We start from the raw sequence: 72,089 nt of genomic DNA, 5'->3' as shown, positions 1-72,089 counted from the left end.
CCCTATTCTGGGGACTGTTGTGACCTGGGAGACTGCCGGAGCAGGTATCCCCTGGGAGGGGAGTGAGGTAACGGACGGGGCTCGTCATCGGGCTGGGACCACAGGCTCTGTTACTCCACAGTGTGAACCCATGGAGTGATTATCCTAGAGGCCCCGGCACGATGTGACCCTAACCAATTCTGATACATCAGGACCACTCTCTACAGTGGATCTGATCAACCAGCTCACTTAAGTACGCAGTAGTTATAAAGATCTAGATAAACACATTATACTTAGATAATTGACAGTCCTAAGGACAGGTGAGTAATATTTATAGGAGCTTCTGGCCCTCCATGGGACACCACGTTTTATGACAACATGCAATTACTGTTACTACTGTTATATGTTTCCAATAGAAAATATTGAAACTGAGATGATAACGCAAAACATTATACTGATAGCACATATATGCGATTACTGAGTTACACATAGCTATATGCCAAGCATTAAATGTTAGATATTTGACCCTTACATGTTTGACACTCCAGTCAGGCTATGTTGCCCTGTAGGAGGAGAAATTATCTGTAGTGTTACTTTTATATCTGAACTGAAAATCTTAATAAAAATATTAAAACAGAAAAAAAAATGTTTGGCAATGTTACTGTAACTTGATAGGAGCACTGCAGTGCTGAACCAAGAGATACCAGTTTTTCAACTGTATAGTAAAAGGCTAAAACAATATTAACACCTATATTTGCTTTTTCACTGGGTAATAATGCTTTGCTAATTAGGTGTAAAAATCACATGGGAAAATTTGATGCATTAATAACGCATAAACATTCCAATCTATGCTGAATATTATATATGATAACAACACTTTATATGCCACTTTTCACCTCCAGAATGTGTTATCACAGCTTGATGAATTACTTTCATTATATCAGCCCATCCATCTTTAGGGTACATGATTCGTTCAGGCACTATTTGCAAATATAAGACCAGCATTTTTCAACCAGGGTTTATGTCCTTTATAAACTGTACTGTGCCCATTGGACACAGCAAATCACAAAAAGAAGATAAACAGCCAATGACTATGGCTCTGTACCACATGATCACTCTGACAGCATCACAACATGTGAACAATGGCTAAGGTCAGCACCAGTACAGTGTTATCAAATATCAGCATGTGACTGCTGTCAGCCAGTGCCAGTACCAATGTTATATAGTAGCAGTTGTGACAGCCCTAACCAATATAAGGGCTTATGGAGAGGACTAGGAGCAAGCCTCTTACCCACTGACTATGGCCCAGGGAGAGAGCAGATCATTCTCTAATGATGGACCACCACTTAATGGACAAGAGAACGTGGTGTGGATTACTTCAGATGGGGCAGTAATATTTATCCACAATATCTCCCAGGAAATATATAGATAGAGATAAGATATATATAAAGACTATTCCTGGTTTGTTTGATTCTGAACTATACATGTTAATTGAAATATGTTCTTCAATGTAGGAGCCGAACAGTCTGCTACTGAGGTCTGCTGCTATAGTCTGGTGCCTACTACGCTGAGGAGGGGTGAGATCACTGTTTGTATTGTTAATTGTGCTAATTGGAACACCTGTTGTCTCTCCTAGCAAACCTTTGTGGGATGTGTTTATACTGATAATGTGTCCTTTATATTCACTGTTGTGGGGCCTAATAGTCTAGTCATGCAGGTGGCCAATAAAGGTAATGTTTATAGTATGTCAGTTGTTGTAATTATGTTTCTGGTTCCAGTTTGTATTGTTAGGGAAATATGATCAGGAGGGGGGGATATCCTCCTGTGGTATATATTTGGTGTGAGTTTGTTCAAATAGAGATTCCATGTTCCAGTTTGTAACTGAGCTAGTCTTGTCTGGTTTTTGGTTACAACATGTGGCTGTAATATCTGGTATCTGAAGGTCCAGACTGGAGGAAGTAGTGTACTAAGGGAAGCACTCAAGCGGAGTGCGGGAAGTGGTTCCGTAACAGCATTGTCAGCCAAATCACTGTCAGCACCAGTACCAGTGAAACGTTGTAGCACACAAAAAACCATAAAAAATTATACCGCACTATTATAACACATAACCTAAACTAAAAGCAGCTACTAAAGTGGGATACACATACAAATACAATAGGAAAAATGTAGCAGCGCTAAAAAATCAAATCTAAGTAATAAATGAATCTGTAAAGTGATTTAAAAAAGGGATAAAAAATTAATCCAGGTATGAATGTCAATAATAAAGCAATCATAACATATGAGTATAGTGTATCAAAATTGGAACTTTTCTTCAATAGAAAGCTAATTGTGAACACAATCCATAAACCAAATGTGAAGAAATAATTGAATAGATAGACAGTCCTCCACCGCAACCAGTGTCCACACCACACCAAATGCGCGCTTACTGCAAGGCAAGCTGTATAAGCCTGCGGCCAATTACCCGACCAGGGCCTTTATCCGGGAAAACCAAGGGGTTTCTCCCGACTGCATCTCTGTATCTCAACCACAGTGATCTTTGGGTTCTTCTTTACCTCTCACCAAGGCTCTTCTCCCCTGATAGCTCAGTTTGGCCATACGGCCAGCTCTAGGAGGGGTTCTGGTCGTCCCAAACATCTTCCATGTAAGGATTATGGAGGCCACTGTGCTCTTAGGAACCTTAAGTGCAGCAGAAATGTTTTTTGTAACCTTGTCCAGATCTGTGCCTTGCCACAATTCTGTCTCTGAGCTCTTCAGGCAGTTCCTTTGACCTCATGATTCTCATTTGCTCTGACATGCACTGTGAGCTGTAAGGTCTTATATAGACAGGTGTGTGGCTTTCCTAATCAAGTCCAATCAGTATAACCAAACACAGCTGGACTCGAAGGTGTAGATCCATCTCAAGGATGATCAGAAGAAATGGACAGCACCTGAGTTAAATATATGAGTGTCACAGCAAGGGTCTGAATACTTAGGACCATGTGATATTTCAGTTTTTCTTTTTTAATAAATCTGCAAAAATGTCAACAATTCTGTGTTTTTCTGTCAATATGGTGGTGTGTGTACATTAATGAGGAAAAAAATGAACTTAAAATGAACTTAAATGATTTTAGCAAATGGCTGCAATATAACAAAGAGTGAAAAATTTAAGGGGGTCTGAATACTTCCCGTCTCCACTGTATGTTCTATGTACTTTGCTACAATGTAAAGTAGTGAGTGTACAGCTTGTAAAACAGTGTAAATTTGCTGTCCCTCAATAGCTCAACACACAGCCATTAATGTCTAAACTGCTGGCAACAAAAGTGAGTACAGTCCTAAGTAAAAAAGTTCAAATTGGGCCCATTTTCCCTCCCTGGTGTCATGTGACTTGTTAGTGTTACAAGGTCTCAGGTGCGAATGGTAAGCAGGTGTGTTAAATTTAGTGTTATCACTCTCACTCTCTCATACTGGTCACTGGAAGTTTAACATGGCGCCTCAAGAATCTGAAAAAAAGAATTGTTGCTCTACATAAAGATGGTCTAGGCTATAAGAAGATTGCCAAGACCCTGAAACTGAGCTGCAGCACATTGACCAAGACCATACAGCGGTTTAACAGGACTGGTTCCACTCAGAACAGGCCTCACCATGGTTGAACAAAGAAGTTGAGTGCACATGCTCAGCGTCATATCCAGAGGTTGTCTTTGGGAAATAGGCCTATGAGTGCTGCCAGCTTTGCTGCAGAGATTGAATGGGCGGGGGGTCAGCCTGTCAGTGCTCAAACCATATGCCGCACACTGCATCAAATTGGTCAGCATGGCTTTCATCCCAGAAGGAAGCCTCTTTTAAAGATGATGCACAAGAAAGCCCATAAACAGCTTACTGAAGACAAGCAGACTAAGGACATGGATTACTGAAACCATGTCCTGTGGTCTAATGAGACCAAGATAAACTTATTTGGTTCAGATGGTGTCAAGTGTGTGTGGTGGCAACCAGGTGAGGAATAAAGAGACAAGTGTGTCTTGCCTACAGTCAACCATGGTGGTGGGAGTGTCATGGTCTGGGGCTGTATGAGTGCTGCCGGCACTGGGGAGCTACAGTTCATTGAGGGAAACTGAATATCAACATGTACTGTGACATACTGAGGCAGAGCATGATCCCTTACTTCAGAGATTGGGCTGCAGGGCTGAATTCCAACATGATAACGACCCCAAACACACCTCCAAGATGACCACTGCCTTGCTAAAGAAGCTGAGGGTAAAGGAGATGGACTGGCCAAGCATGTTTCCAGACCTAAATCCTATTGAGCATCTGTGGGGCATCCTCAAATGGAAGGTGAAGGAGCGCAAGGTCTCTAACATCCACCAGCTCTGTGATGTCATCATGGAGGAGTGGAAGAGGACTCCAGTGGAAACCTGTGAAGCTCTGGTGAACTTCATGCCCAAGAGGGTTAAGGCAGTGCTGGAAAATAATGGTGGCCACACAAAATATTGATACTTTGGGCCCAATTTGGACATTTTCACTTAGGGGTGTACTCACTTTTGTTGCCAGAGGTTTAGACATTAATGGCTGTGTGTTGAGTTATTTTGAGGGGACAGCAAATTTACACTGTTATACAAGCTGTACACTCATTACTTTACATTGTAGCAAAGTGTAATTTCTTTAGTGTTGTCACATGAAAATATATAATAGACAATTCCCAAGATATCCCTCCTTTCTTTATTGGGTGACCCCACACTGACCTATCATACATAAAGATTTTGGGATAGTTGAGGTTGGAGGGGTTGCAAATCATGGTCAGGTAGGAGGCATGACCCCCCCCGTTTCAGCCTACTCCTCCCTTATCCCTGATTGTGCTCACATTCTTGCTATTCCCCATTTCCCACCCCTCTCTCCAATCCCTTCTCTTTCCTCTTCCTTCTTACCACCCCACTTGCCACACCTTATTATCACACCAATCTAACTAATGTACCTAACCATGGCTGCCAGCAGGTCTGCCAACCGTGGAAACCCCCTTAGACGTATGTAAATGCCACCTTATACAATTCACCACCCAGAAGACTACCCTCATCCACTACCATACAGAGATTTCCCTAACCAATTTCTCTTGTCTCAAGAAACCAGCTCAATCCACAACATGATCATCTCCAAAACGGACTTGACTTCTCTAAAAACAGGGCCCTTCCAGTCTCCGAGACACAACGTTCATACTCGCCATATAAACCTTGCTACTCACTTGCATTTCCTTTAGCACATTATAGTGTTGCTATATAACTTTTTGTCATTATACTTGCATTAAACAATAAACCACTTTTATGGTTATGGTATCCATGTATATCGTTAGGCTGTTGGGTCCATGTAACTTCTGGTTTTCTATGCTCTTCCCTCTCTGTATCCCTACTTCAAATATCCTTAATGAAATCTTATACAAACAAAAAGATATAATAAACTATTTACAAAAATGTGAGATGTGTACTTACTTTTGTGAGATACTGTATATACCATAGATTGTACACTCTATAACTTTCCCACAGACTAAATAATATATATATTTGGGGATTTTTATCAAAGAAATGTAGCAGAATACATTTTGGTTTAGACTTGTGAAGAAAGATTATTTACTTGCAACTTTACAACAGAGATTAAAAAAAAACATTTTTTCAGCCTTTTTTCCTTTATACAACGAAAATAAAAAAAACTCATTGGTGATTAAATATCACCAAAAGAAAGCTCTATCTGTCTCAAAAAAATTATATAAAATTCATTTGGGTAAAGTGTGGCATGACTGCGTAATTGTCATTCAAAGTGTTACAGTGCTAAAGTTTGAAAAATAGCCTAGACAGGGAGGGCATGAAACATTCCAGTCTTAAAGTGGTTAAAATGTTTTAAAAACTATAGCAATTAAAAAGTTTGAGAAAGGCTGTAGCTCTAGGTGTTAACTCCTATAACAACAGAAATATTTGTTATCACAAATAATCTCTGCAATTATTTAATGGCCATTCCTTTTTCCCTATATAAATGTAAAGTTCCATGATAAATTCAGCAACACCAAGAAAAAAAACTATAGAGGGACCAGACCTTTGGTACAGCAATTCATACCATTCAGGCATAACTTTTATTGGCCATTGTATTGAGTAAAAGATTTGCATGTGTGAGATTACACTAAATTGCAGAACAATTTTCTTCTTCTTTAGTATCCTAATAGGTTTAATGAAAATTAAACGCGCAGCAATTCCTTAGTTGTTCTCTATGTTATCAGTTAATATTGCTGTAGTTCATGGAAATAGAACTGCTGAAATTGTGTTGTTACTAATGAAGGACTCTTGTAATTTTACAAAGAACTTCCATTAATTCCTTGTTCCCTGTTTCGTTTATGTACAGATGCTGAGACAGGTAGTCACGATGCAAACAGACTGGCAATTAGACATACAGGATTTCTTCAAACATTTTGCCTTAGGCTCTCTACCTCAAGGAGATTTTAATTGTCTTTTAACTCCAGTCTAGCTCAACCATTATTTCATTTCACTTTACCTGTTCTACTCTTCTAAAAAACATCTAGAAACTTGAATTCTGGAAACATTTTTTTGTATTTATCAAGCAGTGGTATGGACGCTGATAAAGTACATAAAAATTATTAAAATTAAATAAAATTATGTATTTAATATTATACACTGTATAATATTAAATACAGTCTGTGCTAATGAAAAAAAAATATAGGGCAGCTAACAAGGAACCAGTATATGCCAATTCCAAACAAATCACAACATATTTTAAATAATAATTTATGTAATACATAAACTTAATATAAAAGTGCTTAGTAAAAAAATAAATAATGTGTAATAAATAAAGTATTATAAATAAATACAAAAACATCCAAAAACCAGTTCATTAAAGTGCAATGAATCATCCACCAATGTATAAAGAGTGATCCAAGTAAATTACATGAATGGGATTCCATCACAAAAAAGAGTATTTGGACATGTATGGGTTCACTAATTAAACTAAATAGCATCAGTCTGTTAATGCCCAAAATAAATTACAGTATGTAATACTAAATAAAATACTAAAAATAGTGCCAAGATTTTTCTGCTACAGAGCTAAAGATTTAAAGTTGAAATCCAGTCAGTTAAATGCACAGATTGTATACATGTAAGGAAGCTGTTTAGCCTTGCAAAAAAGTTTTCTTTCCTGCAGTTCACACTTACGGGTCTCCTCCTCATGCCTTTCATGGGACTAGATAGTGAAAGAAAAAGCAGCACACTGATGAGCGCATTTTTTTCCATTACTCTGCTCTCTCCTTCTATTAGTGTGCTCCTGAGCACTTACAACTCACCTGAATGGCTACTTGTGCTGCTACTCCTTCCTCCTCTCTTAACTCTGCTGTGAAGACTGTCTTGTGGAGTAAAAAAAAGTCTGCAACCAAGTTAATTTCAGAGACATACACTACTCGCATAGGAAAAAATATGCTTAATGATGTAATAATGATTACAGAACTGCATTCACTTGTGGATCTGCCTGGAGTTCACCAAATACACCAAAACAGATTTTCAGGGCTGATTATTTGTCACTGGAAAAGTAAACATTAAGGCTCCATTCACATTTGAGCAGCGACAGCTGCTGCAGCGCGTTTTTTTCTTTTGCTTTTTTTTTTTTTTAGTGGAGCGTTTTTGGAATGGTACCATTCATTTGAATGGGCCTTCCTCCGCTCCAAAAATGCTCTAAAGAAGCTTGTGTATCAAATCTCAGCACAGAGCCAGGAGCGTTTGCGGTTTTGCCCACCATCCAAATCACTCAGGTGTAAATGGAGCCTAAAAGTGATTTCTACCTTGCTTCAGCATGCATTACAACTTCCTCATATGTTATGAATTATCTTCAACCATATATACACAACAGGTAATGGATAAAAAGCCAATTATGTCTCCTTGTAGCCTTAACATCATAGAAGTGCAACTTTCAATACTGAAAAACAATTATCTTAACTGTCATCTATAAATAGACACCTGGAAAGTGTGAATACCCAAATATAAAAGTCAGTTAGGATCACCTAGACAACACAAAATCAAGGAACACTCATTGGTAACTATTCCCAACTGCTTGCAACAGACTGTATATGAGATTGTTTGTTAATCATGTGCATTGACTGAATTGTGAACAATTAAATCATGGTAGGAAAAATACAGAAGGTGTCTACATTACCTGTTTACAAGACATGTGCCATATGAATATTAAAAAGGCTCATTTAGATTATAGGGTCTGCAAGCTTTAATTGTATACTATAGCTTTGTCTGTAAATATTTTACTTAAAGGTATGTGCCCAGAATGGACAATATGTTAACATTTTCAAATGTATTGATTACAGTTGAGTGCCCCAGTTTGAGAGCCCACATTTCAGCCAGTGGATGTCAGTTGCAGGTTTCCACTTGATACTTAGGGTGGAAAACTCTGTGGTTACCATTTCTATGTTGCAAACCTGGGGTCTTTAGTTCAAATTCCAACCAGGATGCTATTTGCATACAACACAAAACAATACATTACATTCTTGTGGGAAGTTTTTGTAACTCTAGTAACCCATTTGATTTCGATATGAGACTTGCATACAAAAAAAAAAAAAAAAAAGAAGGATGATCATTCGTCTGATAGACTCATTGGGGATTATTTACGAAAGGCAAATCCACTTTGCACTACAAGTGCACTTTGAAGTTCGGTCGCTGTATATCTAAGGGGGACATGCAAGGAAAATAAACAACATTTTAGCTTGCACATGATTGAATGATAAAATCAGCAGAGCTTCCCATCATTTCAGATCTTCCCCTCAGATCTACAGTGACTGCACTTCCAAGTGCACTTTCAGTGCACTTGTAGTGCAAAGTGTATTTGCCTTTCGTAAATAACCCCCTTTGTGTGTACCGGGCCTAAATTGGCCCTAGTATGTGTGTACAAGGAAAATAAAGATTTTAGATTGTAAACTCCTTGGGGGCAGGAACCTTTTTGAATTTTAAGTGCTGAGCACTGTTGAAAAGTCTCTAATAGTATTTTATTTACATTTGTTTTCATTTTTTAATACATACCTACTGTGGTCTTTTTAAATACATACCTTACAGTCTTATAGGAGGTGGTATCATATCCATTCGGATTTTTCTTTTTGCTAGTAGAACAAGACTAGTAAAAAGTTTAATTTGGCAATGCAAATTATAGTAAGTCATACCATACTCATTTCAAATCCTCTGACATCTTCCAAATTGTTTCTCTTCTGGCAACGTGTTGTTATTTGCCTCACTCTCTTTTGTAATAAATCCATCATAGCGAAGATTGATATGACTGATATAAGATATCAGGCAAACACATTACATCAGTTAAGAAACAAGCAGAGTACAAGACTGTGTTGTGTTCTTAGAAGTATTATAAGCTCTTGGGTTTCAAAAGGCTGTTCTCTTATCCATCACTTCAAATGGAAGTCCCATTGTTCATCATATTTCATTTGTGTTCATTTTTTTCATCACTATTTATTTCAAACATTTACATTTTGTAAAACTGTCACACATGCACATAAACACACACAATATTTTGCAATTTGACTAAGTTTTACGTATGGATTTGCAACACATCTCTTTATTGAAACACTATAAAGTAACTTCCAAAGTTAGCTCAATCTACAGTACTTGTCATCAGCTGTTTACGGATCTCAGGTACTTTTGAAACCTCTAACCACCATTGGATTAGACTAAAGTGTTTTATAATTCTTTCTTGCTAAATCGATCTTTCATGCCGCACTATCAAATGGAATAGTGGCCTCTACTGGAAGAAATAACACAGCTACAGCTGTTGTAGAGAACCTAGGCATATATACCTGTATGTAGATCCCAAAAAATATATGTCATGCGATAAATATCTTATCTTCTTGGGCTTAACATTTACAAATAAATACATACATTTGTTTTTCTGTAGTACGTGATACTTTACAACTATTCACTATGTCTGTTTCTCTTCAGCTACAACTAGAAATTGATGATTTCGAGAACTGTTTTGAGCATGCATTTCTTCTTCTTACTGAAAGTATGACATCTCTTAATTAATATCAGCTTCAAAATGTTGAGCCTTCTAAGAGCAAGAGTTGTCATACTCTTCCCATTTATTCATTTCTTGAACCATTGATTTCAACATGTCTTCTTTAGCAGTCTTGTGCAAATAATCACTTTTTTGTAGTCATTTTTGGTCTGAACTTGTAAGTAAATGGCTCATTTTACTGTTTGCAAAATGCATTTCTTCAGCAGAACTATCTTGATGGAATTTTCTATTCCTTAGTGGAAGGTATTTACTGTTTAAAATAACTTTTTTTTTTTTTGCACGGTTAACCAAAGGACATCTTCTATGGTACCTTGATAACAATTTTTTTTCTATTCCACTTATGCAAGAGTAATTTAACTTAGTATTATATATTCGTAATTTATGTAAGTATTATATATGCATTTATTAAAATACTCTAACATGTCTTCTTTGGTGTCTTGCTAGAAGTATGTTTCATAGTTCACACCATTAAAGTATTGTAATGGTAAGGATTATTTTTCCAGCATCAGTGAGTTTTTCTCGAAAAGAATACATATTCTGCAATGACTTGACAGAAGTTATTGCCTTGTTAAGTGTAAAAGAAAACCTGAAACCAGGCACAGGGAAAAATTTCCTAGCAGATATGTAAAGGGTACAATACTGGCCACTGCTACCCCCATATCATGTAACCAATGAGAAAGATCTAAAAAGCATCCACAGGGGGCGCTGTTCCAGAAAAAGTGGTAAATTAGCACAATCACTTAGTTGTGTGAAAATTGGCAGTTTATTGAATAAAAATGTTCACAGATAAGACACACTCTACATGGTAATTCAAGATGACCAGGGTACACTAGCAGATAGACATGCAGTTTGAAAAATAAGCCAAACTCACATGGGTAGATGGAAGTGTGACACTTGGATGCACCCCAGGAACTCCTGCGAAGGTGAAAGGGAGGCCTGGAAGGAGGATGGAGCTGTAAATTGCCCGCTCGGGGCCTGGTCCATTTCTGGCCCGCAGGAGCAGCACATCTGGGTCCCCCACCCATTGTCGCTTCCTCCATCTTCCCGGTTGTCATCCAGGCCACCCATTCAGCTTCACAGGAGATCTTTGGGATTGAGCCATCCACCTGGCCCTGTGTCCAGGTGTCACACTTACTATCTACCCATGTGAGTTTGGCTTATTATTCCATCTGCATGTCCATCTTTTTGTGCAACCTGGCCATCTGGAATTACCTTGTACACTGTTTATTATTTGAGAATTTTTATTCAATAAACTGCCAATTTGTACACTACTTAGTGATTCTGCTTATTTACCACATGTTCTAGAACAGTGACCCCTGTGGATGTTTTTATTTACCTTGTGAAGTGTGCCTATCATCAAGGCAGCATGGACAGCCTTATGAATTGAATCAATAGTCTAAGAAAGCTGTTAATTTTGACTATTGCTTGTATCTAGATGACAAAAGAATGACCAACCTCCACTTTGCTGACAGCAGTCCAGCATTAGGTATTGCCTGTACTGTACATGAATGATGTTGTAGGAGCTTCTGACCTCAACAGTTGTAATGAGATAGTAAGTGTCCATGAACATATATACACAAGTATATGTGTGTGTGTAAGAACTTAACATCATGACTGTTAACAAATCCTCCATTTAAAATGCTTTTATTGCTTCACACTGTAATTAAAGTGAAGGAAACTAAGTACTACATTACTGAATACATCTAGTGAGCCTTAATTGCTTATGTATGTTTTAAGTGACAAAACAGAGGTTCTACTTTTGAATTTGTACAATTATACTTTAACCATAATATTCCACAAAATGTTTAATGAATGATATTCACTGCAGTGTCACATGTAAAAACAAAGCAATCCCTGCTCAATCACCAGAGGTCTACACCATGACAAGCAATTTTATAGCTAACCCCCCCACACAAAAATGTAATTTAAATATATTCCTCAATCCATAGTGGGCATGCATCTACTCTGTGTGCACCAGATGCCTTTGCGATCCCTGTGTTGCATATAGTCTGTGCAGAGCACACTACTACTACAGATTTCCAGCAAAAAAACTATGGAGGGGGGGTGGATACAAGATCAATCACACTGCACAAGATGAGGAAGCAGCAGTCTCTATTCTTTATTACAGCTGGATTCTGCAGAGAGGCAAAGTTTCATGCTGTATATAATAAAGCAAAGTGGGACTTTAATTGAAGCATAACTGCAAAGTAAATATGCAAGGACATGTCTGATAATTCTTGGTCTACATAGAAGATTGGGAGTAGAAAATGTAGCAATGTAAAAAATGATAACAATAGTAGTTAAATATCTTGTATTTCATATATATACACACAAATGTTACAACATAGTCCATGGGTAATGGATATATTGACATAAGGTACACAGTAACAGTAATGATTAAATAACTTGTATTTCATATATATACACACATTTACAACATAGTCTATGGATAATAGGCATATTAACATGAGGTACACATATTAAGAAAATACCATAGATCTTAAAATGATTAAAAAATAAAACGTTGTAGATAGGATACAAAATCCAGGGAGAATTCAGACATATGCTTGCAAATGGTAGCATGTAGATGCTCTACGCGTTTCGTGGAATTATATCCACTCATCAGGAGCAGTTCCAAAGTTAAAATATCTATAGGAGGACAAATGAAGACAGGGGGGTCAGCCAAAATAGCACAGAGGCAAGGAGGGGAAGAGGGAGAAACATAGCTTCCCCAAATATTCTTACCTACAACAGGACTGGTAGTGAAAGGTAAAATGTTGACAATTGAGGGCACCGTAGGAAATGAGTCTCCACCGGAGCTGAGGCAAAAGTATCCTTGACCACACACCGCCACAGTAGCTTGAGGGTAACACATCTATGGGACTGTAAACTCCAGGGTAACATGTATGGCATGTTCCAGAGGACAACTGTGTAAGAATATAATATGTATAATGTAAGTATGTAGACATGTCTGCACAAGGGCAGATAAATGATGTACAGCCTAGGAGTGTAAAGTAAAGGAAATGGATCAGTGAGTAGAGGAAGCCAGATGGCTAAGCTAAGTGAACGCAATCAGGACATGATAGTAAAAATAAGACCAGTGTGGGAAGTGAAAAAAGAAAAAGCAAATAAAACAACCTAAAATTACCTGAATGGAGGTGAGTGCATAGCAACCAAGGTGGATGTGAACTCAGAAGTGCAGGGAAAGAGCTAGACAAGGGTGTACTAATGTGGCAGTGGATGGCCACAGGGTACCGCCAACATCACGCTGCACAATCAGAGGGGAAGCGGCACCAACGTCCGAACCGCCAATGGCGCACGGCAGTTGGTGCTCAAACCTCCCTCGTGGTAAATGCAGATGGAAAAACAGCACGGCGCCACAAAGTGACGTCAAGCGCTCGGCGAGCATGGCCAGATTATGCACTTGTTCACATCTTCACCACCGCTGGTGTCAAAATACCACTGTTGAGAGAAATGTTTTCTGTAACTGCAGGTACAAGTATAAGTAAAATATATTGTTTAATACATTTAAGAGATTTCTTTGCCCTTTTTGGTGTTTGTTTATCAGATATAAAAAAAAAATAATGTTTTATATTTATATGTTTGGCAAATTGTTACTTATTTTGACTTATTTAAAATGGATATTTAAAATGGAGTCAAAAAGTAAAGATTTGCAACATTACAGGTGAAATGTAAACCGTTAAAGCCTAAGTTCAGTTAAAAAAAAATCAGCACAAGGGACATTACTAATCAGATGTGCCCTGTGTGTTGCTGGTTCATGCATTACTTTCTTCTTTGAAGCCTCCCTGCCCCCGATATCAAAATTTACTGGTGTGGTAGGGGTTAATGGAGCTAAGAGAACAGTGACAAGCCTTTATCAATAGTGCTCAACTATGTTCACCCTTTCTGCCCACCTTCTCCATTCATAGAAGCTCTATAACTTCTATAAATTAAACTCTATTTATGAATGGAGGTCTTGGACCTTTCAATATTCCACCCATCCTCCTGTGCCACAAGGGATTGTAAGACAACAGTGGGAAAAAATCAGCGGCAGGGAAACTACAGGCAGTACATGTAACTTGACTTTTTCCCTCTGCTTGCCTTTTTTTTGGGGCACAACGTTCACAATTGAGTTCCGCTTTAACCATTATTAATAATATATTCAGGACAAATGCCATATATTGCACAGTTAGGTGTGAATCCAAGCAAAGCCTGGAACAGGAAGCATGGAGAAAAGTTTTAAAGTTTAACAAATAAGGTTAAAAAAAGGTTTCCTGGAATTTGTTTTCCATTTCTGCATATAGCTTACACATAAAAAGAATAGATTGTACTGACCCAAAAGAACAAAGTACAGAGGACTAGGGATGAGCTGAACACCCCCCTGTTCGGTTCGCAGCAGAACATGCAAACAGGCAAAAAATTTGTTCGAACACACGAAAACCGTTAAAGTCTATGGGACCAGAACATGAATTATCAAAAGTTTTATTAAGCTTATATGCAAGTTATTGTCATAAAAAGTGTTTGGGGACCTGGGTCCTGCCCCAGGGGATATGTATCAGTGCAAAAAAAAGTTCAAAAATGGCCATTTTTTTCGGGAGCAGTGATTTTAATAATGCTTAAAGTGAAACAATAAAAGTGAAATATTCCTTTAAATTTCGTACTTGGGGGGTGTCTATAGTATGCCTGTAAAGTGACGCATTTTTCCAGTGTTTAGAACAGTTCCTGCACAAAATGGCATTTCTAAAGGAAAAAAAGTCATTTAAAAGTACTTGTGGCTATAATGAATTGTCAGTCCCGGCAATACAGATAAAAGACGTCATTGAAAAAAATGGCATGGGATCCCCCAGTCCATCACCAGGCCCTTTGGGTCTAATATGAATATTAAGGGGAACCCTGAACCAAAATTTAAAAAAAATTGCATGGGGGTCCCCCCAAATTCCATACCAGGCCCTTCAGGTCTGGTCTGGTATGGATTTTAAGGGGAGCTGGCAACCAAAATTTAAAAAATAAATGGCGTGGGGTTCCCCCCAAAAATCCATACCAGACCCTTATCTGAGCATGCAACCTGGCAGGCCGCAGGAAAATAGGGGGGGACGAGAGAGCGCCCCCCTTCTGAACCGTACCAGGCCACATGCCCTCAACATGGGAAGGGTGCTTTGGGGTAGCCCCCCAAAGCACCTTGTCCCCATGTTGATGGGGACAAGGGCCTCATTCCCACAACCCTTGCCCGGTGGTTGTGGGGGTCTGCGGGCGGGGGGCTTATCGGAATCTCGAAGCCCCATTTAACAAGGGGATCCCCAGATCCTGGCCTCCCCCCTGTGTGAAGAGACAGCTTGAGACAAGTCCTTTTTTAAAAAATAAAAAAATAAAAATGTCCCACAAAGTCCATTCATCTTCTTCTCTCGCTCCGCGGACCAAAAAGAAAAAAGCCGCGACCGACCCGCCTCCGTGGGTGGCCCTGCCCCCTCTAATGACCTGGGAAAGCCATAGGGAAGTCCCCATGCGTCAGGGGGGCGGGGTCACCGGGGAATGTCACCATGTGGCCCCGTCCTCAGTTATAAAAGAACTGTCACTTGCAAGGATGCGTCATGTGGCAGGTGCCTCCCATGAAGGTAGGTTGGTCACGGCTTTTTTTTTTTCGGTCCATCGGTGGAGCAAGAGAAGATGAATGGACTTTGTGGGACATATTTTTTTTTTTTTTTTAATGTCCCAAGCTGTGTCTTGTCATTTGTACCATTTTGACACTGTTTTTGTGAAATGGTAGGGGTACATTTGTACTCGGGGGGAGGTCGGGATCTGGGGGTCCCCTTGTTAAAGGGGGCTTCCAGATTCCGATAAGCCCCTGCCCGCAGACCCCCACAACCACTGGGCAAGGGTTGTGGGGATGAGGCCCTTTTTCCCATCACCATGGGGACAAGATGTTTTGGGGGGCTACCCCAAAGCACCCTCCCCATGTTGAGGGCATGTGGCCTGGTATGGTTCAGGAGGGGGGCGCTCTTTCGTCCCCCCTCTTTTCTTGCGGCCTGTCAAGTTGCGTGCTCGGATAAGGGTCTGGTATGGATTTTTGGGGGGAGCCCCCAGCCATTTTTTTATTGTGGCGTGGGGTTCCCCTTAAAATCTATACCAGACATGAAGGGTCTGGTATGGATTTTAAGGGAGACTCCCACGCCATTTTTTTTTTATTTTGGCATGGAGTTCCCCTTAATATCCATACCAGACCTGAAGGGCCTGGTATGGAATTTGGGGGGACCCCCACACAATTTTTTTAAAAATTTTGATTCAGGGTTCCCCTTAATATTCATATCAGACCCAAAGGGCCTGGTAATGAACTGGGGGATCCCATGCCGTTTTTTTCTTCTTTTATATGTATTGCCGGGACCATTATAGCCGCAAGTACTTTTGAATGACTTTTTTCCTTTAGAAATGTCATTTTGTGCAGGGACTATTCTAAACACGGGAAAAATGTGCCACTTTACAGGCATACTATAGACACCCCCAGGTATGAAATTTAAAGGAATATTTCACTTTTATTGTTTCACTTTAAGCATTATTAAAATCAATGCTCCCGAAAAAAACATCCATTTTTAAAACTTTTTTTTGCATTGATACATATCCCCTGGGGCAGGACCCAGGTCCCCAAACACTTTTTATGACAATAACTTGCATATAAGCCTTTAAGATGAGCACTTTTGATACACCTGCGCTCACACCCTCCTGATCTCTGGCAAGACCTAAACACCGAATCAGAGGCCCTTTGAAGCCTCCAAACTCTTCCCAATCTGCGAATTACAAACCCTGGAGAAAGCTGTGTAACCAACTTTCCCTGCTTAGCACAGACACTCTGGAGCCCCTCACTCTGCATTCATGAGACCCCTGTGTAATTGTTACCTCTTTTTACACAGTGGCAATGCCCAACATTGTCAAGTCTCTTAGTGAAGTCAGTAAAGTAAACATTAAGCTGGAGCTCCATATTGAGCTCAATACTATAAAGTCTTGTAGAACGTGATGCATTTTCTTTACTACACTGTGCTGGAATATGACAGAAAATTCTTTGTCTCTGGTGTTTAAACCCCTCGTCTGTAGATGCCAACATTTACATTTGTTACACGTATACTACTTCTAGATGCTGTACAAGCTGGTTCCAGTTCCTGTTCCTGCTATGATATGCTCAGAAGCTGGCACATGTATTATGGATGCTTAAACTTGTTTTAAATGTATTCTATAACTACTCTCCAAGACTACAGGAAACAATAAGATCTGCAGTGAAGACGTATTTTCTACAGTAGCTTTCCACACTCTGGTGAGCCTGCAATGCTTTTTCCTGCTAGAAGTTGTATATTTGAGAATTGCATACTTGCTGCTAATCAGGACTTACCTGCTGCAAGAAAGCATTATTTTCTAATTCATTGCCTAGGAGCAGAAGAACAGTGTATTTGCTATTCTCCACCAGCAGTAGATGAAACTTATGATACAGCTCTCATTGCATTAAAGAACTTCTTTGTGCCTAAAGTAAACATGGCTGCAGAATGATATAAATTCTGGTAACGTGGACAGAATAATGGCAAATCCACCGTACAATTTATAGCAGCTTTGAGAGAGTTGGTTTTTACTTGTGAGTTTGGCACTCTAATGATAAGAGACCAACTAGGAAAAAAAAGAGAAAGATTACTTTTGGAACATGATTTAACTCTAGCAAAGGCTATTACAATTTCAATCCAAAGTGAAGCTCCTGTGGCTGAGGCAAAAACCTTCAAGAGTCTACTATCACTGTGTAGACAGTGAATTTAAAATCTGCCTCAATTTTTTTATTACAGGCATTTATATTGCAACCACAATTTACACAGTTCTTTACATATATTGTACATTAACTGGTTCCCGACCGGCTCACGCAGATATACTGCGGCAGAATGGCTCCCCTGGGTGAAATCCCATATATATATATATATATATATATATATATATATACGGCTTTGCCCAGGAGAGCCGCCAGAGGCATGCGCATATGCTCGCTGCACAGCGGGGGACCCGATAGGCATGGCGCGATCGCCGCCAGCCACGCGCAATCATGTACACAAGCACCAGCACAGGGATTTGTGTGTGTAAGCACACAAATCCCTGTGCTGTCAGAGGATCATGAGTTCTTACAAAGTAGGAACAACAATCTGTCATCTCTCTAAGTTAGTCCCATCCCCACACAGTTAGAACACAGTGAGGGAACACACAGTTAACCCCTTGATCTCCCCCAAGTGTTAACCCCTTTCCTGCCAGTGACATTTATACAGTAATCAGTGCATATTTATAGCACTGAGCGCTCTATAGATGTCAATGGTTCCAAAAATGTGTCAAAAGTGTAGATGTAGATGCTATAACTTTTGCACACACCAATCAGTATATGCTTATTGAGATTTTTTTACCAAAAATATGTAGAAGAATACATATTGGCCTAAACTGTTGAAGAAATTTGTTTGTTTTTTTTTTAATTTGGGGGATATTTATTATAGCAAAAAGTAAAAATTATTGTTTTTTTTTCAAAATTGTTGCCCTTTTTTCATTTATAGCACAACAAATGAAAACCGCAAAGGTGATCAAATACCACCAAAAGAAAGCTCTATTTGTGGGAAAAAAAGGATGCAAATTTCCTTTGGGTACAACATTGCATGACCACTCAATTGTCAGTTAAAATGATGCAGTGCCAAATTGTAAAAACTGCTCTGGTCAGGGAGGGGGTAAAATCTTCCGGGGCTGAAGTTAACATCTGTCCCGTATGGAGCTTAAAATATAGGGTCCCTAAAACACATGCATACTGTACATACACATACTAGGACCAGTTTGGGCAGGAGCCCAGTAGCCTACCAGCATGCTTTTGGAAAGTGGGAGCAAACCCACAAAGCCACTAGAAGAACATACAAAGTAGTACCATAGCTCGGATTTAAACTATGACTGTAGGCGGGAGTGTGGAACACTAAGCCAGTGTGCTGCCCATAAGGCATTTATTGAGGTCCAAATACAAATGTACAACAAATGATTTATCTAAATTAACAAATTACAGCACATACGCAAGTACTGCTTTAGGTGTAGTTCAATACAGAACATTACGCTGTATGCCCTGCAAAAGATGCATGGTGTTGAAATGCAAGAAAATACTACATTTCAAAAAAATCTGCCTTAATTATATTGCTTAAAAGGTTTATGAAGTTACTTTTGTCTTAACCTCTTCATACCTCCGCACTTGTCTGGTATGTCCAACCTCTGAGGAGTTGAACCACTAGCTGACCAGCTCATGCAGATATACTGCGGCAGGTTGGCTCTCCTACGCGAATCGCTGTACCTGTACGGCAGCTCGTGCAGGCGGACGTGCACCTTTGGCCGCGCACTCTTGTTCCCGCTGCACACTGTGGGAGCGGGACCACGGGTCGGGTGGTCTCAATGTCCTCCGGTGACCTGCGATCACCTAATACAGAGGGAGGACGTGGATCTGCCTTTGTAAACAAGGCGAAGCCCTGTTCTGACAGTGGACATGTTAGAGATCTACTGTTCCCAGTGATCAGGAACAGTGATTTCTGTCATGTCCCAGTGAGTCCATCCCCCCTACAGTTAAAACACACCTAGGGAACACATTTAATCCCTTGATCGCCCCCTAGTGTTAACCCCTTCCCTGCCAGTGTCATTTTCACATTGATCAGTGCATTTTTATAGCACTGAGCAATGTAATAATGTCACTGGTCCCAAAAAAGTGTAATTTGGGGTAAGATTAGTCTCCCACAATGTCACAGTCCCGCTAAAAATTGCATTACACGTAAAAACAATAAAAATAAATAAAAGTCCCTAAATCTATCCCATAGTCACACCTATTGCGTTTTTTGTTACCAAAAATATGTAGAAGAATATATATCGGCCTAAACTGATGAATAAATGTGTTTTTTTTATAATTTTTTGGATATGTATTATAGCAAAAAGTAAAGTTTTTTTTAAATTGTCATTCTTTGTTTATAGCACAAAAAAATAAAAAATGCAGAGGTGCTCAAATACCACCAAAAGAGAGCTCTATTTGTGGAAAAAAAAGATTTCAATTTTGTTTGTGTACAGTGTTGTGCGACCACGCACAGTTAAAGCAACGCAGTGCGTATTGCAAAAGAATGGCCTGGTCATGAAGGGGGCAAATTCTTTTGAGGCTGAAGTGGTTAAACAGCTCTAAACAACCAACAGCTTAAATTAAACAAACAATAACAGCCAAGAGCTTGTTACTTTTTTACAATCCAGCTTCTGGATTTACTGTAAAAAGGATATAGGTAGCTATACAGTTGCCCGATTAATTTTAGATGGGTGGGTGTCATTGTTTGCCCTTGCCAGTTTCCAGGCTCTTCTGCTCCTCCCAGGACCACAACAATGGCAATATGATGGTGAGTGGGAGTAACTCTGGGAACATCCATTGCCTGATATTCTCATTTGACTGTGAACCTGGAAATACTCAGCTCTGAGCACCTCCAATTCACAGCTGTCAAAATCCAGGCTAAAGAGCTGGGTAAAAAGCTGATCAAGCACAGTTCTGTGATTGATTGATTGGTTGGTTGGAATAGAAAACAGGGGATACATTAGAATACTAATAGCCCCCTAATTTCTCCATGAAGGGCACCTGTTATCTTATCTGATGCTATCACATAATATAATAAAGTTTGCAACTGACTCTAATGCTGCGTACACATGATCGGATTTTCCAACAACAAATGTTGGATGTGAGCTTGTTGGCGGAAAGTCCGACCGTGTGTATGCTCCATCGAACATTTGTTGTCAGACTTTCCGCCAACAAATGTTGGCTAGCAGGTTCTCAAATTTTCTGCCAACAAATTTTTGTTAAACAAAAAAAGGGGGGGTGAATATGTGGGGGCAGTTGCCAAGGCTGGCCAATACACATAAAACACCCGGAGGGATTGAATGGACTTTCTCGGTACTGGTACAATAACAAGATTAATCTGGTAAAATACAAAAAAAATTTTTTTTAATTCTATAACAAAATACAAAAAATATTTTAAAATAGATATGTGACAATATATACACCACACATAAGTAACTGACAACAGGTATCCCCGTGGAGTTTCTGTTAGGGTGGGGTATAGATAATTCCTCAAAAATTCCTCTACCGGTTTCGCGGTGTAAACCGCTTCTTCAGGAGGATAGGAGGTCTAAAAGGAAACCATATATTAAAAACATACATACAGAAAAATTATACAATAATTGCAAGGCATAATAAGTGTTACAATCAATGTTCATAAAAAGAAGTCTGCTCACCCGGATGGATTGGGAAACAGCTAGCAACAGGATCCCAAAATATCCCCCAACGGTGGACAGGGGGGATTGTAGATGACCATCTCTAATAGGGGTAATAATGATCAAAAATCAAGATTGATCCTGAGTCTATGAATGTTAGAGATAATAGAGTCCAGTGGTGAAAGAACCAAAGTGGTATACCCAGTGTGTAGGGAAGGGCAGGAGTGGATGAGGGAGGGAAAGGAGGGGGAAGGGGTGAAAAAGGGGGGGGGGATAAAAGGGGGGAAAAGAAAAGAGAAGAGAGAAAAGAAAGAAAAAAGAACAAGAGAAAGAGGGGGGAGAAGAAGGAAGGGGAGAGGAATGTGGAGGGAGAAAGAAAGGAAGGGGGGAGAGATGGTGGAGAATGAAACAGGGGCACAGTACAGGGGAGGGATAGTGGGGGGGAGAGAAAGAGCCAGGGAACAATAGAAGTGGAAGACAGATCAGGAGGCAGTGATGTGGCAGGGTGGGGGAGAGGAGGGGGTTGTGGTTGGGAGGGAAGGGAAAAAGGGGGGGGAGAAGAAGGGGAAGGGAAAGATGGGAGGAGCAGAGGTGAAAGGGGGAAGGGAAAGGGAGAACCAAGGAGGAAAACCAAATAAGTAGAAACATTGCACCACACCAAGTGATTTATATTCAATAAACAGCTTACCATACTAAGGATACACTGATGTAAGGGACTTGAATTAGTAAGATACATATGCCGTTATGGGTGGCTTGCCAAGTTGCAGAAGTGTTGTGGATACAGATGGCTGATCAGGGTATATGTCCCATAAGGAAAGAACTTAACTGAAGGGAGAAACAACAGGTGTGACACGGGTGTCAGGACGGTTCAATGATGGATGGGGGAGGGGAGGCAAAGGGGGGAGGGGAAGGGGATAAGACATGGAAGGGGGACCGAGGGACACAGGGGGGAAGAGCTGGTAACCGCCCCCAACCGTTCACACAAATGTGAAGCTTACCTTCAAGATTTTACGTCCGTGTAGCAGCCCCACATGGACAGTCACTGCTGCTCATTATAGCGGTCCATGGACTGCTATTTGAGCTCCCCAACTCTGCAGTTGCCCCCCCCTTTTTGTTTATATTAATCTGGATGATGGTACTCTTATACATATATACTAAAGTATAATATGTGAGGCTATACTCAACACAAATTTTTGTTGTCGGACTTTCCGATCGTGTGTACACATGTCTGTCACACAAAAGTCCACGTATGCTCGGAATCAAGTACGAGCCGGAAACGCTTGGCCTTGTAAAACTAGCGTTCGTAATAGAGTTATCACATCACATTCGAGACACGGCAAATTATGAAATCTCTCAATGCAGTGCATTCTCTTCTTCTTTATAAATGGTATAATATTGAAGTTGCTTTGCTGCGGATATTCACAGAGTTCAGAGTTCTGACAAACATATTTTTTGTTATTTCTAGTGATCTCCAGAATATTTTTTTTGTTGGTTTTTTTCTCATGATCTACATAATAATCTTTTTTTTTTCCTTTTTTTTCTAGTGATCTCCATATTTTTTTTTTCTCATACTCTCCAGAATAATCTTTTTTTTTTGTTATTTTTTTCTCTTAATCTCCAGAATAATCCTTTTTTTTCTAGTGATCTCCATAATAATTTGTATTTTCGTTTTGTGTGTCAAGTTACCACAACATCATTATTATCTTGTATTTTTAACCTCAAGGATACAACTATGTTGGTGTCCCTTGTTAATTTGACATTGTATTTTTGAAATGTACCTACCTACTCACAAACAAACTGTCCTTTTTGAAGGAAAACAGCCAGGTATTTGTCAAAACAAATTTTTTTAATTTAATAGGGAGAACAAGGTCATAACAAAATAAAGAGGTAGGCAATGCTGGAGAAACAGTTGGAAATGGTGAAGCCTTTGTACCCCAAGGCAGACATCAATTATTTTACTGTCAAAATTGGTAACCTGATGAGTCCATTTAATAGGGAGTACAATACAGTCCAGGACTCTGAGAGATTGGGAGCAGCAGCAGATGACATATATGTTCTGAGGCTGTGGTCTTACAACAGCCTGTGTTTTTTGCCAGACCACACCAAACCCAGGCTATCACACTCAACACTTCCTTCCATGCTTGCTTCCTTGCTGCTGTGGTGGGTGGGGTGGCTGTGATGTTGGTGGAGGTGGTGGAGGAGCATGGTCCAACTCACAGAGGTGTTTGAGGTGTGAGTTTGCCCTTGTGCACGTGTTTGCAGATAGTGTGTTGGGCCTCCTCCATGTGTTTTAATTTACTGGCAGTGACACATCCAAATGCCTCGTGGACACCAGGGGTCATGGTAATTGCTGCAGTAGCCTGTTTTAGGAAAGCAGCTGCAGACTCCTCCAGGTTCCTTGCCTTCCTAGTCCTTTTGGTTGGAGGGCGGGGGGGGGGGGACCTGGGATTCAGCCAGGCTGCTAGCCCTGGCCTACTCCTGGCTGAGACTTTCCTGTGTATGAAAATGGTACATAGTTTTAGGTTTTTGGTCATCAATCACACACAATTTTGAGCTCCTGACTGTTGCAAATTGAATAAGACTATCATTCTGAACCCAGCATTTTTCATTCTTGTCCCAATTATTTTTGGCTACTACTGTCTATTGATAGGTAAACCACTTTGTTAAATCAGAAATTTGTGATCAATAACATCTAGTTAACATCATTCAATTTTTGACAAGAAATATGTTCAACAATGCTGTACTTGGGTCAAGCTGAGCTCCTCCACATCTTCCTGGGTAGAAGGCACAGGTTGGACCTCAGGAGCCTTAGCTGATGTGGAAGGAAGTGTTGATAGCGATGGCCTGGGTTCCGTTTGGTTGGAAAAAAAATGCAGTCTGTGGTAGTACCACAGCCTGGGGACATATACATCATCTGCTGCTGCTCCGGATCTCAGGGAATCCTGGACTTTCTTGCGCTCCCTATTTTATGTGCACCTCAGGCTACCAATTTTGGCCTTCAAATAGGTGATGTCTGCCGTGGGATACACAGGCTTCACCAATTACAGCAGTTTATCCAGTGCTGCCTTCCTCTTTTGCTTGTTCAAAAAATCCCTGCATTGGACTTGCCAGACACATGGCAGCTTCCTGTATTTGTCTATAGAGTTGGGCAGGAAATCAGGGGCTGTGAATTTGTCAACCATTTTATCTGCAAGACACAACACAAGACAAACCCTAATGTCAGGCAAAACTCTCCTAATCTTGTCCCAATATAAGCCACAATCTATAAGCAGTATAGGCCACTAACCACCGATGCCCCAAGTTACAATTGTACCTTTGTTTGAACTATCGGCGCTAACGATCCTCCATCCTCCACTCACAGATCGTACATACGTCACCCGCGTGTTATGCTTTATATACACTGTGCATGTGTGAAACTGCACCCCTGTCCATCTTTCTAGTGTATTCCCCGCCTCTTCTCTTTTGGGGCAGTGGGAGAGCACATGGCGGAGACACAGCAGGTCTTTGCTGTTATCAGCAATGACAACGAAAGCCTGGAACAAGGCAGTTCCAGATCCAGGAGGAGATATAAGGCCTCAAATATGTCCTTTGAAGAGATGGTGGACAGACTATGATGGGAAGCATGGACCATACAGACACCCTAATGCGAGAAAGGCCAAGATTACGGCTAAAGTTGTCAGAAGTCTGCACAGGACTTTTGGGGTACGACAATCCAAGGAGCAATTGAGGAAATGCTGGTCAGACCTGAAATTGAGGGAGCAAGATCAGTATAGAAAGGTCAGGAAAGTGCTGCAAAAAAGTATTTGTCGTGTGTTCCTATTATTATCATTACTTTTGTGCTGGTCCATGTGCTTTTCTTTACTGTTGCACAGTTTAAAATGCCAAGTTTGAGGTTTGTGGGAATCGTTCGTATTAAACATCGTTCATTCAAACACTAATATATCGCTTTTGGGAGATGCAGGTTAACTACATTTGTTCATGCCTATTTTGGTTAAAATACATTTATTACATTGTTGTCTAGATGTGTTTGAAACTATAATGAAATGACAATTTCATTCAATGTAAGGAGAGTACACTCAGCAGCTGATTACACATCTGGATGCAGGAGCACTAGTGTGGGACAGCATAACAACCTTGTTATGCTGTCCCACACACGTGCTCCAGTGGATACTAGGGGTCTCTCCATGTGTGAAACTTGCACAAAACAGGTAAGTATTCCAGCTTTTGAAAGTTATTTATGTCTTCAGCTTGCAACTCTGCCAAAACAGACAATTGGATGATACTTCCAAGCAATGTTTCATAATACTATATTACTATTTCTAGCCTAAAATATCTGTCTGCTAAGTATACCTTTTTGTATTCACATAGGGGAGAAAAGAATCGGGACATCTGAGGACACCAGTAACCCCACACCTAATGAACAAAGGGAACTCACCACACAATATGAGGATGTGGATGCAGAGGTTCTGGAAGTGCTGGGTGAAGTGGTAAAAATGGTGTAGACAACAGGTCTGTGTCTGAGACCACAGCGTCAGGTAATAGATGGATGCCTGCATTTTTTATTATATTTTGTTTATTTTTTTACTTTTAGGTGATGTGGCTGTTGTGGAAGAAGAAAATCACTTCAGCAGTGCAAGTGCACAAGTAATCAGTGAGATCATGGTGTGCAATCGTGATTTGGAAAGGATGAAGAAAACTATCCATGATGTTCAAAAAAAACTGAGCAACATCATTGATCTTTTAGGCAAAATCTAAACCCAAAACATTTTTTAAGTTGTCGTTTTTGTTGTACGTGTTTTTACAGTTTTAACTGAATTGCAAAGTCAAATTTTGAAGATGCACACAGTGTGTCAACATGTGCTATCTGCCATCATGGGATATCAATGTACGTGTTTTGTGGGTGCAACCCCTTCCTCCAAACTAAAGTAGGTGAGAGGAAGGGGTTGCACCCCCGAAACATGTCCATTGATCCCCAAGATGGGTTCTAGCACATGTTGACACACTGTAGCTTATTTAAAAAAAGCAAAACCACTTTGCACTACAAGTACAATGCAAGTGCACTTGAAAGTGCACTTGTAGGGCAAAGTGGATTGTCCTTTCTGAAATAAGGCCCAGAGTGTCAACAGGTGCTAGCTCCCATCATGGGGGATCAATGGATGTATTTTGGGGGTGCAACCCCTTCCTCTCACCTACTTTAGTTTGGAGGAAGGGGTTGCACCCACAAAAAGCGTACATTGATACCCCATGATGGCAGATAGCACATGTTGACACACTGTGCGTTTTGTAGCTATATTAAATTAGATGTAAGAAAAATATGCACATTTTAGGCAAGGGATCATAAGGGAAATCCCAATTTTGAGTCTCAATTGTGTGCATCTTCAAAATTTGGCTTTTACAGGGGTAAATTCACCCCATCTGATGAATGCAAAATAAACACAGTTTTGACATTCTAATGTCTCATATGACCTTCACTTTAGCAAAGTTGAACTTTGTAAGTTCCTGAATTGGGGATGTGTATGTTATGTTTTTAAAAATGCCTGTTTATCCCCAAAAAAGGCAAATTTATGTCAAACATACATGTTATACACAAAGATGTTGGTTTGTTCCAAAACGCGAATGTGAATGTGCTTGGAGTAAAACGTTTTATACTCAATATTGTGTTCCTTCTTCTTTCAATGCTCAATACCAGTTTATTTTTTTAAGTTGGTGTAGTTACAGTGACAATGGGGGTTATTTACTAAAGGCAAATCCACTTTGCACTACAAGTGCACTTTCAAGTGCACTTGCAGTGCACTTGTAGTGCAAAGTGGATTTGCCTTTAGTAAGTAACCCCCACTGTGCTGTAAACCTGTCCAAAATCAGGGCATTTTAGAGACTCCAAGCAATTAAGTCATGGATTTGAAAATTATGATTATTTTTATCATTAATGCATTACATACATTAACAACAATAACATTGTGTGTGTGTAGCAGACCCACAGCAAAACATAATAGTTAGCTGAAGAAGAGATTGTCACCTCATGTATCAAATAAGTTACGTTTGCACTATTGAAGAAAATGGACAAAAATAAAGGGCCATTTGAGAACCTAGGAGACAGATAAGAAACACAAACAGTAATTCAAATGAAATATGAGTTTAGTTTTTCAAAAAAATTTTATTACACAGCCTCCAGATTTTCTGGTAAATCAATTGCCCCCCTACCCACGAAGTACTCAACATAGTTTTGCCGTACTTTGCGGGCGCTTTGGGGGGGCAAGCCCCATCATTGTTTGTTGAGGTGAAAATTCGGCCTCAGTCGCAACTGAGGCCAGATAGTTGCCTGCATTCTTCTGAAGGTAATTGTGAAGAATGCAGTAACTCAAGACAATGTGATCGAGTTTGTATTCGGCCATGTTGAAAGCCGTAAGGAAAAGCCGGAAACCGGCTGGCCATTATGCCAAAGGCATTCTCCACCACTCTTCAAAAGCCTCTGCTCTGGAGTCAGGGTCCTCATGGGGAATGGCCTCATCAGATATTCCCCCAGCGCAAAGGCCTCATCCGCCACAAAAATGAACTTGAGGCCCGCAACGTTATCCTCTGGAGGGGTGGCAACCCAAGGTGCCATTTTGGAGATGCCAGTAAAATTCCATCTGGGCGATAACTTCTCCATCAGACATACGGCCATTCTTCCCTATGTCCAGGTATAGGAATTCATAATTCGCCATCACCACCGCCAACATCACGATACTACTGAACCCCTTATAGTTGAAGTAGTATGACCCTGAGTTGGGTGATCTGGACATGCTTCCCATTGATCGCACCACCGCAATTGGGAAAGTCCCACTGGAGGTGGAATTGGGAGGCCACAGTCTGCTATTCCTGTGGGTTGGAAGGAAACTAAAAAATGAGTACTTTTGCACATAACATTGCAAGCAGATTAGACACAAACATTCTTGGCCAACATAAGTAGAACATTTATTAAAATGAGTATTTAAAGACAAAAGTAGAAGGTCCACTTATCAGATTCCTCACCCCTCTGATGGCCCATTGTAAAAATGGTGGGGGGAGATGTTTTGGACAGGTAACCCTCTCCACTTCATTGAGAGCTGAATGCATAAATAATGTGTGTTACTTTGGCCAGCCCCTCCTTACTTATACTTTTGGAAGCCCACTGGACAGGTAAGAAGTGTCATAATCCAAAAATATGAATACACACTGTCCAAATTAAAGCACATTTTTACATTCTGCAATTACCTATCAAGATAATAGGAGAACAAAACTTTAAACAGTACCATTTTAAATTATTCAGACAGGCACTTGCACTACATGCTTTGGTGAATCCATCCATAAATATGAACACAAAAGAGGTAGGTATAGTGTGTATGGGTTTGGCAAAGTCAGCAGATAAATTATTGGTATCAATTGACTTAACGGTTGGGGGGAGGGAGGGTTCCAAACATTTTAGGGGGTGTTTAGGGTAAGCACTACAATGGAGCTGACAAAATACATTTTTAAGTGACTAGGCAAGGTGTGTATGGGCCCAGGATAGCATGCTGGAGAGGTTAGTGAAGGCAAATATGCATGAAGGACAAAAAGCAGCATTAAAAGCTTACAGCATGTATGAGAACATTCACAGCATATTACAATCATGGTAATTATGGAATGATGAAATAAAAACAATACATTAGCAAACATTAAATACATACAATATATTGTTAAACGATACAACTTGCCTTAATGTAGTCCTTCTGCAGGACCTGAATGATGGCAGAACTGGTCTCTAGAATAATGATTCCTAGAGCCTGGGGGGAGAACCCAGTCGTGAACTTCAGGTCCTGGAGACTTCTCCCCGTCGCCAAGCACCGCAAGGTGGTGACGAGCCTTTGCTCGGGAGAGATGGCTTGCCACATGCAGGTGTCCTGCTTCGTAATATAAGGGGTCAGCAAAGCCAAGAGACGGTGAAAGACGGGGTCCGTCATCCGGAGATAATCCCTGAAATCATCAGGATTATTCTCCTGGAGCTCCCACAACAAAGGCATATGACAGAATTGGTCACGATTAAACAACCAATTCTTGGTCCAAGAACTCCTCCTCCCCCTGTTAATGGACTGGACTTGGGTCAAAGCAATAACTCCAACACCAAGCCCCACAACAGCACAAACTCTACGACGAGTACATAACTGCAACATGGCTGAAAATCAGACGCGAACTATAAATAGAATGCACTGAAGGACAGAAATGAACTGACAAGCATGCACTGAAGAACAGATACAAACCATTAAGCACAACTCAAAAAGCAGAAACGAACTGAAAAGCACGAGGCTGAAAAGTGCGAATCGTCTCTCACTAAACTTCTACTAACACGAGATAAACACAAGATTAGCAGAAGGAGCCTAAAGGGTGATGCACTGGCTATTGAACTTCCTTTTTATCAGCCATGGTACGTCTTGTACGTCACTACGTTTGTAATCGTTGGCCAACATTTGTGTGACCGTGTGTATGCAAGACAAGTTTGAGCCAACACCCTTTGAACAAAAATCCACGGTTTTGTTGTCGGAAAGTCCGATCGTGCATAACTCTAAAGGTATTTAAAGAAGTAATTTAAAGGGTTGCATATGGATAAGTTTGGAAAGAATTATTGTTTTCTTTTGAGTTTTAAAGCTTGACACATTTGGTATTTATCTACCTAACACAACCTCATATTTTATTTGTTATGAATAATTGGGGATTATATTATGTTGTGTGCACTAAAACGATATTTGTATATTTTTGGATCCTCCAATAGACAGTGCTATGTGTCAATTATACCTTTAAAGCGTAACTACACTTTTGTTCTCCATGTGTGTTTGTCTGTGCCTCTGTAATGAGTGGGTCTCATGGGAGTGGTTTCATAATTAACTGTCAGGTGTGCAGCTTCAGGGCACTAAAGAGGAAATCTGCTGGGCCTTCATCCCTTTAGATGTGCTCCTATTGAAAGTATCTCTCCAAAAATGACATTTTTGTTGCAGGGGATGCCTGGAATCTGACTTGTATCTTAGGCAGACTTCTGGGAAAATTGGTGAGCCAATTACACAAGCAGGAAATTATGTTTCTTGGGAATGGTCAGTACACATTTTGTCTACAGATCAACTCCAGGTAGTCATATTGCAATGCATTCTCAGAAAATTACAGAAAAGGAAAGGTCATTTTTAATAATATTTCCTTGTCAAAAGAAGTTTATTGAGTATACAATGTTATAAAGATACATAAAGTAAGTTTACAAGGATCTATAAAGTAAGCTCATTGTTTTACAGTAGGGTTTATATAGGTAAATATCATGAAATTTCAAATATTAAACATTGGGTTCACGTAAACCTAAATTAAAGATATATATAATTTCCTTAGTTACTTTTGTAGGTATTTAAATGATTTATACCTACTATACATATTGTTTACAAGTAGAGTGTATATAGGTCAAATAAATTCTGATAATGAGCTTTAATCGTAAGGTGGAGAAAAGGAAAGAGAAAGAAGAAAAAGGGTTGAAAGGTAGAGGTATGGTCCACAAGGTTGTCCCGCTCGTCAGTTTATTATTCTTTTTAGTTCTCTTTGAAGCCTTAGAATGGGTGTCTCTGTAAGTCATTTAATCTGTTACCATGGCAACAGGACAGAGTCATTGAAGTTTGACAGGAACTGTTGTTTTATCCAAGGATGCCAAAGTTTTTCAAATTTTGGAATTTGATTTTGATCGATGGCTACCATCTTAGCATGGGACATTGTATTATTCATTCTGTGAATTGTTTCTGCTAGTACCAATGTAGGAGATTTCCATGCCTTGGCCACTGTTTGTTTTGCAGCCGTTATTAGTTGGATCATTAGTTTGAATTGAGAGAGTGTTAACCATTCCGGTTTTAGATTAAGTAAAGTTAAATATGGATCTGGTTGTATTATTTTTTTAAATATTTTAGATGCAATCACGAAGACTTCCTTCCAGAAGGTTTGGATTACTGGGCACGTCCACCATATGTGTAAATATGTGCCTATTTCTGGGCATCCTCGAAAACAAAGAGCTGAGGTATTAGGTGAATATTTTGCCACTCTAGCGGGTACAAGGTACCAGCGAGTTAGGACTTTATAATTTGTCTCCAGTGCTAAGATGTTGGGTGAAGATGACTTAGATGTGAGCCATATGTTAGACCAGTCCGTGTCTTCTAAAGTTCGTCCCAGGTCCTCCCCCCACCTCTGAACGTAAGAGGGTCTATTAAGATTTGCTACTCCATATAATTGATTATAAAGTGATGAAATTGTACCTTTAGCAAATGGATCTTTTGTACAGATTGATTCAAAAATGGATAATTAGGATAATGGTGTATCCCCCTTTAGGAATGGTGTATAGAAATTTTTGATTTGGAGATATCTAAATATCTCAGAGTTTGGTAGATCATATTTTTCTCTAAGCGATGGGAATGAAAGGAATGATTTAGATGCTATGAAGTCATTTAGTGTCTGAATGCCTGATGTTGTCCAAGCTTTAAAAGAATTTGGGTAGATCCATGCCGGATAAAAGGCCGGATTTCCGATAAAAGAAAGGAGAGGATTGTGTGGAGATTGTAACTGATATTTGGTTTTTAGTTTATCCCAGAGAGATAAGAAGTGTTTAGTTATGGGATTATGAATTTTAAAGCGGTCTTTAGGATCAAGCCATAATAAATTTGATATTAATAGAGGGTCATTTTCTGAAGCCTCTATAAATACCCATAATGGGATTTCCTGTTTTGCATGGTATTTGGACAGACTGGCCAAATGTGCTGCTCTGTAGTAGTTAGTAAAATTAGGGTATCCCAGGCCTCCTTTATTTTTGGGAAGATGTAGTGTGTGTATAGGTATACGTGGTTTAGAAGAGCCCCATATAAACGAAGTTGCTCTTTTTTGTACTATTCTCAAAAAATAGGAAGGAATTGGAATAGGGAGGACTCTGAATAGATAAAGCAATTTGGGTAGAATAGTCATTTTGATTGCATTAATCTTCCCCATCCAGGATAAAGGAAGTTGTGACCATTGTTTTATTAGATTTGTGATCTGTCTTAATACAGGAGGATAATTGGTTGAGAATAAGTCAGAATGAGAAGCTGTTAAATGAATTCCAAGATATGGGATTGATTTTTCTGCCCATGTGAATGGGAGTGCAGCCCTAGCCGGGATCAATTCCATGTTTGTGAGTGAAATATTAAGCACTAGGCATTTCTTAGGATTAATCATAAGGCCGGATAGGGCTGCAAATCCATCAAGAGCTGGTATTAAGTTAGGACCAGAGACCTGTGGTGATGATAGAAAAAGTAATATATCGTCTGCAAATATACATAATTTGTGTGTAATACCTCCTACTTCAATGCCAGTTATAGTTTGGTTTGTTCTGATGTATTGGGCCATGGGTTCGAGTATAAGGGCAAATAATAAGGGAGATAATGGGCAACCCTGTCGGGTACCTCTTTCGATATTAAAGGTTTCAGATTTGTATCCAGCATATTTTATATAGGCTTTGGGTTTATTATATAATGCTTTGATCCATGTTAAAAAGTGGGGTCCAAAACCCCATTTTTGTAATGAATATTGCATATATTGCCAGGATACTGTGTCAAATGCCCTCTTAATATCGAGAGATAGAAAACATAAAGGGATTTTCCGTTTTTTAGCAATATGTGCCAATAACACTGCCCTGCGTATATTATCGCCTGCCTGTCTATTTGGCATGAAGCCTACTTGATCTCTATGTATTAATTTTCCTATAATGCTATTGAGGCGTTTTGCTATTATTTTTGCTAATAATTTAATATTGAGGTTTAACAGAGAGATAGGCCGATAATTCACACAGGAAGTATCATCAGAAAGGGGTTTTGGGATCATACAAACAATTGCCATTAGTGTTTCTTGCCGAAAAGAATGTCCATCTAGAAGTTTGTTAAAAGTTTCAGTGAGAATGGGAGAGAGTATTTCTGAGAATGTTTTATAGTATAAAGCCGAGTAGCCATCTGGGCCTGGTCTTTTGTTAAGTTTTAGGTCTTTTATGGCGTTAGCAACTTCATCTATAGTTATAGGCTCATCCAAACTGCTTTTTTGATTCTGAGATAACTCAGGTAAGGTTATTTTTGAGAAGAAGGATTCAGCCTCTGTAGGATTAAATTCATTGTTTGTCTTGTATAAAGTTGCGAGACGTGAGTGAAATTTATGGACTATTTTAACTGGATTACAAGTGTAAACATTTTTTGATAATTTCAAACGTATTGGTTTGAAAGATTTGTTAGTTGAATTTAATGCCCGAGCCAAATATGTACCTGGTTTGTTTGTATTCATGTAGAAATTGTGTTTGGAGCGTTTGAGGGATTTATCAACTGACTCAGTGAGAAATAGATCGTATTCCAATCTAGATTTTTCCAGATGAGATTTTGTACTCTGAGATGGATTATCTTGAAATGATATGTAGGCTGCATTAAAATTGAGTTCTAGTTTTTTTGCTAGATTTTTGCGTTCCCGTTTAAATAGTGCCATTTGTCTTTGTATTGTACCACGCAAGACAGGCTTATGAGCTTCCCACAGTGTTATTGGGGAGATGTCTGTTGTATTATTAATTGATATGTATTCCTTTAAAGCTTGTTCAATGGCCATCTGATGTAGTGGGTGTTTGAGCATTATGTCCGGTAAGTACCACGTTGGGTCATGCGCTTTTGGTATGGCTGAGGCTATAGTAGTGTATACTGCATTATGGTCAGACCACGGAATCGGAATTATATCTGATGCAATAATTTCTGGTATCATTCCTATTGTTAGAAAAATATGATCTATTCTGGTGAAGGTTTGATGAGGGTGTGAGAAATAAGTGAATTTCTTTTTCATTGGGTTACTTTCTCTCCATGAGTCTACCAGATTGTATTTGGAGAGAAGTTGAGAAAAAGGTAATCTAGAGGTTATTTTGGATGGTGTAAAAGGTGATTTATCTAGAAATGGGAGGAGGACCTGGTTCGAATCCCCACACATTATCACTGTTCCTATTTTGTGTGTATTAATCACTTGTAATATATGTGAGAGGAATGGTGTAGGTTGTTTGTTAGGAGCGTAGTAGAAAATCACAGTGATTGCTGTATCCATTATATAACCCATGAGTATCAGGTATCTACCTTCTGGGTCTTTAATTTCTGATGATAAGGTGAATGGTGTGGATCGGTGAAATGCAATTAGAGTTCCCCTCTGCTTGGTACAGGCAGAAGCCGTGTAAATTTGTTGATAAAAAGGAGAAATATATTTTGGAGTAGAATCTTTGGTGAAGTGTGTTTCTTGGAGGCATACTATGTGAGCCTTCTTGTTATGGAAAGTACGGAAGGCTTTGGTCCTTTTTTGAGGGACATTTATTCCCTGAACATTCAGGGAAAGTATATTCAGTGGTGCCATGGCAATAGATCAAATAGTTTTGACTTACTTTTTGTTATGCAGAGCTGACTGCGCAGATCAACCTGTGTGGACTGAAGAGATGAATAGATAGAAAAGAAACCAGTGAATTCTGGAGTAAAGAGTAAACAAAAAACATATGAGATTAGATGATACATTGTATAAATTATTTTTTGCAAGTAATCACAATTTACCCGTGAAAGAGAATAAATATCTCTCTCAGGGGAATAAGTGCCTTCGTCACACTCCCACATAATATGGTTGGGAGAATGAGGAGGGCTAATGGGGGTACACGGATCTTCCGCTTACAGGAGAGAAGTGCTATGTCAAAAGACATCAAAATGATGTTTCATTAATTGGAGTGCAGAATATAGTTTTTGTTGAAATTATTTATTCCAGGGTGGTTATATATGGTTAGTCTTGCCCTAGGCTAAATAATTCAGTTAGAAAGGTACTGTTAATAACTTTGGTATTGATGAAGATAGTTTGAATTATTTTGGGATTTTAACCCTTTTAGAGTAAACAATTACATATTTTATTCATATGTAACTGTTTAGATATGTTAACTCATAAAATTGAGGTTGTATTGCTTCAGATTAGAATAAACAAAAACATAATTCTAGGAACTAGTTAGGTAATAATATATTTGTTTTAAGAAAAGAAAGAAAAAGCTTCCATTACTTCTGGATTATTGAACATATTTGTCCTAAAAAGTAATAAATCTATTGTTATTACCTGATAATATATAACTGAACAAGAATTTCCTTATTTCACTTATATATTCTAAGGCTATATGAATCAGAAGTAATAAGAAATATAACTGGAATGTAACATGATCCCACACAGTGTGTGACTATCAGAATGCAGTTACATTCAGTTATAAATACAGGTTTTTTATAGAGAACCATCTCTTAGTATAATAAATGAAGAGATATCAGGAATTAGGATGTCAGTCCATTGAATCTTCTTGGTCCATGGATGATGTGGCATAACGGCCTCTTTTGTGAGAATGATGATTCCCATTTTGTTCTGAAATTTTCTGGGTGCTGCCTGAAGGTGAAGATGATGCCATTCTTCTGCGTGTGGGAGTGTTGCTGTTTGTGGGTTCTGTCAGATTTAATTTTAAAAGGGTTTGTTGTAGTTCATCTGCTGATCTGCTTCTGTAAATTGTACCTTGGTAGTTAAATCTGACTGAAAAGGGGAAGCCCCATTGATACATAATGTTGTGGCATTGCAGTTCCATTAGTTGGGGTTTCATTGATCGTCTTTTAGTAATAGTAAGTTGGGATAGGTCAGCAAAAATTTGATAATTGTGTCCTTGAAAATTAAGTTCCTTTTTTTCTCTTGCAGCGATTAGTATTTGTTCTTTCGTTCTGTAATAATGAAATTTTGTGATTATATCACGTGGGGGTCCATCTTTCTTTTTGGCTGTGAGGGCTCTGTGTACTCTGTCCAGTTCTAAACGTTCAATAGGGATATCTGGCTTTAGTTCTTGTAATAGAGCAGTAATAGTAGATTGCAGGTCTGTCACAGTTTCAGGTATTCCCCTTATGCGCAAGTTTGAACGTCTGGCTCTATTTTCGTAATCTTCGAGCTTAGTTTGAAGTATTAAATTCTCTTTTTTTAATTGTTCCAATTCTGTTATATTTTCTTGGGTTGTAATTTCAATTTCTTCCATTTTTATTTCTAAGGCTGCGGTGCGGTTTCCCAGCTCTCTTATTTCTTTGGTTAGGCTTTTTGTTATTTGGTCTGAGGTTTGTTTTAAAGCCTTATGAAGCATCTTTTCAAATTGTAATAATATTACTGGGGATACTGAGGAGGCTTGTGGAGAAGTTTGTGAGAGGATTTGTTCTGTATCTGACTCAAATGGAGAGTCTTGCTGTGACATTTTCTGTCTGTGAGAGCGCCCTGATGCTGTATCTTGTGAGGTGACTGGAGCTGCTTCAGCTGCAGTGAGTGCCTGTGAGCTCTTTGTGAGGTGATTTTTATTTCTGCCACGGTTTCCTCCCAGTACCATATTTCCTGCCCAAACTTTCACAGTTTGTTCCTAGGGGCAAAAAGGTTCAAATGGATACCTTTTGAGTCTGCAGGCTCCGCTTTGTCCTTCTCTTCTCTCCTCAGCGGTGTGGAGCTCTAACAATGCATGTCTGCTCCGCTAGGCTCCGCCTCCTGCCCCCCATTTTTAATAATATTTAATCACAATATGATTAGTGTCGCAATTATATGTGCTATATTATTTTTTCTTTATTTGCTTTTTTTTTTCTTCGTGGAGAAACCCTTCATTACCCTTTAACCACTTGCATGCTAAGTGACATACTGACATGTCGCTAAGCGCATGTGCACTGGCACACACTCTGGGGTGTGCAGTGGCACAACCCTGTGAATGCTGTGTTTGGTAAATACAGCTGATCATGGTGATCAGTACCCAGCCGCTGTGAGCGACCAGGGTATCATGCGATTGCTATAACCAATCATAGTGATCACATGATTACATGTAGGCAAATTGGTTTCCATTGATGACAACTTGCTTACTATTGTCATGTTTTCATTGGCCCACAGCTATCTCATGGTACCTGTCACCCTGTACCATATGATTAGCTGTAGCCAATCACAGCATCACAATAGTAAGTAGGCTGTCATGAATGTCTTCCTTTAATGACAGTTAAAACTATTGCTTATAACAGTGACCATCACTGTTCTAAGCATTAACAGTGTAAAAAAAATCCCTGATCCCCCTTCCAGAGTAGCACAGGGTCACAGTGACTGAACCACTTTGTTGAGATGTCCCAAGTACTTGCAGCCAATGTGCTAGCAGTAGACTACCATCTGATTTTAGCATGCAAATTTCCCTACCCCAGTTGCTGAACCGTAAATATAAATTTGGTCCCAGCCATCCACATGCTCAGCATCTAAATGCTAGCTTGACCAAATTGATAGCACTGCAACTGCTGCCTTTTCATCTGGTAGACTCTGCCCCCTTTGGTGAATTTGTGGAATGTGCTGTACCTCAGTGGCAGGTTCCAAATTGCCATTTCTTTTCACGGAATGCCATTCCGAGTCTCTACCGACATGTAGAAGGCAATGTTTTGGCCTCGTTGGACAGGGCAGTCAGCAGTAAGGTTTATATTACCGCTGACTCATGGTCCAGCAGGCATGAGCAGGGACGTTACCTTTCCTTCAAGGTGCACTAGGTAACTCTGCTGGCAGCTGGTAAGGATGCAGGACAGGGTTCAGTGTTGTTGGAGCTTGTTGAGCCACCACGTATACAAAATGCTAGTGATGATTCTGACACAGCTCTCTCCTCCACCCCCTCCTCTTCTTCTTCCTCTATGGCTTCTTCTGCAGATTTGTCCTCTGAAGCAACGGTGTTCCATAAGCGTTCAAGGGGCTACGCAAGCAGTCAGGCTAAAAGGTGCCATGTGATGCTTGAGTTGGTCTGCCTAGGGGACAGGAACCACACTGGGGCAGAGATTCTGTCAGCTCTGCAAGGGCAGGCTCAGAGGTGGTTGACGCCATGCCAGTTTCAGCCAGGAATGGTTGTATGCGACAATGGCACCAACCTTCTCTCCGCCCTCCGACAGGGACACTTGACCCATGTTCCATGTTTGGCACACATCCTGAATTTGGTGGTGCAGCGGTTCTTGAGCAGGTACCCAGGCTTACAGGATCTCCTGAGGCAGGCCAGAAAAGTCTGTAGTCATTTCCACTGGTCATACAATGCCAGTGCTTGGCTGGCTGACATTCAAAGGGAATGCAACCTGCCCACCAACCGCCTCATTTATGACATGCCCATCAGATGGAACTCAACATTGGCAATGCTGTAGCGGCTGCACACACAGCAGAGGGCCATCAATGAGTACCTGTGCAAGTATGGCACCAGGACAGGGTCAGGGGAGCTTAACTTCTTTTCACCACACCAATGGCTACTGATCAAGAATGCATGCACTGTCCTGTCACCATATGAGGAGGCCAGAAGGATGGTGACCAGTGACAATGCATGCAACAGTGACACTGTTCCGCTAGTCTTCCTGTTGGAGCACACACTTTGTGGAATCATAGACAGGGCACTTGAAGCAGAACAGCGGGAGAAAGAGGAGGACTTCCTTACCTCTCAAGGCCCCTTTATCCAGATAGCATTCTTATGGGCCCAATAAACACACAGGAAGAAGATGAGGAAGAGGAGGAGGATTGTGTCAGCATGGATGAAGAGGATAACACTCAGCAGCAGTCTTCAAGGCATGGTTTTCAGTCCACAGAAACCCAAAGAGTACGTGGCTGGGAGGAGGTAGTTACGGATCATGTGATCCTTAGTGACCCAGATGACTCAGAATAGAATGCCTCTGCAAACTTACGCTGCATGGCCTCCCTGATTCTGCAAAGCCTGTGAAAGGACCCTAGGATTCGTGGTATCAAGGAGAGGGTTCATTACTGGCTGGCAACCCTTCTTGAGCAACGTTACAAGGGTAAGGTTGTAGAACTCATCCTGCCTTCGCAGAGGGAGCAGAGGATGAAACATCTTCAGGAGGCCTTAAAGAAAGGTTTGTGCAACGCATTTCCAGACCCTGGGAAGTTACAATTTCCTGGTGCTGGACAATGTGTTGCTAAGGCTTCGTTCAGTCAGAGGGAGAGGGTTGGAGAAGGTGGCCGGCTGACCGATTTCTTTAAACTATTTTTCAGTCCCCATCGCTAGCGTCTACATTACATGGTGCAGGAATATCTAGGGGCAAGAGCAGACTTGGAGACCTTTCCAACAGAGCTTCCACTGGACTACTGGGTCTTGAGGATGGACCAATGGGCAGAAGTTGCTCAATATGCAATTGAGCTACTGGCCTGTCCTGCATCCAGCGTGCTTTCTGAATGCACATTCAGTGCTGCTGGAGGGTTTGTAACGGATCAAAGAATGCGCCTTGGATCAGACGCTATCAAGCACCTGATGCTGATGTAACTGATTGAATTTGCTATGGATGTGGGATCCTTTTAAGACTGCCTATGCTGTTTATCCTATTCCTCCTCAATATTGATGATGCTAGCTTCCAACAATATTTTGGGTTTAGGGCACCACCACCCAAGGACCAATTTTTCTGCCCCTGTTTAAGAGGGGCATGTAATTACAATTTTTGATCTAATATTTCACAGCAGGGCCCATTCCTGCGCCCAACAAGAGTATCTGTAAGGGCTTACAGTGTTGTGGCACCACCACCACCCAAGGCCCAATTTTTCTGTCCCTGTTTAACAGGGGAATGTAATTACAATTTTTGATATAATATTTCACAGCAGAGCCCATTCCTGCGCCCAACAAAAGTACCTGTGAGGACTTACAGTGTTGTGGCACCACAACCACCACCACCAAAGGCTAAATTCTTCTGCCCCTGTTTTAACAGGAGCATGTAATTACAATTTTTGATATAATATTTCACAGCAGGGCCCTTTCCTGCACCCAATAAGAGTATCTGTGAGTGCTTACAGTGTTGTGGCACCACCACCGCCCAAGGCCCAATTTTTCTGCCACTCTTTAACAGGGGCATGTAATTATAATTCTTGATATAATATTTCACAGCAGGGCCCTGAAGGGCCTGGTATGGATTTTGGGGGTGACATATACGCCTTTTTTATGGGTATTTTTATCTATATTGTCAGGATCCGACAATACATTACAGCCGCGAGCAGTTTTTAATGACATTTTTTTCCTTTAGAAATGTCATTTTAATGTGGCACTGTTATAAACATAGGAAATATGTGCTATTTTACTGGCATACTAGGGACACCCCCCAGGCACACTATATATAAAGGAATATTTCATTTTTATTGTTTCATTTTAAGCATTATTAAAATCACTGCTCCCCAAAAAACGGCAGTTTTTGAAACTTTGTTTGCATTGATACATGTCCCCTGGGTCAGGACCCGGGTCCCCAAACACTTTTTATGACAATAACTTGCATACAAGCCTTTAAAATGAGCACTTTTGATTTTTTTCACGTTCAAGTCCCATATACTTTAACGGTGTTCACGTGTTCAAACAATTTTTTTGCCTGTTCGCATATTCTGCTACGAATCGAACGGGGGAATGGTGTTTGGCTCATCCCTATATATTATCACGAAAAGAATACTTGAAAACTTACAGCACTGTTGAACCTTGCTGCAGAATATCAATACAATAGAAATAGAAAAAAAACCCCAAAAAATCCCCACGGTATCATAGAAAACCCCCCAAAGAAGCAGCAGTTTAACTGTGGAGAGAACACAACAAACAGAAAAAATAAAGTGCGATAACGTCTAGGGAGGTTGACACTCTGACGTCATCGCACTCAAATCTGAACGGGCGCTAGCTTGCCGGCTGGCGAATGCTCCTTTTAAAACTACTATTTTGTAAGTGTTTTAACCTATTTTAAATAAACTACCTTATCGGATTCACGCTATGGCTGCCTTTCTTCTACCCTTATGTGGTTAATTCGGGTTGTTGTATGGTTGGAGCCACGCTGCACGGAGGGACATCGTATATAGGTTATCGGGACCCATTTTACACGCTTATCATCTATAGCGGTATCTGGAAGAGTGGTGTACTGCTTTACAGCCCGACCTGGATATAGTCCTGAGACGTGCCTTATTGTGCTTTCCATCTGGTAAGCACATATGTTTGGTGGTAGAGGATCACTGTGCAGGGTGTGTTTGGTTTCCACTTTCTCACCTGATTTCCACAGAGAATTACCAGGGGATTCCTCTTACCTCCTTTATATCTATGGACTTTACTGTTATCATCTGTCACATTTATGATTTGATGTCATTGGATGCATATATGTGGGTTTAATGCTTATATTGATTTTATTGCACATGTTGATTCTTTGCATTTTCAATTTATAATACAATAGAAATGACAATCTTGAATATTTTGGCAACTGTAAAAATAGAAAACAAAGCATAATAATCTATATGTACATCGCACAGGTTCTGAGGGGGAGGAGAGAAAGTCTATCAACTTTTCAACTCCTTCTGGGCTAGTCTCTTGGCAGCAGTCTCGGGCAAAGCGTGGCTCTTGTCTCTCTCTCTCTCTCTCTCTCTCTCTCTCTCAGATGCTGGTAGACAGTGTGGCTCTCTCTCTCTTAGGTGGAGTTCCACCACACAGTCTTGTCACCACACCACTCCTGTTCTTTGTCCCCTCTCTGTCCCCTCTCCTCACGGTAACTCTCCCCAGTATTCTCAAGAGAAGCTTGGCTTTCTCTCCCTCTGTTGGGTCACACAGTCCCTGGTGTCACCATGTGTCTCTCCACTCACTCAGATGCTGGTACCTCAGACAGTTCTCACTCCCCTGGGTCTCCTCAGATCTCTCTCCCAAGCTTTCTCTATCCCTCCTCCTCACTCCTGAGCATGCTGAGAGCTGTCGTTTAGCCTAACAGGGATCCCTTGCTGCTGCCTGTGTTTGTGACTTCACTTCCCATGATCCTCCTCTGGCCTCTCTGTGATTGGTTCCCCTCCTCCAGCCAATAGAAGATTTAGAGGTGGGACAGCAAAATCATGATCTACATCTCATCCAATTAGAGAGTGCTTTGCACTGATTAAGAAAATGCTAAGTGTTCTCTGCATGGCGCCCCTCCTGTGCTCATTAAGCATCAGGTAACAATCACTGTAGTAGTGATACCTACTACAGTGATTTCCAGCTTCTATAGGGATCCCACAGGTATGGCAAATACATACTTCGGGGTGTGGGGAACGAGCACCAAGATGGACCCATAAGCTGAGAGCTCCACTTGGCCGCCGGAGAGAATCACCATCTATCGGCGCCTCCCTGCCTCATCCACTGCCATCCACCCCCGTATAGCAGCCACAATCATTGGAGATGCAGAGGAACCAAAAAAAACCCACAGCAGCCCTGCAAACTGTCAGGTTTCTTTACCTCAGCATCGCGCGGCGGTGCCCGAGATCCACAGCTGAACAACAAATTTGCGGCCTCATCCAAAGGCTGTCTGAAATCACCCCTGCAGACCACCATACAGAGCAGATCCTCCAGAGCAGTATCAACTCCATCTATTAGGAGCTGGGTGAAGCAAAAGCCACACATGGATTCCCCAGTACAGCTGCGGCAAGAGTCAGACATGGAGGTAAGTGGGCCCAGCACCAACAATCATGCTGCCCCTCTCCTTACAAACGACCCCATGGCCAACTTCAGATCAGCCAATATCTGACACTATGCCTAAAGGCATGCTGTTATCCCTAAGGGCATCCCTTCAATCTGACATTCTAACAGGGCTCAACCAATGCCAAGCAAAAGTGCAAGCCAAAGACAACAGAGTCGATCATGTCGAACAAAAAATGGGAGAATACACCTCCTCGTTTAATACCATGGTAGACGCACATACCACTCAGAATGAGGAAACAGTCTGCCTAAAAGATAAAGTTGAAAACTTAGAGAGGACAGATCAAAAAGGAATAACATTAAAATCTGTGGTGTTCCGGAATCTGTCCTAGCCACACAACTGCAACAATATGCCCATGCTTTCTTCTCTATATTGGTGCCATCCCTATCAGCCCAAGATCTCCTAATAGGATCCACAGGGTGCCAAAACCCTTGTTCCTTCCTGCAGAGACACCCAGGGATACACTGCTGAGGGTATACTTTTACCATATCAAAGAATACATTTTACATACCATCCCCGTATGCAACCCTACAGCTACTCATAGATTTATCCAAGCACACTCTGCAATAAGGCCGTAACCTGGCGACCATCACAAAGGCCCTGAGGAACCACAAAGTTCCACATAAATGGAAATACCCGGTGAAGTTGTTTATCACTCAAAAAGGGGCCATTACCTCCATCACCATACTAGAGGAAGACATAACAGCTCTGCACTAGGGATGAGCTTCGTGTTCGAGTTGAACCCATGTTCGACTCGAACATCGTCTGTTCGTCCGTTCGCCGAATTGCGAATGATATGGGCCGTTCCCACTAAATTTGAGTGGCACGTCATGGCCCATAATTCACTGCGGCATCGCAGTGCATTGCTGGCTGATGCTTGGCCAATCACAGCACCGTCTGTACAGAGAGCTGTAATTGGCCAAAGCCACGGTGGCTTTGGCCAATTATGGCTCAATGGGGTTTAGTACACACCCCACACTATATAAGGCCGCCTGCACGTCGGCCCTGTGTAGTGTGTTCCGGCGTTGAGAGACAGAGACAGAGAGACAGTGTAATTTGATTTAAGTTAGATAGATTAAGCAGTACAGTCAGTCAGCTGCACTTACAGTGTATTGTGTGTATATATATATATATATATATATATATATATATATATATATATATACACATATATATATATATATATATATATATATGCATCCCAGGTGTTGTATATATACTGTGGGGACAGAAAGTATTCAGACCCCTTAAATTTTTCACTCTTTGTTATATTGCAGCCATTTGCTAGAATCATTTAAGTTCATTTTTTTCCCTCATTAATGTACACACAGCACCCCATATTGACAGAAAAACACAGAATTGTTGACATTTTTGCAGATTTATTAAAAAAGAAAAACTGAAATATCACATGGTCCTAAGTATTCAAACCCTTTGCTCAGTATTTAGTAGAAGCACCCTTTTGATCTAATACAGCCATGAGTCTTTTTGGGAAAGATGCAACAAGTTTTTCACACCTGGATTTGGGGATCCTCTGCCATTCCTGCTTGCAGATCCTCTCCAGTTCTGTCAGGTTGGATGGTAAACGTTGGTGGACAGCCATTTTTAGGTCTCCCCAGAGATGCTCAATTGGGTTTAAGTCAGGGCTCTGGCTGGGCCATTCAAGAACAGTCACGGAGTTGTTGTGAAGCCACTCCTTCGTTATTTTAGCTGTGTGCTTAGGGTCATTGTCTTGTTGGAAGGTAAACCTTCGGCCCAGTCTGGGGTCCTGAGCACTCTGGAGAAGGTTTTCTTCCAGGATATCCCTGTACTTGGCCGCATTCATCTTTCCCTCGATTGCAACCAGTCGTCCAGTCCCTGCAGCTGAAAAACACCCCCACAGCATGATGCTGCCACCACTATGCTTCACTGCTGGGACAGTATTGGACAGGTGATGAACAGTGCCTGGTTTTCTCCACACGTACCGCTTAGAATTAAGGCCAAAATGTTCTATCTTGGTCTCATCAGACCAAAGAATCTTATTTCTCACCATCTTGGAGTCCTTCAGGTGATTTTTTAGCAAACTCCATGCAGGCTTTCATGTGTCTTGCACTGAGGAGAGGCTTCCATCGGGCCACTCTGCCAAAAAGTGCCGATTGGTGAAGGGCTGCAGTGATGGTTGACTTTCTACAACTTTCTCCCATCTCCCGACTGCATCTCTGGAGCTCAGCCACAGTGATCTTTGGGTTCTTCTTTACCTCTCTCACCAAGGCTCTTCTCCCCTGATAGCTCAGTTTGGCCGGACGGCCAGCTCTAGGAAGGGTTCTGGTCATCCCAAACGTCTTCCATTTAAGGATTATTGAGGGCACTGTGCTCTTAGGAACCTTAAATGCAGCAGAATTTTTTGTAACCTTGGCCAGATCTGTGCCTTGCCACAATTCTGTCTCTGAGCTCTTCCGGCAGTTCCTTTGACCTCATGATTCTCATTTGCTCTGACATGCACTGTGAGCTGTAAGGTCTTATATAGACAGGTGTGTAGCTTTCCTAATCAAGTCCAATTAGTATAATCAAACACAGCTGGACTCAAATGAAGGTGTAGAACCATCTTAAGGATGATCAGAAGAAATGGACAGCACCTGAGTTAAATATATGCGTGTCACAGCAAAGGGTCTGAAAACTTAGGACCATGTGATATTTCAGTTTTTCTTTTTTAATAAATCTGCAAAGATGTCAACAATTCTGTGTTTTTCTGTCAATATGGGGTGCTGTGTATACATTAATGAGGAAAAAATGAAAAAAATGAAAAATAATTTTAGCAAATGGCTGCAATATAACAAAGAGTGAAAAATGTAAGGGGGTCTGAATACTTTCCGTCCCCACTGTATATATACACTGTATTCAGTTTAGCTAGATCCGTTCCTGTTATTATCTTCCTACTGACAGGCAGGCAGGTGTTGTCACAGTATTTGAAGAAAATTGCTGGTGTTCTTCTGATCCTATTAATCCTATTAGCTACAGTATTTACAGTTAGTGTAGTGCGACCTCTGCACAGTGTTCAGCTAAAGCTACCTGTAGAAGATTGGTGGTGTTTTTCTGATCCTATCACTATTGCAGGCAGCTACAATATTTTTTAGTGTAGTGCGACCTCTGCACAGTGTTCAGCTAAAGCTACAAGTTAGTGTAGTGAGACCTCTGCACAGTGTTCAGCTAAAGCTACAAGTTAGTGTAGTGCAACTTCTGCATAGTGTTCAGCTAAAGCTACAAGTTGGTGTAGTCGACCTCTGCACAGTGTTCAGCTAAAGCTACAAGTTAGTGTAGTACGACCTCTGCACAGTGTTCAGCTAAAGCTACAAGTTAGTGTAGTGCGACCTCTGCACAGTGTTCAGCTAAAGCTACAAGTTAGTGTAGTGCGACTTTTGCATAGTGTTCAGCTAAAGCTACAAGTTAGTGTAGTGCGACCTCTGCACAGTGTTCAGCTAAAGCTACTAGTTAGTGTAGTGCGATCTCTGCACAGTGTTCAGCTAAAGCTTCAAGTTAGTGTAGTGCGATCTCTGCACAGTGTTCAGAAAAAGCTACAAGTTAGTGTAGTGCGACCTCTGCACAGTGTTCAGCTAAAGCTACAAGTTAGTGTAGTGTGACCTCTGCACAGTGTTCAGCTAAAGCTACAAGTTAGTGTAGTGCGCCCTCTGCACAGTGTTCAGCTAAAGCTACAAGTTAGTGTAGTGCAATCTCTGCACAGTGTTCAGCTAAAGCTACAAGTTAGTGTAGTGCGACCTCTGCAGTGTTCAGCAAAAGCTACCTGTAGAAGGTTGGTGTTGTTTTCCTGATCCTATCACTACCGCAGGCAGCTACATTATTTACACGTTAGTGTAGTGCAACCTCTGCACAGGATCCTCGTATTCGTGGTATCAAGGAGAAGGAACAATACTGGCTGGCAACCCTCCTTGATCCACATTAAAAGGGTAAGGTTGCGGACCTTATCTTGCCATTGCAGAGGGAGCAGAGGATGAAACATCTTCGGGAGGCCTTGAAGAAAGGTCTGTGCAACGCGTTCCCAGAGACTAGGAGGTTATAAACTCCTGTTTCTGAACAACGTGTTGCTGAGGCTTAGGTCAGTCAAAGAAGGAGCGGTGGAGAAGGTGGCCGTCTGACCAATGCGTTCAGACAATTTTTTAGTCCGCAGCCCCAAGGCATGATCGGTTCCAGCAACGATCACCGGCGTCTGTTTTACATGGTGCAGGAATACCTAGGGGCAAGATCTGACTTGGACACCTTTCTCACCAAAAATCCTCTGGGTTACTGGGTCTTAAGGATGGATCACTGGCCAGAGCTTGCACAGTATGCAATTGAGCTACTGGCCTGTCCTGCATCCAGAGTTCTTTCGGAACGCACATTCAGTGCTGCTGGAGGCTTTATAACCGATCACCGGGTGCGTCTGTCCACCGACTCGGTCGATTGACTAACCTTCATAAAAATGAATCAGTCTTGGATAACCACCAGCTAAGCACCTGATGCTGATGTAACCGAATATTTTTTTTTGAAATGTCAGATCCCTTCAAAGACTGCCTATGCTGATGCTGAGTGATTATCCTGAGTAATTATCCTCTTCCTCCTCAATGATCACGCTGATAACTTGTAAGAACATTTTTGGTTCTGGGCGCCGCCACCAGTGCCTAAGGCCCAATTTTTCAGCCCCTGTTTGACAGGGGCATGTAATTACAATTTTTGATGCAATTCTTTGCAGCAGGGCTAGTTCCTGCACTCCAACTAGAGTATCTGTGAGGGGTTGCAGTGTTGTGGCACCAGCACCAATGCCTAAGGCCCAGCTTTTCAGCCTCTGTTCAACAGGGACATGTCATTAGAATTCTTGATCTAACATTTCACAGCAGGGCCCATTTCTGTGCCCACCAAGAGTATCTGTGAGGACTTACAGTGTTGTGGCACCAGCACCACCACCACCACCACCAAAGGCCCAATTTTTCTACCCCTGTTCAACAGGGGCATGTAGTAAGTAGGAAGTAGGAAGTAAGATGAAATCTACCCCTAGGGGGGGGCAGGAGGCGGAGCCTAGCAGAGCAGACATGCATTGTTAGAGCTCCACACCGCTGAGGAGAGAAGAGAAGGACAAAGCAGAGCCTGCAGGCTCAAAAGGTATCCATTTGAACCTTTTTGCCCCAGGGAACAAACTGTGAAAATTTGGGCAGGAAATATGGTACTGGGAGGAAACCGTGGCAGAAATAAAAATCACCTCACAAAGAGCTCACAGGCACTCACTGCAGCTGAAGCAGCTCCAGTCACCTCACAAGATACAGCATCAGGGCGCTCTCACAGACAGAAAATGTCACAGCAAGACTCTCCATTTGAGTCTGATACAGAACAAATCCTCTCATAAACTTCTCCACAAGCCTCCTCAGCATCCCCAGTAATATTATTACAATTTGAAAAGATGCTTCATAAGGCTTTAAAACAAACCTCAGACCAAATAACAAACAGCCTAACCAAAGAAATAAGAGAGCTGGGAAACCGCACCGCAGCCTTAGAAATAAAAATGGATGAAATTGAAATTACAACCCAAGAAAATATAACAGAATTGGAACAATTAAAAAAAGAGAATTTAATACTTCAAACTAAGCTCGAAGATTACGAAAATAGAGCCAGACGTTCAAACTTGCACATAAGGGGAATACCTGAAACTGTGACAGACCTGCAATCTACTATTACTGCTCTATTACAAGAACTAAAGCCAGATATCCCTATTGAACGTTTAGAACTGGACAGAGTACACAGAGCCCTCACAGCCAAAAAGAAAGATGGACCCCCACATGATATAATCACAAAATGTCATTATTACAGAACGAAAGAACAAATACTAATTGCTGCAAGAGAAAAAAAGGAACTTAATTTTCAAGGACACAATTATCAAATTTTTGCTGACCTATCCCAACTTACTATTACTAAAAGACGATCCATGAAACCCCAACTAATGGAACTGCAATGCCACAACATTATGTATCAATGGGGCTTCCCCTTTTCAGTCAGATTTAACTACCAAGGTACAATTTACAGAAGCAGATCAGCAGATGAACTACAACAAACCCTTTTAAAATTAAATCTGACAGAACCCACAAGCAGCAACACTCCCACACGCAGAAGAATGGCATCATCTTCACCTTCAGGCAGCACCCAGAAAATTTCAGAACAAAATGGGAATCATCATTCTCACAAAAGAGGCCGTTATGCCACATCATCCATGGACCAAGAAGATTCAATGGACTGACATCCTAATTCCTGATATCTCTTCATTTATTATACTAAGAGATGGTTCTCTATAAAAAACCTGTATTTATAACTGAATGTAACTGTGTGGGATCATGTTACATTCCAGTTATATTTCTTATTACTTCTGATTCATATAGCCTTAGAATATATAAGTGAAATAAGGAAATTCTTGTTCAGTTATATATTATCAGGTAATAACAATAGATTTATTACTTTTTAGGACAAATATGTTCAATAATCCAGAAGTAATGGAAGCTTTTTCTTTCTTTTCTTAAAACAAATATATTATTACCTAACTAGTTCCTAGAATTATGTTTTTGTTTATTCTAATCTGAAGCAATACAACCTCAATTTTATGAGTTAACATATCTAAACAGTTACATATGAATAAAATATGTAATTGTTTACTCTAAAAGGGTTAAAATCCCAAAATAATTCAAACTATCTTCATCAATACCAAAGTTATTAACAGTACCTTTCTAACTGAATTATCTAGCCTAGGGCAAGACTAACCATATACAACCACCCTGGAATAAATAATTTCAACAAAAACTATATTCTGCACTCCAATTAATGAATCATCATTTTGATGTCTTTTGACATAGCACTTCTCTCCTGTAAGCGGAAGATCCGTGTACCCCCATTAGCCCTCCTCATTCTCCCAACCATATTATGTGGGAGTGTGACGAAGGCACTTATTCCCCTGAGAGAGATATTTATTCTCTTTTACGGGTAAATTGTGATTACTTGCAAAAAATAATTTATACAATGTATCATCTAATCTCATATGTTTTTTGTTTACTCTTTACTCCAGAATTCACTGGTTTCTTTTCTATCTATTCATCTCTTCAGTCCACACAGGTTGATCTGCGCAGTCAGCTCTGCATAACAAAAAGTAAGTCAAAACTATTTGATCTATTGCCATGGCACCACTGAATATACTTTCCCTGAATGTTCAGGGAATAAATGTCCCTCAAAAAAGGACCAAAGCCTTCCATACTTTCCATAACAAAAAGGCTCACATAGTATGCCTCCAAGAAACACACTTCACCAAAGATTCTACTCCAAAATATATTTCTCTTTTAATTATCAACAAATTTACACGGCTTCTGCCTGTACCAAGCAAAGGGGAACTCTAATTGCATTTCACTGATCCACACCATTCACCTTATCATCAGAAATTAAAGACCCAGAAGGTAGATACCTGATACTCATGGGTTATATAATGGATACAGCAATCACGGTGATTTCCTACTACGCTCCTAACAAACAACCTACACCATTCCTCTCACATATATTACAAGTGATTAATACACACAAAATAGGAACAGTGATAATGTGTGGGGATTCGAACCAGGTTCTCCTCCCATTTCTAGATAAATCACCTTTTACACCATCCAAAATAACCTCTAGATTACCTTTTTCTCAACTTCTTTCCAAATACAATCTGGTAGATTCGTGGAGAGAAAGTAACCCAATGAAAAAGAAATTCACTTATTTCTCGCACCCTCATCAAACCTTCACCAGAATAGATCATATTTTTCTAACAATAGGAATGATACCAGAAATTATTGCATCAGATATAATTCCGATTCCGTGGTCTGACCATAATGCAGTATACACTACTATAGCCTCAGCCATACCAAAAGCGCATGATCCAACGTGATACTTACCGGACATAATGCTCAAACACCCACTACATCAGATGGCCATTGAACAAGCTTTAAAGGAATACATATCAATTAATAATACAACAGACATCTCCCCAATAACACTGTGGGAAGCTCATAAGCCTGTCTTGCGTGGTACAATACAAAGACAAATGGCACTATTTAAACGGGAACGCAAAAATCTAGCAAAAAAACTAGAACTCAATTTTAATGCAGCCTACATATCATTTCAAGATAATCCATCTCAGAGTACAAAATCTCATCTGGAAAAATCTAGATTGGAATACGATCTATTTCTCACTGAGTCAGTTGATAAATCCCTCAAACGCTCCAAACACAATTTCTACATGAATACAAACAAACCAGGTACATATTTGGCTCGGGCATTAAATTCAACTAACAAATCTTTCAAACCAATACGTTTGAAATTATCAAAAAATGTTTACACTTGTAATCCAGTTAAAATAGTCCATAAATTTCACTCACATCTCGCAACTTTATACAAGACAAACAATGAATTTAATCCTACAGAGGCTGAATCCTTCTTCTCAAAAATAACCTTACCTGAGTTATCTCAGAATCAAAAAAGCAGTTTGGATGAGCCTATAACTATAGATGAAGTTGCTAACGCCATAAAAGACCTAAAACTTAACAAAAGACCAGGCCCAGACGGCTACTCGGCTTTATACTATAAAACATTCTCAGAAATACTCTCTCCCATTCTCACTGAAACTTTTAACAAACTTCTAGATGGACATTCTTTTCGGCAAGAAACACTAATGGCAATTGTTTGTATGATCCCAAAACCCCTTTCTGATGATACTTCCTGTGTGAATTATCGGTCTATCTCTCTGTTAAACCTCGATATTAAATTATTAGCAAAAATAATAGCAAAACGCCTCAATAGCATTATAGGAAAATTAATACATAGAGATCAAGTAGGCTTCATGCCAAATAGACAGGCAGGCGATAATATACGCAGGGCAGTGTTATTGGCACATATTGCTAAAAAACGGAAAATCCCTTTATGTTTTCTATCTCTCGATATTAAGAGGGCATTTGACACAGTATCCTGGCAATATATGCAATATTCATTACAAAAATGGGGTTTTGGACCCCACTTTTTAACATGGATCAAAGCATTATATAATAAACCCAAAGCCTATATAAAATATGCTGGATACAAATCTGAAGCCTTTAATATCGAAAGAGGTACCCGACAGGGTTGCCCATTATCTCCCTTATTATTTGCCCTTATACTCGAACCCATGGCCCAATACATCAGAACAAACCAAACTATAACTGGCATTGAAGTAGGAGGTATTACACACAAATTATGTATATTTGCAGACGATATATTACTTTTTCTATCATCACCACAGGTCTCTGGTCCTAACTTAATACCAGCTCTTGATGGATTTGCAGCCCTATCCGGCCTTATGATTAATCCTAAGAAATGCCTAGTGCTTAATATTTCACTCACAAACATGGAATTGATCCCGGCTAGGGCTGCACTCCCATTCACATGGGCAGAAAAATCAATCCCATATCTTGGAATTCATTTAACAGCATCTCATTCTGACTTATTCTCAACCAATTATCCTCCTGTATTAAGACAGATCACAAATCTAATAAAACAATGGTCGCAACTTCCTTTATCCTGGATAGGGAAGATTAATGCAATCAAAATGACTATTCTACCCAAATTGCTTTATCTATTCAGAGTCCTCCCTATTCCAATTCCTTCCTATTTTTTGAGAATAGTACAAAAAAGAGCAACTTCCTTTATTTGGGGCTCTTCTAAACCACGTATAACTATACACACACTACATCTTCCCAAAAATAAAGGAGGCCTGGGATACCCTAATTTTACTAACTACTACAGAGCAGCACATTTGGCCAGTCTGTCCAAATACCATGCAAAACAGGAAATCCCATTATGGGTATTTATAGAGGCTTCAGAAAATGACCCTCTATTAATATCAAATTTATTATGGCTTGATCCTAAAGACCGCTTTAAAATTCATAATCCCATAACTAAACACTTCTTATCTCTCTGGGATAAACTAAAAACCAAATATCAGTTACAATCTCCACACAATCCTCTTCTTTCTTTTATCAGAAATCCGGCCTTTTATCCGGCATGGATCTACCCAAATTCTTTTAAAGCTTGGACAACATCAGGCATTCAGACACTAAATGACTTCATAGCATCTAAATCATTCCTTTCATTCCCATCGCTTAGAGAAAAATATGATCTACCAAACTCTGAGATATTTAGATATCTCCAAATCAAAAATTTCTATACACCATTCCTAAAGGGGGATACACCATTATCCCAATTATCCATTTTTGAATCATTCTGTACAAAAGATCCATTTGCTAAAGGTACAATTTCATTACTTTATAATCAATTATATGGAGTAGCAAATCTTAATAGACCCTCTTACGTTCAGAGGTGGGAGGAGGACCTGGGACGAACTTTAGAAGACACGGACTGGTCTAACATATGGCTCACATCTAAGTCATCTTCACCCAACATCTTAGCACTGGAGACAAATTATAGTCCTAACTCGCTGGTACCTTGTACCCGCTAGAGTGGCAAAATATTCACCTAATACCTCAGTTCTTTGTTTTCGAGGATGCCCAGAAATAGGCACATATTTACACATATGGTGGACGTGCCCAGTAATCCAAACCTTCTGGAAGGAAGTCTTCGTGATTGCATCTAAAATATTTAAAAAAATAATACAACCAGATCCATATTTAACTTTACTTAATCTAAAACCGGAATGGTTAACACTCTCTCAATTCAAACTTGTGATCCAACTAATAACGGCTGCAAAACAAACAGTGGCCAAGGCATGGAAATCTCCTACATTGGTACTAGCAGAAACAATTCACAGAATGAATAATACAATGTCCCATGCTAAGATGGTAGCCATCGATCAAAATCAAATTCCAAAATTTGAAAAACTTTGGCATCCTTGGATAAAACAACAGTTCCTGTCAAACTTCAATGACTCTGTCCTGTTGCCATGGTAACAGATTAAATGACTTACAGAGACACCCATTCTAAGGCTTCAAAGAGAACTAAAAAGAATAATAAACTGACGAGCGGGACAACCTTGTGGACCATACCTCTACCTTTCAACCTTTTTTCTTCTTTCTCTTTCCTTTTCTCCACCTTACGATTAAAGCTCATTATCAGAATTTATTTGACCTATATACACTTTACTTGTAAACAATATGTATAGTAGGTATAAATCATTTAAATACCTACAAAAGTAACTAAGGAAATGATATATATCTTTAATTCAGGTTTACGTGAACCCAATGTTTAATATTTGAAATTTCATGATATTTACCTATATAAACCCTACTGTAAAACAATGAGCTTACTTTATAGATCCGTGTAAACTTACTTTATGTATCTTTATAACATCGTATACTCAATAAACTTCTTTTGACAAGGAAATCTACCCCTAGGAAGGGAAATTCTGTCCTGTAAGAGTTAATATGGGAAAAACTTTTCTCCTTTACACTGATGCTTTATCACCAATCCTTGTTTCACTAAAAACCCCAAATTTTCAAAAAACATTTGTCATTGGGACAAAAAGTGAGGTGAAATCTTCTGAAGAGGAGCACAGACAGCAAAACAAATGTCACAGGGGTGATAACCCTTCCCTATGTTTTCCAAAAAGCTTAAAATGGATTTTTTGGCTGGCGCTAAACACGTTAAAAATGTACCAGTTCAAAATTACAAACAGATTCTAGTTAACAACAAACCTACAGTCCCTGTCTTGTTTGCACCGCCTGTATACTGCTGTTCAGAGTATATAGGGCCTGGGGGCCCCACACCTTTCCTTTTTTAATTTTGGTGCGGGGTTCCCCTTAATATACATACAAGACCCAAAGAGCCTGGTAATGGACTGGGGGGTACCCATGCCATTTCTCTCACTGATTTTCATCCATATTGCCAGGACCTGACATTACATTAAAGCAAGCAGTTTAAAATTACTTTTATTCCTTTAAAAATGTCATTTTGTGCAGGGACTGTTCTAAGCACCTGAAACATGCACCACTTTACAGGCATACTATAGACACCCCCCAGGTACAATATTTAAAGGAATATTTCACTTTTTTTTTTACTTTAAGCATCATTAAAATCACTGCTCCCGAAAAAACGGCCATTTTTAAAACTTTTTTTTGCATTGATACATGTCCCCTGGGGCAGGACCCGGGTCCCCAAACCCTTTTTAGGACAATACCATGCAAATTAGACTTTAAAATGAGCACTTTTGATTTTGAAAGTTCGAATCCCGTAGACACCAATGGGGTTCTAACGTTCGTGCAAATTTTCAGTCCGTTCGCAGGTTCTGGTGCGAACCGAACCGGGGGGTGTTCGGCTCATCCCTACTCTGCACCAATGGGGAATTATCCCAGATCAGGCACCAACTCATACATAAAACCCACAACCGCAGGCACCTCAGGAGGATTGGCAGGTGGTATCCCACAAGCGCCACCATAAAAAACAAACCAATGGAGGCTCCTAACCAACACGTATCAATCCTTAAAATCTCTCTCCGGTCTCTGTAGAACACTGTGTTCCTTCCAGTTACCTCATGTCTTTTAAGCAGAAATTCCTGCTCACAGATGTACCAAGAGATCCCTCTTTTTTATGATTATACCAATGTTCTCGCAAAATGCATACTCAAATTGATCCAAGCTAGATAAATATAACTATGTTAAAATGTCAGCAAGATTTGCTAAAAAAAAAGAAAGATGAATCTGAATGAGTATCTCCCATTGAGGTGACAATGAAGAAAACAGGAGGTATTGAATTATGTGTTGACCTCCGTGAAACAAATAAAGCTGTTATTGATAGTCACTCTTTACCACATATTGAAGAAGTATTTTCAGAATTCTGAGGAGTTTCTAAACCAGAGCTTCAAAGTTTATATCAAGAATTTAGCAGGATGAGAAAATTAGGGTTCATATAAAATATGTGTCTTAGGGATAAACTTCAGCACCAACCTGTTTTCAAAGAGTGATGTTTTCAATGTTCAGTGTATGTACAGTGCTATCTGAGTAACATTATTGTATATGGACCAACTTTGGAGCGTCACAAATACGTACGTAAATCAAATTGTGTCTTCAGTACTAAAACTGACTTTTTCTAAATGCTGTTTCAGAAAAATGTGCAATTTTTAGGTTTTTATGGGGATTTTTGCCTTAGCACGAGAATTTAAGGCTTGGTTTACACTATTGCTGGGTTTCCCCGCATCCATTTTGCATGTCAGAAGATTGTGACCGTCTCTCACTGGAGCCAGTTCACACATTCCCGGGTCAGCTGTGGAGCAAATTGCACAGGAGTCCTGTACATTTTCTGGTTCATTTCAGGTTCAAATTCAGCCTAAAATTTTGACAGAAATCGGACCTGTAATGGTGAACAGGGATGCACCAGACTTCTGCTGTGAGCCACTCTGTACGGCAGTGTGAACTCAGCCTAAAAGATGTGATAAAGTCACCTGCTCCATCTAACTTTCAGAGCATACATGATTTCTTAGGACACTTCATGAGTTCCAAATGTATTCCCAATAATGCTTCAGCTGTTGAGTCATTGAGATCATTACTACATGTTAACATGGTCTGGTCAGAGACCGCCCAGAAAAGCTTTGAATCAGTGAAATAGCTCATTGTCAGCAGTCCAGCACTAGCATTATTTGATCTCTACATAATATTGTTACTGAAGATGCGCCAGACTATGGCCTTGGAGTGTTCCTTAACCACTTCAGCTCCAGAAGGTTTTACCCCCTTCCTGACCAGGCCATTTTTTGCAATACTGCACTGCGTTGACTTTCGTGCGACATTGTACCCAAACAAAACTGATGTTCTTTTTTCCCCACAAATATAGCTTTCTTTTGGTGGTATTGGATCAACTCTGAAAATTTTTATTTTTTGCGCTATAAAAAAAAAACAATTTAAAAAAAATATATTTTATACTTTCTGTTAGAAAACATATCCAATAAAAAAGTGTAAAAAATGTAATTTCTTCATTAATTTAGGCCAATATATATTCTGCTACATGTCTTTGGTAAAAAAAATCCCAATAAGCGTATATTGATTGGTTTGCGCAAAAGTTATAGCATCTACAAACTATGGGATAGATTTATGGACTTTTTTTTTAAATTATATTTACTAGTAATGGCAACGATCAGTGATTTTTAGCGGGACTGCAACATTGCGGCAGACAAATCTGACACTAAGTGACACATTTTGGGGACCAGTGACACCAGTACAGTGATCAGTGTTAAAAAAAAATGCACTGTCATTGTATAAATGAAACTGTCAGGGAAAGGGGTGAACATCAGGGGTGATCAAAGGGTTAACTGTGTTCACTGGAAGTACTTTCTTACTGTGTGGGGGATGGCTTAACTGAAGAAAGACAAAGATTAGTGTTCCTGCTTAGCAGAAACACAAGATCTCTTTCTTTCTTACTAGCACAAGGCAATCTGCCTTGTTTACATAGGCAGATTGTGGTTCTGCCTCTCTCCAAATGATCGCCGGGTTTCCAGCGAACCCTGGGTCCGCTGGACCCTCTGATTGGCTCCTGATTTTTCCAATCACAGTGAGAGCGTGGCTCCGGCAGTGCATGACCCACAGCTGAAGAAAGGAATCACGTACAAGAACTGCCGCAGTATATGTACGTAGGCCGGTCCTTAAGCGGTTAAACAGTGATATGCAAATCAAGAAAAGAAAACTTGTTTTTGCATCCAAAACTCTTACATAAGCTGAACAAAATATTTTACTGTAAAAAAAGAAGTCTCAGCATGTGTTTGGGAACAGAAAGATGCAGAACATACCTGTGCAGTTGATAGTTTAGCTTACAGACTAAGCATAGTCTGCAGGGTCAGTAGGAATGCATATAGCTAGATGGTTAGCAAACCTACTCAATTTTAATTACACACTACAATACATACCAGGTTGGAAAAATGTTACTGCTAATTGTTTGTCATGGTTACCCTTATGCCCCGTACACACGGTCGGACTTTGTTCGGACATTCCGACAACAAAATCCTAGGATTTTTTCCGACGGATGTTGGCTCAAACTTGTCTTGCATACACACGGTCACACAAAGTTGTCGGAAAATCCGATCGTTCTAAACGTGGTGACGTAAAACACGTACGTTGGGACTATAAATGGGGCAGTGGCCAATAGCTTTCATCTCTTTATTTATTCTGAGCATGCGTGGCACTTTGTCCGTTGGATTTGTGTACACACGATAGGAATTTCCGACAACGGATTTTGTTGTCGGAAAATTTTATCTCCTGCTCTCCAACTTTGTGTGTCGGAAAATCCGATGGAAAATGTCCGATGGAGCCCACACACGGTCGGAATTTCCGACAACATGCTCCGATCGGACATTTTCCATCGGAAAATCCGACCGTGTGTACGGGGCATAACTCGTAGCTCTCAGTACACAGGATGAGGATATTAAATTTGTTGCATTTATTGATATAGATGCAGTTACAGCATCTGAGTTTAAACACGCTTACCTTTCATGCTCATTACAGGTACAATTATGGGATATTCTACAAAGCAAATGGCCAAATTAAGAAAATAAATCAAACCGTATTCATGGACCTAACTTTAGGATTACAAATGAACTGTCCTTACTTGATAGCTGCTGTATATTGTCTGGGGATCTTATAACTTACTAGTACCATAGACCATGAGAGAACACCTTATGCAACTTGCACATTAGAGTCGCCAAGGAATTGTAAGAACAAAGCAAAGACTAAATTAACTATGGTGGTCAGATATAGATGACCAAGTACTAACTTTCATCCAATCTAGCATTACTAGTCAGAGTCAAGAAGCATCTGCTGTCATTCATACTTATCCACTCCAGCCACTGCCATTTCCTAAATACAGTATGCTTGGGATAAACTTACAATTTATATTATAATATTTTCATAGAGGCACTTGTGGACTGCCAATTTGATATACACTACATTACCAAAAGTATTGGGATGCCTGCCTTTACATGCACATGAACTTTAATGGCATCCTTTAAAGGCCTGGCTCACAGTCTCCACTCTACTTCATCCCAAAGATTTTCTATAAGGTTGAGGGTCGGGACTCTGTGCAGGCCAGTCAAGTTCCTGCACCCCAAACCCGCTCATCCATGTCTTTATGGACCATGCTTTGTGCACTGGTGTGCAGTTATGTTGGAACAGGAAGGGGCCATCCCCAAACTGTTCCCACAAAGTTGAAAGCATGAAATTGTCCATAACGTCTTGGTATGCTGACCCCTTAAGTGTTCACTTCACTGGAACTAAGGGGCCAAGCCCAACCCCTGAAAAACAACCCCACCCCATAATCCCCCCTCCACCAAATGATTTGGACCAGTACACAAAGCAAGGTCCATAAAGACATGGATGAGTGAGTTTGGGATGGAGGAACTTGACTGGCCTGCGCAGAGTCCTGACCTCAACCCGATAGGATGAATTAGAGCAGAGAGTGCAAGTAAGGCCTTCTCATCCACAACGGTGCCTGAGCTCAAAAATGCGCTTCTGGAAGAATGGTCAAACATTCCCATAGACACACTTCCAAACCTTGTGGACAGCCTTCCCAGAAGAGATGAAGCTCTTATAGCTGCTAAGGGTGGGCCAGCTCAATATTGAACCCTACGGACGAAGACTGCGATGCCATTAAAGTTCATATGTGTGGAAAGGCAGGTGTCCCAATACTTTTGGTAATATAGTGTAACATTAATGGATCATTACAGTAAATGGCCAGAAATTGCATTTGTCTCAAATATAACATCTGCTGCTGTAAATGCATTTACAGACTTCAACAAGGAAGGTAACCAAAAGGAATTGCACACGAAATGACATGTTGCAGACATACAACTCCCACAAAATCCAGTGCTTTTGATAACATCAGTTTCTAAGACTGTTAAAGAAAAGATCAACAAGATAAAAATTAAGCTTGCCATACACTAGTGAATAGTTCAATATTTTTCATTAAAAATGTTCATATAATTTTCTAATTGATAGTGGTGTCATATCAATTTTCATTTTAGACCACAGTGTTGAGAAAATTCAAAGAAGCAGGATGACATTTTTTCCTGAATAAGTACATTTGTAATAGTGTATGTGGTTTTCGTTCAAGAAATTACAATCATTCCAAAATCAAATGTTAAAAGCATTTTTAATGACATTCACCCAGTTACTGAATGTACAAAGGTTTTTCATACAAATATTTGTACAAACTTTCATTTGAAAATCTACTGTCAGCTTAAGGCATATACTAATTGAAAATGTGGTGCAAGGGAAGTACACATTCAACCTGAATCTGAAGATGTAGTTAAGAAACCTGGCTTACTAAAATGGTCAATCCATATTTCCCAATCCTAATAAAGTGAAAAGTCAACAGGGACCTCACACCTATGAATTTTCTGATGGACCCACGTAGAATGTCAATTGTCTTGCACTTGTTAGGCAGAAATTTCAGAAGTTTAATTTTACATTGGACCTTTTTCAATTTCTACTAATAATAACAGCCAAACTGGAGACCAGAAAGCTGAACTGTCTAGACATATTCAAAGAATCAGAAGGCCTTGTGTGTGGACTGAGGATTATGTAATATAATTAAAATGCATAGGACTGTTTTGTGATATAATTATTTACATTGTTGTTGTCTGTATTTTTATATTAACCACATCCTGCCTGGCCTATAGCAGAATGATGGCCGGGGAGATCAGTTATCCTGACTGGGTGTCATATGACATCCAGCAGGATAAGCCAGAGGGTGTGCAGCGTGGAGATCGGTAGTAGCTCTGACAAACCACATCTCTGATTTCGGTAAAGAGCCTATGACATAGGCTTTTTACAATGTGATCAGCTATGTCCAATCCGACACAATGTATTTCAATGGCGGACTACTGGAAAATGGCTGCCGGTAGTTAATTTCAACACACTATTTAAAGAAACTAATGACAGCCTATTGTTCCCCCTGATGAAGTCACGTGATGTGACGATACGCATCGGGATTGGAGCAATAGGCAGAAAATGGAAGCATACGAGCATGGCGCTCATGGAGTGTTATTTGAGCATTTTAAATACAAAGTGAGTGTATCTACTTTGTGCTTTTTAATAAATTGTAATTTTAAGCGGTATCACGCTATTGGGATCTTTCTTCCATTTCTACCATCTCAATTGAGCTAACTGGAGGCAAAGGCTGTACCCATATCCATGATCCATTTCTGCATACATCAAATAGGGACCCTCTGAAGACCCCTGTTCAAAGCATTTGATTCATCCATGCTGTAGTAAGGTGAGGGGCTTGTGTGCATTCAGGTATCACTGTAATAGATTGGCCTGGCATTGGCCATTTGTGTTTTTTTTCGCGTTTCACGGTGAAGGGATATATCACTTATACAACATTGTTTGATTGTCACAATGCTTTTGGACTGTCTTACATTTTGATATCAGAGCCCAGGGTGGCTCACTGGACATTTCATCTGTGTATATGTTTATTATCATCATATATTATTAGTTATTTTTGTTTCAAGATTGCACTTAGCAACATTTTTTCCTTTTTACACTTACCATTTGCGATTAGTTATGTATTATTGTTCAGTGGTTATTATTATCACCATGTGTTGATTGTTATGTTTGCTGCACTTTACAATCATTCCACTTTGTATTTTAGCACTTAGCAATTTGTGATATATTTCATTGGTATACACTTCTGTGTTTACTTTCATTTATTTTTATTTTTCATCTTACACTAGCACTTTATTCTAGTGATCCACATCATTTGTCAGAGGGTTCACAGTGCAGCATTACAATTTACTTAATCACAGCTGGTCACATTGGAACCAGGAAGTGCCATTTATCAGCGTTCTCTCTATTCACGCTGACAAGACGCAGGAAGAGGAGAGCCGATCAGCAGCTTTTCCGATGGGGGGGGTTTGCACTGATGATCAGCGCATCGATGATCAGTGCAGACCCATCAAGGATGCTCACCATGGATGCCAACCCGTGCCCTCCAGGGATGCCAACCAGTGCCCATTACTGATGCCAATCAGTGCAAATCAGTAATGCCTCTTGGTGCCTCCTCATCAGTGTGGCCTATCAGTGCCATCTATCAGTGCCCATCAGTGCCCATCAGTGCTACATATCAGTGCCCATCAGTGATGCATATCAGTGCTGCCTATCAGTGCTGCATATTAGTGCCTCATCATCAGTACCACCTCATCAGTGCCGTCTCATCAGTGCCAATCAGTCCCGCCTCATCAGTGCCCGTCAGTGAAGGAGAAAACAGACTTATTTACAACATTTTATAACAGAAACAAAGAAAAACTTAAAAAAAAAAAAGTTGGCCTTTTTTTTTTTTCATTTGTTTAGCAAAAAATAGAAAACCCAGTGGTGATCAAATACAACCAAAAAAAGCTCTATTTGTGGGAAAAAATGCATACTTAAATTGAGTACAGTGTTGCATGATTACGCAATTGTCATTCAAAATGCGACAGTGCTGAAAGCTGAAAATTGACCTGGGCAGGAAGGGGGTGAAAGTGCCCAGTTATGTTGTATTATTTTATTCGGTTCAATCAATAAAAAATTTTGTGGAAAAAAAAAATAGTACCCTGTATTGAAGTGGTTAAGGAAAATTACCATCTTGTACTATGAGGGGAATTTTCACTATTTACAACAGATAACTGTATAATACTTTCTATACTCTATATGTGATATACTCGGAAGCCTGCACAACAATGTCTGTGTCTGAACATTTTGGACTACAAAATAATGTCAATTATTTTAGCTAAAGTCTCATCAGAAACGTTATTGATTTGTGACCAATAACTATTTGGATCTTTTTTTGGTTTAGGGTTCCTTAATAATATTGGTAAATACTGTACAAGTAAATCATAACATATAGGCCCCTGTCACACTGGTGCGGTGGGGGCGTCGGCGGTAAAACGGTGCTATTTTTTAGCACTGATTTACCATCGTTTTAGCGGCGGTATTCGGCTGCTAGTGGTGCGGTTTTAACACACCAAGGGTTTAAGGGTTAAAACCACTCGCATAGCACTGCTGCAGCGGCGGTATAGCCGCGGTATAGCCGCGCTACCCCATTGATTTCAATGGGCAGGAGCGGTTTAGGAGCGGTGAATACACCGCTCCTTCACTGCTCCAAAGATGCTGTTTGCAGGAGGTTTTTTTCTCTCCTGCCAGCACACCACTTCAGTGTGAAAGCCCTCGGGCTTTCACACTGGAGAAACAGCAGCGGCAGTTTTAGGTCGGTTTGCAGGCGCTATTTTTAGCGCAATAACGCCTGAAAACCGCCCCAGTGTGAAAGGGGCCTTAAAACTGATGTCTAGGAAAACAGTTAAATACATAGATAAATTATGTACACTCTTTTCTGCCAAAGGATTTGTACTGTACTTTTGCCCATGCATCCTTGGGATATGCACATCCTCATCACACAACACATTCATGTGGATGACACCACTTAAGTGGTGTCATCAGTTAAGAAAAACAGTGTTCTGTTCCCATCCTCTGCCTTGTGACTGGATTTTGAAAGAGCAGCAGGCTAATAAAGTAATCCTTCTGCTTACTCCGCAGTCTCCTGTCATAATATTGTGTTTCTTTTCAACATATTTGCATGCAATATGCCTGATTGTCTCCCAGTCCTGCCCCTTGGCTAATACCAAGCCAAATGTGGTATTTATACCACATTATAAAGTTTTTATTATATCATAAACAAAGAAAAACATAGAGTACAAAAATAAACCAGCAGCAATCATTACATGAATTGCATGAATAAAACAGGAAGTGACATGGAGTCCATGCGCATATATTTCAGTATAACCAACTGTGCCCACAACTCACAATGTACAATAAGGTTAGGATACATGCCACCGTTTGCCCCAGGCTTCTTCTACGCATACCACCACTCATGAGGACTGCCTCTTTCCCCTGAAGAAACACATCAATCACTCCAACTCCCCTGTTTGTTTCAATGTCTTCCAGGCTCGTTAAAGCAACAGCCTATCCATCACAAGGTCTATAGGTGAGATGCCAGGAGTATCTAGCCAGGGTGACCATAGTTTGTCAAATTTGTGTGGGCGCCCTCTATGCTGATAAATGTATTTCTCCAGCCGGAGTGTGTCCCCATCTGTGCCAGCCACTCCTTCAGCACCGGAGGATCAGCTGCCCTCCAGTGCCTAAGGATTAATTTGCAGGCCTGAAACAAGGCTCTAGCAATGGCCTGCCTTTGGTCCTCTCCGGTGGAGATGTCATCCACAGTCCCAAGTATGCAGGGCTTTGGGTCCAATGGTACCGTGACTTGAAAGGCATTATTTATCATAGACACGACTCCTGACCAAAACCGGTGTAGTTTTGGGCAGCGCCATAGCAAATGTATGAGATCACCATGGTCTTTCACACATCTAGGGCAGTGCGAGTCCAGTCTCATCCCCATTTTGAATAGGGCAGTGCGAGTCCGGTCTCATCCCCATTTTGAATAGTCTGGCTGGTGTGTAGTGCACTCTAAGGAAAATGTACAGCTGGGATAGTCTTTGGGCTACATTAAGGGAACCTGTACCGCCTGTAGTGCCTCCTCCCACTGCTCTGCCTTGAAGGTGCCCACATCCTTTTCCTACTTACTCGCCACCCCCTGAGGGAAGCTCTCCAGATGGGTATGGAGGATCATGGAATAACAACTGGATATGAAGCCCCAAAACAAAGACACCTTCTTCATGTAGTGGAATACAGGTGTTGGCGAGAGATTCCACGAAGCCCCGTCGGACTGCAACACTACCGCATGTTTCAACTGCATATAATAAAAAAGCATCGAGTGGGGGAGGCTAAACTGCTCCCTCAGCACCGAGAACGGACGCAGTTTCCCATCAGCAAAAATGTGCTTCAGGAGTGTGACTCCGTGTCTCCTCCACCGACCCCCATCTCCCAACATCTGCAGTTCCTCATAGTGTCCGTTGGACCATATCAGGCTATAGCTGGTAAACCCCTCTACATCCTGTATCTGCCTGAGCTTATTCCATACTATCTGCATAAGTACATATGTTGGGAATCTTTTATTATATTTTGCGTGTGCCATAGCCTCCAGTCCCACAGCTACATCTGTTGTTCCTGTGGCATAACACATCAGGGCCCTAATGGGGTCAAAGTCTGTATCCTCCCCCACCGGCTCCTGTCCATTCACCATAGGGTGAGCAATATGTTGCAATTGTGCGGCCAGGTAATAAATCCAAGGATTAGGGAGTGCAAGGCCTCCCCTCTCATTGGACTTCTGTAGTTGTTTGAGTTTGATCCGTGGGGGCTTGTTAAGCCAAATAAAGGCTCTAAAGATAATGTTACTTATGTGAAACACCTTAAGAGGTATCACCATAGGGGTTTTGTGGAGCATGTACAGGAGCTGGGGCATGAATACCATCTTGATAAGATTTACCCGCCCTACAAGGGACATTTTAAGGCGCGACCAGATTTTTGTTCTATCTCTAATCCTTTTAATAAGAGGGGACAAGTTAAGCGTGACAAAATCTCTGGGCTCTGGAGTAACCTGTACACCCAAATATTTAAAGCTGCATGTATCGTTTGCGTGTCACTGTCCGGATCTGTGTCCAGCAGCATGAGAGAGGACTTAGACCAATTAATCACAAGCCCCGAGTAATTCCCAAAGTGTCTGATCAGGGACATAGCCTCTCCAAGGGATTCCTCTGTTTCCCCTAGAAACAGCATAGTGTCATCTGCATATAACATAAGTTTTTCGTGGATTTTTTGGTATTGGAAGCCCCTAATACACTGATTGGTCCTGATTTGGGCCGCCATGGGCTCAATGGCGATGGTGAAAAGGAGGGGGGATAATGGGCATCCCTGCCGGGTACCTCTATATAGATGAAACTGTAAGGATATATGGCCTGCCTCCCAGATCGCCACCCTCGGGGAGCAGTAACGCAGTTGCACCCAGATGAGGACATTTTCGCCAAAGCCAAACTTGCCCATGACCACCCAAAGGTACCGCCATTCTATGCTGTCAAACGCTTTATGTGCATCCAATGACAGCAATGCTCTGTCATCTTCTTTGTCCGCCTTAATCTGTAAATTCAGGAAAAGTCTTCGGAGAATAATTGCCGTAGACTTATGGGGCATAAAACCAGATTGATCTGAGTGAATAATGCTGGATATGACTCCATTAAGCTGTAGTGCCAGGACTTTGACCAGCATTTTTATATCACTTTGTAATAGGGATATTGTTCCATAAGACCCGGGGTCTAGGGGATCTTTGCCTGGTTTTAATATTAGGACTATGTTGGCCCTAGTCATGAATTCCGGTAGGCGTTGGTTCTCTCTGGCTGCATTCAGTACCTTAAGTAAGTGTGGCAAAATGCTACTCCCGTACTGCTTAAAAATTTCTATAGGGATACCGTCACCTCCTGGGGCCTTAAAATTGGGGAAAAGGATAAGCGCTTCCTGCAGCTCCTCTATCATGATAGGGGCATCTAACAGTGATCTTCGTGATCAGTGATGTCCGTCAAACTAGACAATTCAATATCTTGTAAATAGTCTTGCAGTTCGCCAGGTGTGTATTCCACCCGAGACCTATATAGGTCTGAGTAGAAGTCCACCAACGCCTGCATGATAAGGTCAGGGGTGTTCACCAGTTTCCCTCCCTCTAGGTGTAAGGCCCCTATAGACAGGGAAGTCTGGGAGGCCCTTGCGATTTTGCCAGTAATCTACCCGTCTGTTCCAACTCTTCATAGAAAGCCAGCCTGTTAAAAAATCTTTTCTTGTCTGCAACAGAACCAGTAATTCTGTCTGCCGCTTCCTGGGCCGCTAACCAGGCCTCTTTGAGGCATCTGACGGATCTGCTATAAACTCCACCTCCAATCGACTGACCAGCCAGGCAGCCTGCTCCTGTTGGGCGCTTGTTTTGGATTTCACCCCATTTACCTCATTAATGAGTAGGGCTCTAAGGAAAGCTTTAAATGTATCCCACATTAAATTTAGATCAAGATCATAGTGTACCTCGTGCCGTTTCCAGAATTCAGATATCTCCACAAATATCCGCTCTAAATCAGGGAACAGGTTGAGCCAAAAAGCATTCAGTTTCCATGGAGCCCTGGGAAGAGCCATGGTTGGTTTGGCCAGCATGGATACTAATAGAGGCGATAGGTCCAACACTCCTCTTACCATATACTGGATGTCCTGCAGGAGATGTGCCTTCTGGGGGGTACAAAGACAAAGGTCTATCCTAGACAGTGAAAGGTGTGTTTTGGAGAAACAGGAGAATTGTTTCTGCTGTGGGTTATGGCCCCTCCAAGGATCAACCCATCCAACTTCCTCTGTGAATTTCCGCAGTGCTGTTCGAGCAATTTTGCGGCCATTCACCGGAGGCGGATGTTTGTCCAGGGCTGGGTCCATATAGCAATTCAAATCACCCAATACAATAAAAGGAGTGTCCGGACTGCCCAACTGGTATGTCAACAGTGTTCTCAACACCTCCAGGCTAAACAGTGGTGGCACATATAAGGCTGCAATTATGCATTTCAGCTGGTAAATTCTGCACAGTAAAATCACATGTCTTTCTTCGGTGTCTATCAGCTTATCAAACAATTGGAAATCCACCGTGAGGTGCACCAAAATACTCACACCCCTGGAATACGAGGTGTGGGTAGAGTGGTACGCCCATCCCACCCACGAGTAGTTCACACAAGACAATGAATCTGGTACAAGATGTGTCTCCTGTAATACATAAATGCCGGGTATATGTTTTTTAAGAACTGTGGACACCATAGTGCGCTTTAGGGGGCTCTGTAGACCCCTAACGTTCCATGAGAGTATTGGTAGACCACTCATTTGTGAGCAAAGATAAATATGGGATATGGGCAGGCAGTCCCAGGGCTATGAGTTTCTGGTGGAGTGTCCATTCTCCTCCTGTTAGGCCACAGGAGAGTTTCATACCTGAGTCCCGGTCCTGCTTCAAATGGGACGACCCAGATCTCAGACCTGCATAGGTGCTAAGCCCTCACCTGTAGTGACAGTTCCTTGACAGTTGCTGGTTAAAACAGTAAAGAAAAAAATTAAACAGAACACAAAAGGATTCCCGGTCTTGAATAAGCCCCTAAACAAGGCCATGACTTTCAAATTATTTCTCTGGGTCCCTTTAACAACTTGGCGGGAGTGGCAGTGACTCCGGGGAACTTATATATAACTGGGGAAAAACATATGATCGGCAAGCCGACCCAACTGGTAATCCACTCATCCAGCAAATGCCGAACTAGTGGGGATCGATTGATATGAAGATTCTAAACATTAACTAGAAGTCTCACTTGCTCTCAACACTTTTGGAGTAGATAAAGGTTATGGCTGCCCAGCCGAACAGGTTGGCATCTTGCACACCATGGTTTGATAAAATAAAGTGTCAGTCTCCCTCCGCAGCACCTCTCCCACCCTGGTGAAAGACATGTTCGTTGGTATCCAGCCAAGAGGAGGTGTCTTCCGCTGACTTAAAGAAGTGGGACTGACCCCCTCTGTAATTCGCAGCTTTGCCAGGAACAGCATGGCATAAGTGGCACGAAGTCGCTGCAGCCTTTTCTTAACATCTGAGAATCTGGCTCTGCGTTTTTGTATTTCTGCTGAATAATCAGAATAAAATGAGATGTGGGCGCCATTAAACTGCACATTGCGCCGCTCCCGGGCCTGGGGTAGCATTATTTCTTTATCTTTGTAGTTAAGCAGTCTGGCCAGTAATGTGCGTGGCAGTTGCCCCGGAGGAAGGGGCCCGGACGGGACTCTGTGCGCCCACTCAACTGAATATAGTGGGGTAAAAACCTCCTTTCCAAAGACTTCCAGCAACCATCTTTCCACGAATTCCATGGGGTCCCTACCCTCCGTATTTTCGGGGAGCCCCACAATGCGGATGTTGTTCCTGTGCAGGCGGTTCTCGATATCATCTGACTTAATTTCGTCACCCTAGCGATCCTGGCAGTAATTTGCGTATCTCTGAGGAGTGGGGTCAGCTTATCCTCAATGTCACTAATGCGGCCCTCAGCAGCTGTGATGCATTCTCTTGTTTTCTGCAAATCATGTCTGCTAAAGCCCAACTCCTCCTTGAGACCCCCAAAATGTTCCTGGAGAGTGTGCACTGATGCTGTGCATCTATGTACTGCTTTAAGTATGGCTGCTAGGGTAGGTTGCTCTCCCTCATCCCCCTCCTCCTCCTCCTCATCCTCTGTCTCTGGGGATGGTTGATCAGTGTCCTATGAGGGGCCCTGTGTAGGCCATGCATCCTCAGGCTGTGGTTGAAAGATGGCCGGGGTAGCTGACATGTCCTTTCCTGCCCCCTGTGCCTCAGCGCTTGTCAGTCTTTAAGTGTAGTACAGCATGTCCTTAGGGGGGTCCTTAGCAGTGCCCTTGGGTGTTTTAGGGGTCTTACCCACATCCTTAGGCTTGTCTGTGCCTCGTGCTCACTGGGAGAGAGGAACCGCAGCACCCTGTTGGATCTCTGGTGGGCCTCCCGATTCCAGCTGCTTGCGGGTCATCATGCCTCCTCCGGTGCTTGGTTCCAGGTCCAGGTGAGTCCGCAGAGGGTACCCCTCAAAACTGGAGTTGTGTCTGTCAGTTTTACCAGCTGGGAAGAGGATCAATGCAGGATCTGAAGAGGGAGCTCAGTGAGACACGTCCGCTCACATGCTGCTCCTGGCCACGCCCCCACATTTTACATTTTGAATGTCAATATTAACAGATTCAGCCCAGGTTCACACTGAGCTGAGGAAATGAAGCCGTGCAAGTTCAGCTGAACTCGATGATTTCACTCCCGCATATCAGTCCTGATTTCGACTGCAATTTCAGAGACGTCTGCACAGATTTCAATGTAAATCACAGCCTAAAATTGCAAAAAGTAGTACAGAAACTACTTTTTTAAATCAGTGTGGCGCCGCAAATGCAGCGTCACACTGATAAGGATGGTGCTATTGCCAGCAATTGCTGCCGATTTGACATGTCAAATCGCATGTCAAATCGTACTAATGTGAACCAGGGCTAAGAGATAAATACAGCTGAAAATATGAGCAAAGTGATTACTGTAGAAGCTTAGCATGATCCCACCTCTGTCACATCCTAAACTTTCATGCTGTTCATTGCACAAGAGTCTGATCAGCTGTGGCTGTTTTTTTTTTCATTACTTGGGAGCAAGCTGACACTTGACATCTTTTTACATTTTTTAGTATACTGTAGTAATGTATGAGAATGAAATTAATCAACAATGAATGCATAAGTTTTTGCCAAATTGTTTACACAAGAAACAGGTGATGGTTGTAATTTTTTGTTCACGCTTCAGTCCACGCTTACTAATATAAATATTGAAGGCCCTGGGAGGGTTGTCCTGAAAAATTAACTATCAGTGCAAATAGAAAATTATCACATGCAGTACAGTACCCAATTGTGTTGTTACAAGTGTAGAAATACAGCTACAATCACCCTATGCAGGTTACTTGGCAGCCAAGGAAAGACTCTTTTGCATGTCAAATCTGCCAGCACTCCACTGTGTCATTGTGATTTAAAACAAAACCCTTCCTGAAAGCCATACAGCTCTGCCACTTTCTCTCATAATTATGTAGTAAACATCACCCCATACACCTACTTACACAGTTTGAATACCCTATGCTTAAATATGGAGCCAATTCAAAATGGCCTATCCCGTTCGTACCATTTCCTATCTGAACCACTGGATACTTTTACTCCGGTATTCCTCGCCAAATGGGAACAAGACCTCAACACGACATTCACTGCAAAGTAAAAAGATAGGATCCTCCAGATGACTCATAGGGCCTCCAATTCAAGCTCCATATGAGAAACGGTATATAAAATCCTCTCCAGGTGGTATAGGGTCCCATTGATACTCCACAAGCTCATCCTGAAGTGCACTGGAGATGCCAAAGGGAGGAGGACTTTTTACTCCATATATTCTGGTCCTGCCTTAAGATTACACATTTTTGGAACGAGGTCAACAGATCAATGACAGAATAACAGATATCCACATGCCAAATGACCCATCCGCCTTCCTCCTCCATATGACTCTAATGTCTCTGAAGCGGTATAAATGCTCTTTACTTGTTCACTTGCTCAACACAGCTAAATCATGCATTCCTTTCTGTTGGAAACAGACCACAGCTTCACCAATTGACTTATGGTTTGCCAAGGTTAGCAAAATACATATGATGGAGGATTTAATGGAAGTGCCAAAAAATTAGATAGTACCTACGTCCTATCAAAATGGAAAAATTGGTGGTTGAGGCTGTTGGACTTTGATGGTACCATAACAATTAAGATACACGTTTGTGTAAAACAAAGTAAACTTTATTAAATTAACATAGACATATTAAAACATACATATTTCTAAAAATATATCTTTGTCTGTTCAATAGGGATGAGCTTCAAATTCAAGTCGAACTCATGTTCGACTCGAACATCGGCTGTTCGCAAGTTCGCCGAACAGCGAACAATTTGGGGTGTTCATGGCAAATTCGACACCCTTTAAAAGTCTATGGGAGAAATCAAAAGTGCTAATATTAAAGGCTTATATACATGGTATTGTCATAAAAAGTGTTTGGGGACCTGGGTCCTGCCCCAGGGGACATGGATCAATGCAAAAAAAGTTTTAAACATGGCTGTTTTTTCGGGAGCAGTGATTTTAATAATGCTTAAAGTGAAACAATAAAAGTGTAATATTCCTTTAAATTTCGTACCTGGGGGTGTCTATAGTATGCCTGTAAAGGGGCGCATGTTTTCTGTGTTTAGAACAGTCTGACAGCAAAATGACATTTCAAAGGAAAAAAAGTAATTTAAAAGTACTTGCGGCTATATGAATTGTCGGTCCGACAATACACATAAAAGTTCATTGATAAAAACGGCATGGGATTTCCCCACAGAGGAACCCCAAATCAAAATTTTAAAAAAGAATGACGTGGGGGTCCCCCTAAATTCCATACCAGGCCTTTCAGGTCTGGTATGGATATTAAGGGGAACCCCGCCCCAAAATTTAAAAAAAAAAAGGCGTGGGGGTCCCCCTCAAAATCCATACCAGACCCTTCAGGTCTGGTATGGATTTTAAGGGGAACCCCGCTCCAAATTTTTTTTAAAAAATGGCGTGGGGTCCCCACAAAAATCCATACCAGACCCTTATCCGAGCACGCAACCTGGCAGGCCGCAGGAAAAGAGGGGGGGATGAGAGAGCAGTCCCCCCTCCTGCACCGTACCAGGCCACATGCCCTCAACATTGGGAGGGTGCTTTGGGGTCCCCCCAAACCACCTTGACCCC

The sequence above is a fragment of the Aquarana catesbeiana genome, linkage group LG04 (assembly GCF_042186555.1).
Source record: "Aquarana catesbeiana isolate 2022-GZ linkage group LG04, ASM4218655v1, whole genome shotgun sequence".
Taxonomy (NCBI): Eukaryota; Metazoa; Chordata; class Amphibia; order Anura; family Ranidae; genus Aquarana; species Aquarana catesbeiana.
This window is presented reverse-complemented; position numbering follows the sequence as displayed.